This window comes from Aythya fuligula, chromosome 16, assembly GCF_009819795.1.
Source record: "Aythya fuligula isolate bAytFul2 chromosome 16, bAytFul2.pri, whole genome shotgun sequence".
Classification (NCBI taxonomy): Eukaryota; Metazoa; Chordata; class Aves; order Anseriformes; family Anatidae; genus Aythya; species Aythya fuligula.
In genome coordinates, this window is record NC_045574.1 from 10,450,602 (window position 1) to 10,521,494 (window position 70,893).

At 51.4% G+C, this 70,893-nt stretch overlaps 1 protein-coding gene across 2 annotated transcripts; it reads right to left on the minus strand.

The window, feature by feature from the left end:
• Nucleotides 1–12,336: 12,336 nt before the first annotated feature.
• PMEPA1 (prostate transmembrane protein, androgen induced 1) lies at nt 12,337–49,762 on the minus strand. 2 transcript variants are annotated; one of them, XM_032198620.1, is made up of 4 exons: nt 49,644–49,762; nt 17,348–17,502; nt 13,002–13,055; nt 12,337–12,893 (listed from the first exon to the last, which is right to left on the minus strand). In XM_032198620.1, exons 1-4 carry the CDS (start codon nt 49,744–49,746, stop codon nt 12,348–12,350), a joined length of 858 nt encoding a protein of 285 aa, XP_032054511.1. In that variant the 5' UTR covers nt 49,747–49,762; the 3' UTR covers nt 12,337–12,347. The 2 variants fall into 2 exon arrangements, with proteins under 2 accessions (XP_032054511.1, XP_032054510.1); XM_032198619.1 differs by having other exon boundaries at nt 12,337–12,896.
• Nucleotides 49,763–70,893: the final 21,131 nt, after the last annotated feature.

Here is a 70,893-nt window from a genome sequence, read left to right on the forward strand (position 1 = left end):
CTGCTGCCTGGAAGCCCCAGCCTCCAAAGGAGCCCCAAACATTGCTCATGCAGTCACTCCTGGTGCAAAACAAATCCTATAACCTCATATCACATACAAATCTTACATGGGTACCCAAAGGTGGAATTTGGTCCTCAAGCAGCCACTGAACAAAACCATATCATCCATTCTTCCTAAGCAGGCTTTTAGCTTCCCTGCCTTCCCCTCAGCATCCACCACCTGCAGAACACAATAGGTCTGTTTCAGTTTTACAGCTCAGACAAGGTTCTAAGTTTTGATTCCAGGGTGTCAAGACGGTTGGCTTGGCACTGCAGAGAAAGGGACTTTGGAAACGAGCTCAGCTGCTGCGGGAGGAGCCAGTGATGGGCTGCTAAAGGCCTTTGGATGTTGCTCAAAACTGTTTTACATACTGGGACAAGTGGTGGCATCGCTGATCTCAGGTGTGAAAACACAAATACACCTTTCCAACCAAAGCAGGAAGCCATCAACTACATTTCCCCTGTGGGTACACTTATTTGGGACTCTAAACAAACTTAAGAAGTCTTCCATGTATATATTGATTTTTGTCACAAAATTCAGCTCAACAAACAAACATTAGGAAAAGTTAACCCTCCTCCACAGACAGCTATGCAAGTCCTAGGTGATAACTGCCAGAGGACGAGCAAATGCATCAGTTGAGTGATGATGTGGATACCTGCTGAAAGAGGGGGAATTTTCAATTATGCTTGGATGATTTTTTACAAGTACATTTCCTGCTATATAGGGAAAATCAATTAGCAAGAGTCATTTGTTTCTGAATGCAGTGGCTGGAGAGAAACATTAGTTCAGAAACATTAATTTCTGGACAAATGTTTACAATTAAAATGCAATTTTGATTCCACTCAAGTCCTATGCTGCCACCCTGCATCTCTGCCAAGTCTGGAGAATAAAGGAGCGCCTCCAGGATGCACAGACTGGGGTCGCGGCAATGGGGAGTGCTGCAGTCAGTTTGCCACTAGGGCACTGAGCCGCAAAGGACAGAGATGGGGAACTGGGATGTTCCTGCAGCCAAACCTTGATCCTTGAGAGACAAGAAATAATGGGGAAGCTCACACAGCTCTGAAGTACCCAGCCTGGGAGGAGAAAGAAGTGGCAACCCTCATCACAAATGTGCAGGAACACATTTGCAACCTTAGCTCCCTGCACATCACAGCCACTTGCCAGCTCACATGGATCTAATGTTCAAGAGAGAAATTGGAAGAAGAGAACATTTTTGTTGTGTCCGATTCAAAAAGTAACAGAGTTTAAGCTATTCCTCCACATTTGCCAGGATCAGCCATGGTCAGGGTGAGGCCCCAGGACAAGCTCACTCACACATCCCCTCTGCATGCCCTGAGTTAGGGAGAACACAAAGTCAAAGGACAGCACACACAGATGGCTCATGGTGATGGAAGACAATGTGATGCAGTACCCCAGGGATTTTTTTTTTCCCCCTATGTAGGAATAAAAAAATAACAGAGTGATATAGACTTGCTTTAAAAGCAATTTGTACCTATGCCAGATGGCATTTGTGCCATGTGCTGAAGTCCTATAACTGATCCAGGAGTTGAAGACCAGAGAAAGCCTCATGGACGGTCAGCGCTCACGGCTTTGCTTTTTCCAGTGCAGGCAGCACTGGAAGCCAGAACAGGAAAGTGAAACCAGTTCATTTTCCCATAAACCAAGACTTTAAAAGAAAAGACAAAGTCAATTTTCCAAACTCACATTTGATTACAGCAGTTGCTCATGACTGGTCACATTTGATCGTGACACTAAGACTTCATTTCTGGGCAGAAGACTTCCTAAAGAGTCAGGTATCTGAGAAATCAGGAGAGCTGAGCAACCTTGAACAGACCGAAGGAGTCAGTCCACTTCCTTAAAGCCTCACTTCACGTCGTGCCTTTTCTACAGCACAACGAGCATCGCTTACGTTCCTGACACAGCACCTCTGTTCTCTGGTGCACCTACTCAACCACGCTCCCTGCGATGGCAGGGCTTCCTTTGAAGCACTGCCAGGCTGTAAGCAATGGGGATCACATCCCTGTAGGTACATGCAGACCAAATGTACTGGACACTCCTCGCTTTCCTCGAGATGTGGTGCACAGAAAGCACCTGTCTGCATTGCCTTCAGTGGGTTTTTCCGCAATACGGGTTGTTTCCCCGTTGTAGGAAACAACCCGTTGTTACTCAACGGGTGTAAGTTCTCAGCAGCAAGGTGCGAGTACATCCAGGCACTGCGTAAATTTGCAGGAATTGTTTATACAAATAGTTTATTTGAACATTTACAGTAAAATCTATCCTGGAAAAAGGTAAATAGAGGTGCAGTTTCATGCCGCTCTTCCAACGTTACTGTAAATATAGACATATTTAGTAAGTTTTTCTTCCAGTGTGGGGACTACACTCCCAGCTGACCTGCAGTGGCACAGGAGGAAGAGGAAGCTTTCCAGACCTCCTGTTTGCAGAGCAATGAAACATAACAGGGCTCAGAGATCAGAAGGAAAACAAACAGAGCTCTCGCTCCTACCCCACACCCCTGTTTTCCCTCCCCAGGTTATATTTAGCTCCCACCCCACCCACGGGAGAGCTGCCCGAGCACTGCAGGGAACATCAAACCTTCCTCCTCCTCAGCTGGGAAAAACCAACAGAGCCACACAGCTGGGCAGAGGGAAAGAGCAGGTCTCCAGAAGCAGAAATAGGAGTGAGGAAGAAAGCAGTGGGGCCAATCATGGTCATACATGGTTTGGTTTTTAGCCTGATTCTCCTCATCTGAATATTGCAGAGCTTTGTTCTGGAATTCAAGAAGTAATCTGTGTGCTCTGTGATGGACAAGTGCACGAACAAGCTCTCTGGTGTGAACATGTGCTTAGGGCTTGTCATCCCCTGTGAGGATGCCACCGGTGTGTGCTCACCCTGAGGCACAACCCACCCCAGCTCTCCTCACATCCACACTAGCCCTGCTGCCTACCCCAAACCCCACAGTCTTTCCCCAAAAGAACACAAAGCACCCTGAAGGTGACCTTACATGACTACTCCAGAGCTCCTAAAGGGCATGGATACCTAATCCTTACCCATCTTAAGGGGACCACATATAAAAATGCTGTCATTACTGTGCGGAGATCTTTAACTCAACACTTCGAGTATCAGAGAAGGATCTGTGGCCACAGCCCACCTTCCTCGGGGGCACATTGTGACAGAGGGAGCTTACCCACCTGTGACAGCACAGTGACCCCCCCCCCCCGGGGTTGTGCAGGTCCCCAGGGTGGCACCCTGACCCTGGGTCATGTATGGTCACCTTGCAATGCTCCTGATGTGCCCTAAGCTCAGGGTGTACACCTAGAAGGTAAAAACTCTCCCATTTACACCTTGACAGCAGTGAGGCCACAGCAGGGAGGGGAAGGCAAGGCCTGGTGGCTTGGTGAGGAGCATGGGGGGGCTGCCTCATCCCCCAGGCTCCTCATTAGCAGTGTGCCCAACACCATGGCAGTGGCTGCCTACTTCAGTCATTCCCGTAACCAAACACAGCTCTCCAGAGCCACACTGAGTTAACTGCTCACTGCCCAGGCTCCCCAGCGCAGGGGACAAACACCCTGAGGAGCTGCTTTCTGACTGGCACCTAGAACTCACCGCAAACCACTGCAATCATGATTTATGGCTGCTGCCAGCCATCAGTCTCAAGGCAGCTGCTTGTGTTTGAGCTGGGAGCCAGGACAGCACGAGGAGAGGGCCGAGCACCCACCGGGAGCTGACAAGCAATGAATCCCAACCAGCAACAGAGGCTCTCCCTCATCTCTTCATCTCAAAGCCTACTCCAAGCACACTGCATCACCTTTCTGTCTTCCTAAGCCTCTGTGCCTTATATCACAGCTCCTCTGCCTGGTCCAGAGCCATCAGCTCAGCCAGAGCTCCAAATTTCACGTGGGCACTTTTAACCTTTCCTGAGCAGGGGCTCTCCACATGCTGAAGCAGGGGGAATGCTGCAGAGCAGAGCAGCCACCACCCAGCCCCAGGAACCAGCAGCACCACAGGCTGTCAGTGCACTCAGAGCCACCTGTGATGCTCCTGCAGGGTGCCCTAAAAAATGCCATAAATCCCAAGCATACCTCAGAAGAACAAGCACAGAGAAGACTGCTGCTTGTTGGATCAGTGGATCAGAGGATCCAACAAGCCTTCTTATCACTGGGGCAGCTTAAATTGGCTTCCAGGGCAGGGTGGGATTGTGCTCACCTTTGCAGGACCAGCCCCACACATCCTGTGCTGTAGGATCGAGCTGCTGCAGGGCTCCCAAGCGGGGGCAGAGGGCGGGTGATGCCAGTTTGCCCCAGCAACCTGCAAACAAAATGGATTCAGGCAGAGGTTTTCCAGCCTGATCATGTCTAGCAGCACAAGCACTGCCAGGGCATTGTGCCCCAGTGCCAAGGCTGGATGGGGAAACGTCCCCTGTGCCCAGCACAGAGCTACCACTGGGCACAGCCGCCCCAAGGAAAGGCTGGCATGGGTGGGTGAGCACAGCATCTCCAGGAAGGCATCGCCAAGGTTTGGGTTAGGACAGGCGGATAAAATACAGAGACAAAAAAGGGGGAAAAAAAAATAAAGCTGCTGTGAAGTTTGGATGCTTTGAAGTTAGAATTTGCACCTTCCAGTGAGCAGAGCCAGAAACGCTGCAAAAAGGGCCTCAGTGCTGGAAGCGCAGGGTGAAGCTGAATCTCCTTGCTGAAGTTCTATTAAATTTGCAGCACAGAAATCTGTTTAAAATCAAAGCCTTTGCCACTTGTGGTTTCCAAAAGTCACAAAACTGTTTCTTCCGCTGAGCTACAAAAAAAAAAAAAAAAAAAGTTAAAAATAATCTTTTGCCAATCAGCCATGCTGCAGTGTCCCCAGATCACCTTATTAGCTGCAGAAAGGTAGCCTAGTAACAATATTTTTCTGCCCATTCCCACGCACTGTGTTGGTTGGATTTGGTTTTTGTAGCCTTTTTTTTTTTTTTCATTAAAAAAAAATCCCCTTTGGAAAATGTGGTTTCATCTCAGTTCTCATTTTCCGTGGGAAGACGTCGGTTTCAGCTGTGAATCCAAAAATGAAAAAGCTGTCATTCCAAAACAGAGACTGAAAACAAAACCCTGCCCTTCCCCACAGCCCGTGGGCCTGGGGAAAGGTGGCTGCTGCTACCTCGGTACGTGTGAGCCTGGCTTTGGGGAGGGGGCACTGCCCCTCTCACATAAGTTGGGCATTTTGGGGTGAACTAAGAGGACGGCAAGTGGTTGGGATGCTCAGGAACTGCTCCAGCACATCGCTGCCCTGCTGCCTGCAAGGACTGCACACAGCAAGCCCACAGCACCCCGTTCGTTGCCCCCAGCGCTGGGATGTTCAAGCACATGGGCTCTTCCTCACCATCTCCTGGCCTTGCTGTTTGCTCCCTCAGGGCTCACATCCATGGTGTTACGCTCTGAGCAAGGAGAAATTTTATTTTTCATTTTTTATTATATATACATATATATATATTCATTATTTATATATATATTCTATTTTATTATTATTTTATTCACAGTACATGAAATGAGACATCTGTGGGGGTTTATGGTAGGGGCTGATCTTCCATGAGCACTTTACAGCCCCATGGAGATCCCACTGTATTTAGAGCGGTTGGTGGCAGTGCTTGCAAGCAGGCTGTATGTAGGAGTGGAGGTGATGACGATTGTGATGAAGATAAAATCACAGCCTGACTACCTGCTTGACCCCATGCATGATTTGTGCATTTTGGACCATGCACACACATACATTGAAATGCACGTTTTGCTTCCTAAAGGTTATCTGCTAGCACAGAGCCACCAGTATCTGGTCCTGCCACTGGGCTGCTGGCAGGGCAGGTTTCCGCAGCTAGGACAGCCTTCCCAGAGGGAAAAGGGAACCCAACCCTCGAGAGCTCTGTATCCCAGCTCTGGGATAAAGCACCATCTTGAGAGCGAACATGTTAGCTTCAATCACTCATCTAAGTTGCTCAGTTGGTAAAATAGAGCGAGCTGGTTTCTGCTCATTTCAAAGAGGACTTAGAGAAAAAAAAGGCTTCCTGATTAACAGCTGCTGTTTTGTAAATGGACTGGAAGGCACCAAACGGTGACAGATCCGGCATTACAGCATCTTCAGAAGTACTCTGTACTTCCCACCAGGGCATGGGAACGTGCCAGGCTGGAAGCTGCATCACCTGTGGGGTCCCAACAGCAGGTGGGGGCCGTCCCCCAACCCAACTACCCCACAGCTACTGTACAGCTGCTTCTGACACCCAGGGATTTTGAGTGATTTTGGTCCAAACCATACCCATTTGGGTATTCAGCCCAGCAGAGTCTAGGGCGAATCTCTGAGCCCTGCCAATGCAGCCAGGCACCAGCATGGCTTTAAACAAAAGCCAATTTCTTCTTTAATTTAAAAAATTAAAGCATTCCAACCTAATCCTGCTCTTTCCAGCCTTGTGCCCCCCCCCCCCCCCCCCCCCCCAGTGCTGGCTTTCCAGCAGCAAGGACAGCAGGAGGTTCACAAAACATACCGTGACTGGGAGGTAAGTGGCACAGCCCAGGGCCAGAGGGTAGGATTTGGGGTTCTTGCTCCTGACCTGCAATCACGCTGCTTGCAGCCATCCCCACAGACATTTGGCGAAGTGGCCCTCAGCTGGGCTCTGTGCTGCCACCAGCTCCTCCTGCTGCCAGCTCCCCACACCAAGGCCAACTCTCCTCCACGTGGCCACCCAAAGCAGCTGGAGGAGCCTCCTGTCGAACCACAGGGATCCCTACAGGCCTCTCATTCTCAGGAGGGAACCCGAGGTCTGCCAAGGGCAGGTGAATCTCCAGGAAATCCTTCCATAACACAAAAAGAAAACCCCCTGCAAAGAGTTGAATTTTCAATCATTTTAATGTGATCACCACATTTGACCACAGTCTCAGAAAGAAAAAAAAGTCACACAAATTTTCTGTGCTTAGGATTTGAGTCAATCTACACAGTTCTTGTTGATTGACGATTATTCAAGTTAAGACCTTCTGACCATCAGTGGTGTTCTTGTCTGAAAGGCAGGATCGCAAGTGTTGCAAATATTGGTGCAAAACAGGAATGCTTCTTCTGGAATTAAAGCTGCGACACCTGATCTACTCAAAAGAAAACAGAATTGTACACGCACGCACACACACACGGATCTAGCATGCAAATACACCAGGAACCAGCTACAGCTTCACGGGAAAAAAAAAGGAAAAAAAAAAAGAAAAAACACGTTGTGTCAATACATACGTTGGCCTGTAATTCAGAAGGCTACTTAACAAGGAAGGGGGCAAAATACACAAATATCAAAACCCGAGAATATTCATTTTCCAATATTTGAGAAGAAAAGAGGAAGAGCTTTTTAAATTACATCACGTTGGCAAACTCTGATCTGTAGGTAACAAAGCAAAAGGTGAAGGCAAATTTTCCAAAGTATTGTAAAATTTATTGTATAAGTATTGCAGCTTTTAGAATGACATATAATTGCCACTATTGGTTACTGTTACACAATAAGCGTTTACAACAGATTTTTGTAAATTGGCATCAGAGTACATATTCATACTAAAACAGCAAAATATAGATAAGTACTGCATTGCATGTGCTGTCAATAGTTTACATAAGTTTAAACTTGAACAGAACTCAGGATACAGGACTGCCTATAACAAACTCCAAAGCCAAAGCAATGCAACTGGAAGTTTAAGAAAATATTAATACAATGAAATGTGTCTATAAGGCAGGCAAATTAGGACTCGTAATGTTGTCCTTCATGAGCTTCTATAGTACAGCAAAAATTTGAAGCGCAGTTTCTGGAAAACTTTTTATTTTTATTTTTTTTTGTAGCTTTGTGTTGTACATAGAAAATCTCTGAGCTATACAGAGACAGAAGAGATTAAAAATTCATTCTGTTCTTGCCTAGCACTGCTAATGCTACACATCTGGATTCAGTCCTTTTTCAATCCTTAGTAAAAATTTTGGGCTTTTATTTATTTACTTTTAATATAGCAGTTAGTGCAATTTTGTAGTTTTATACACATAAAAAGGGTGAATTCTCCAGAAAGCAATTGGATTTCCTTATACCCCCACTTAAGATAGAATGAATTTTGTGACACGTATGGAAACAATGCACTAGATTAGTAAAGCTGATCTCCAAACCACTGAACTCAAGGGTTGTGAAAGGGGACTGAATTTTTACCAGTGTCAGAACCAAACGAAACCCATTCTTCCTTGCCATCCTTACTGAAAAAGCCATGTTCACATTCCAGGTCATTAAGTTTCGGTGGCACGTTCAGGGTGTTGTTTGCCATACTGTATGCTAAGAACATCTGCAAGATTAACAACCCCTTTTAAAGCTAACATGACTCTCAAAACTTCCAGCAAAAAGGCAGGCTAGGACAAGAGGTTGCTAAGCGTTAGCAATGTCTTGTTTCTTCTGCTTTTGTCTAAAGTCAGTCATTCTTAAAGGCTCTGAACCTCTCTCTGCTGACGGCTGCGGATGCGGGAGACCCCTCAGAGCGGGCAGGAGCCAAGCTCCTGGCACGGGTCTCTCTGCATCTGCACCAAGGCTGAAAGGGACCAAGGAGAGACATCAGCAACGGCGTGCACGGCCGATTCCCTGCCTTGGTGGTGGTACGGGACAGGGGTATTGGGAAGAAATGGACCCCGAGGCAAAAAGTAACATTAAATAGTAATAATAATAATAATAATAATAACAACAACAATAATAATAACAATAATAATAATAAAAAAGGCTAGACCATTATTTCTAAACACCCATTCAGAACTTGGAGTTGATCTGGGCCCCAGATCTGTTTTCTGCAATGGAAACACAGAGTTTTCGGGGTGGCAAAGCAGCAGGATGCAAAAAAAAAAAAAAAAAAAAAAAAAAAAATAACCCAGGCAAATGGCAAAAATGCAGCTGCACGTCCCAAGTCCCACCGAGGGTCTGGGGCTCCCCTCCCACCGCTGCCCGCAGCTCTTGGGAGCCCCCAGCCCTGGTGGCAGCTCGGTTTTTGTGCAGGACATGGGCTGGAAGGCAGCGTTCGCAGTGGGAGTTTGGTGCTGATGAGCCATCCCATTTAACGCTCGTTAAATTCCACATACAAGGGGAAGAGCAAATGAAACTGGACCCAGCAACTCAACAAAGGGATTGAGGAACTGCAATACTTGGGGTGAGGTTTGTGAAATGAGACTTGACACTGGGAGGTGATGGGGGGTGGGGTGGGGTGGAAAGAGAGAGAACCAGTTGAAATTTCAAGGACTTCAAAGCACCGGAGCTGCACTGCACGCCTAGCCCCTCTCGCACACCCCTGGGTGTCTCCACGAGCTCCAGCCCCTCGCTGCCTCCTCTGGGGGCTCCGTGCCCAGAGCACTGCCATGCCACAAGACAACTCAGCTACTTAACAACCTCCGGTCCCGATGACGCCTCCTTCCTCACTACTCAGTTTCAGATGTGTGATGCATATTCCACCCAAAACCTGCTGAGGTAACCATTATTTATTTTTTTTTTGTAGCAAACAAACTAGTTTAGGTCACAGAGCAACCCCCCCCACCCCCCCCAACAAAACCCAACAACACTATTCACGCGTTTTGGCTCAAGAGGGCAGTAGATATTATATTTCAGTTTGTCTTTTGGTTGGTATCTCATTTACAATATCCACCACAGTTTCCTACCCGGGCAGGTAGGCGATGTGCATAAATGTATTCAAGTTACCTTACAAAGAGTCCAAGAACCCAAGTGGCAGAGGGAGCACCGCGCGCGGCTCGGCACATGGAGCTGGCTCAGCCGGGAGGGGAGCGGTGCCGGCAGCAGCAGTCCCCGCTGCAACGAGGAATTGGAAAAGTGAACGCAAGGTCCGAAGGAGCAAGAGACCAGACGCTGGTTACTTGTGACGCTAATGATGATTTTTGTTTTTCCCCTCTTGAAAAAAGGGAGGGTTACTGTTTCGTTAATAAGGCACTAAATAGACATGTTACATAAAGGAAAGATACGTCTTTAAAAACTCGTATAAATTCATCAGTTTTGTACCTTTCATGACAAACTAGTTATTCTCCTTTGCAGCCCTTTTTTTTTTTTTGTGGCTTTTTTTTTTTTTTTTTTTTTTTAGGTTTTTAAGGTCATTAAAATTTAGGTTGCACGACTGTAAAGCTATGAAGATTTTGAGAGCTGTGAAAAAGTGGTTTGAAGTATTGAGAAGGTACATGACTATTTCTAGGCAAAAAATAAAAAAAAAAGCAAAAAACAATGATCAAACTTCAAGTTCAGCTATTCTTCGTCTTCTTTAAAATATATATAAATATTGTTCAAATGGTCAGAACTTCAAAACTGTTCTCATGCTTATTTTTTTTTTTTTTTGTTCAAGTAATAGAAAAGTTGCTTAAAAACAATAGTTATTGCCTTTATATCTTTCATTTATGTCACTCTACTAGATAGCATCCTGCAGAAAACGAGATCGCACCTCCTCGCCAAACCTTGGCTCCCCGCACTTGCCCTGCCCGCCCTTCCCGGTGCCGGCCGCGGCTTCTCCCTTCGGGTTCCTCACTCGCTCGCTCTGTCACGTACAAATTCACCATGAGGGCAAAAACACCTACCCGACATCTACGCGGTACAAAAAAAAAATATGTAAACAATAGCATAGTTAAGACAAAACGCTTCTGAAACGGAGATAAATTAAAAGACGCACGACATCCGGAGGGGAGGACGCTGGCGGGCGAGGGACGGTGCCGTTTTGAATGAAGAAATCTTCAGAAGAGGTAAAGGGTTTTTGCTTCTAAAGCATTAAGCGTTTTTTTTAGCCTTTAGTTAATACATCACAGGAGCAGATTCGTTTCCATCTACCGTACTTTACGCCTCTTTAGCTAGGATAATAAAGCAAAAAACAGCAATGACCAGAGGCAGCCCAGGGAGCTGCAGGTTTGAGGCCCGACTGCGCACTTCCATTCCACATACGGGTTTGGGATTTTCACATAAATCGAAAACGACTTCCCCGAACAACACAGTTTTCAGCTCGGCCTTTCAGTGAGATATCGAAACCCCCTCCGAAAGGTGGCCGGTGGGCACGGTACCATTTACTCCCATCGACTTCCACATGACTTATCTCCAAGCAGGGCCCTTCAGGTTAACATCGAAAGAAATAAACCAAAAAACGCTTTGTTCCTTCAGACACAGAAGTTTATTCTCATCCCCACCACCCCCCTCCAAAAAGTTAGAGGTTGTCCAAAAAAAAAAAAAAAAAAAAAAAAAATCAAGTAATTTTTGTCTGCTTCTGCCATTACTGGCTCTCAGAAGCAGGGATTTTTATTTTATTTTTTTACCTTTGCACTCCCCAAACCCTCTTGGCTGACATGCGGACGCGCACCGACTCCTCCTGCTTTGTAGGAACGTAGGGAACTTTGTAGGGAACGCAGGGAACTTTGTAGGGAACGCCGGCCCCCCGTGGGGCCGCTGGAAATGAAGGCGTTGTGTGTGATGCAGTCTGGCTCGCTGCGCTCCTCGCGGGGCTGCCGTTTCCTCCTTAGCGTTTTTTCCACCCCCTTCCAGCTACTTTGTTCTTCACTTTGACAAATATCCCTTAACGGTTGCATGGTAGACATGATAGAGGCTTTGACCAACACAAGCACTGACATATTTATATTAAAAAATAGTGCAAAATTTCAACATTTATATAAATAACTCTAAACCCCTGCTTTTGATTTTTTTTTTTTGTTTTTTTGTTTTTTTTTTTGTCCTTTTTTTTTACAACGGAATACACGCTTTTTGAGTTGGCACTCAAAAAATTGCCATTTTTCTTCTAGTTCAGAAAACAACTTTTTTTTTTGAATAGGCCTCTTCTAATACAAAAATACTCCTGCTCCTTACACATACACTTTCTCTTATTTTTAATATATATTTATATATTTATATTGCAGATCTTTAAACAAAATGTTTTTTGTGCAAATATTTTGTCTTTAAAGTTAAGTGAAATAATCAAACAAAAAAAAAAAGCATTCACACACAGCTCAACTAGAAACAAAAAAAAGGACTACAGTTGATTTTTTTTTCCTTTTTAAACGTCTAGACACAGCTCAATAAAGAAATGTTTTTGCAAGCTTTGTAGGCTTGTGCATTCAGACCAGACATAACAAGTAAATATTTATACATGGAGAGATGGGGAAGGGCTTTTTTTTTCTTTGCTCATCTTCCTCAACTCTCAATCTCTCTCCTTTTTCTTTTAATGAGAAGTGCAGAGTGTTTCATTTAACTTTCTTTTTTTTTCCTTTTTGCCTTTTTCTTTTTTTTCATTTCCTTTTTTTTTCTTTTTTAATTTTTTTTTTTAAAAGGGGTGCCCTTTTTGTTTCTCTTTCTCTTTGTTCCATGCGGTTGTGCTCTCAAGGCCATTGATTTGTGAATGATGGAGTCTGCTGCCCTCCAAGAGCGAGGGCATCCCGCTGTTGTTCTGCTGGTGCTGGTAAAACGTCGACCCGGGGTAGTGCCCGATCACCTCGCTGTAGGTCGGCGGCGGTCCCTCCATCCTGCCATTGCTCCCATAGCAGGTCGCGCTGATGCCAGAGTTACTGCTGGGGGGGCACGGCCCCCCGTACACGGAGTTATCTATCAAGTCACTGTCGAAGATGGTTCTGTTGGGGGGCGCGCGCACCGACTCCCTGTTGAGCTCCATTTGCTGCTCGGGGTCGCGCAGCTGCAGCGTGCAGGGTCCCTGGTACGGGGGGGGCTCCTCGCCGTCCGACAGCGAGATGGTGGGGGGCAGGTCGATCTCGTGCTGCAGGTAGGGGTAGGTGGGCTGGAACCTGTTGAAGCGGTCCCTCTGCAGGAACGACGGCACCGCCAGACGGTCGCTGGGCCTCGGGGTGTAGATTTGCTGCTGGAGGGGAGAGAGAGAGAGAAAGGGCGGCAGGACCGTGAGGCTCGGCCCCGCGGCACGGGGACAGGCGGCGTTGGTGGCATGTGGCACCCACAGGGCCCTCACCTCTGCTATCCCGTTCCCCGACACCGTGCTTTCCGACGGCCACAGGCTGCCCTCCTGCATGGGAAAGGAGAAGAGAGGCGAGGGTCAGGCTCAGCAACACGCAGCCCCGACCTGCTCCAAAGCGTTCAACCCGCTCCGGTACGAGTGGAAATACCACTGGAAATACCCCTTGTGGTCAGGATTCCCCTCCGTTTTCAGCCCCATTTGTGTTTAGTCAAGCACTCGCAGAATGAATGATGGGAATGGCAGCAGCACCCCCCGCTTCCCCGGCTGGAGGCTTCCCCCTCCCACCCGCGCCCACCCACCAGGTTCCTCTCCCCGCTTCCAACACGCCGCAGCGGCGTTTCGCAGTGCGGGATCCGGGAGCCAGGGGTGGTGATTCACAGCGTACCCGAGAACGCTCCATGAACTAATGGCAAGATTTAAAAAAAACACACAACAAAACTCACACCCACATTCGGATGCAAGCAATCAAGGAAGTCGTGGGAAAATAAAGAGAATAAGTGAATACTCAAATGTTAAGCTCAATTTTGATTTGGCTACAAAAAAAAACAATACATCTACAGCAACAGGATGCTTCTACGGTGTTTTTTCCCCCAAAGGATTCCAGGTTCTTGCTTAAAAAGACCGAGGAGCTGCGGTCTAGAGGCTTCCCTACACTGCAGGCATCAACCCTGATTCTGCAATCTGAACCCTGGCGCCAACAACCCGAGGCATGAAAATCCCACAAGCCAATTTCCCCCAAACCATGGGACTGGTTTACAATTCGTAATCAAAACAAACAAACAAACAAGCCTCCTTCCATTGGCTGCTGATACTGCGAACACACAGTTCACCTTCTACGCTTTTGCCGTAAGACCTAAAATATTTAAATATTGCTAATATTCATATACAGCAACATCGCTCCGGGAGACAAAGCTGCAGGAAAACAAGCCAGGAGGCTCCTAATTACAACCCGCAGTCGCTGGCACTTCCCATCCCTTGCAGGTGAATCTCCAGTTCTGGCACCGGCAGACACGTTCACCACCAGGGGAAAGAAAACGCCAGGCACCTTTTCTTTTCCCTTTTTTCCTTTAAGGATAAAGCATCCCTTCCAAAGGCCACTCTTGGACCCAGCCTGTGCAGCAGGGCTGCCAACCACAGACTCTCCATCTACAAAAATACCTTTCTTACCAGGGCACAGGGGGGCTCCCCCCAAACCAAGCAGCTTCAGGCTGCCCAGCCACGAACCCCCGGCCTCCAGCACTGCTATGGAGCCCCTCTGAGTAAAGGCTCGTGTCTCATTTTATGAAATCAACATCAGGATTAGAACTGCCAGAAAGCAGTAGCTAGGGGTGGGCAAATCTCACAGGCAGCAAACAGGAATATTTTCATCCTTCCTGTTCTGGCCATGTCCCCAGCTTCACAGCTCTCCTCGCATACCTTCTGCTTCCAGAATATTTAGGACATGAGTTCATCAGCAATGGCCCTGTCCAGAAAGCTGTGATTTCACAAAATGGAAGTTAGGTCTTGATGAGCAATATGGCTTTAAAAGCCTCTGCCAGTATTCCAGGACTCGCTTCAGAATCTAAAATTACTTTTTAATTTCTTTTTAGAGATCAATCTCCGACTTTTATAGAACCACTTGTTTGAGTAATGTCAGAGAATTCCCATCACAAAGCTGAGTGGTGCAGATTAAGTTTCCGAGCCTTCAGGAGGACGTATTTTCCATTTTTTCTTAGGGAGGGTCTCATTACTCCGAGGGTGCAGGGTCAGAACCATTCTTATTGGGGGGAGAAAAAAGAAAAAAGTATTTTTGCATTCCTTGAAGATTCTCAGTTCTTGAAAAATAGAGGTGCCCGTTACAAGGAGACGGTTTCGGTACAACTGATAGAGCTGTGACTGAGAAGCAGGTGCAGCAATGCAAAAATTCCACGCTACCAGGAACCACATTAAAGAAAAAAAACCCCACACCTTTGGGGAAATGAATTTCTCCTTCAGTTGTAATTTTTGAGCTAGGAGAAGAAAGGACAACGAGTGCAGCTCTGGCAGCACTCTGACCATGGGATGAACTACTTTAATATTTTAGAAGATGAAAAGCGTGTTTGGAGCTCCAGTGCCTGTCTGGTCACGACAGCCAAATGAAGTTTGGGATTTAGAAAGCCCAACACCAGTTCAGTGCAAGTTTAATGGATTGCACAAACGGGTATCTCACTCGGTGCAGACGCTGCCTGCCGTCCTCGAAGGCTCATTTAGGCTGGAGTGGTTTTCTACAAGAAGACACGCTGTGCTGAATCCCAAACGAGCCACCTTGAAGATCTTTACTGCAGCTGATCCCACTGCAAGGAGCTCCCTGCTTCATGCCCAGGGGCTTCTCTGTCCCTCCTGGAGGGCTCTGGGGCCACGAGGGAAGCTCGGCTGCCACTTCATGACGCTGGCAAAGATGGGCAGGAGAAGAGGGAGAGTTATAAAGGGTGCAAACCCCAAAGCCAGTATGTTCCGTGTTCCTCTCCTTAGCTCTGAGAAAGGTTTAGAAGACACTGCGTCCTCATAGAGGTCTGGCAGCTGTGCAGAGGTAAATCTCTGCAGAAAAGCCATTTAATTGCTCACGCATGTGAAGGCTGAATAAATAACGGAGCTGTTTCGGTGCAGGGATTGGGCCAAAAAACGCCAGGATGTTTTGGCCTAGTGGGAGGAAAAAAAGGAGGATTTTTTTCCTGAACAGTCAAGACATTTTGTTTCAACCTGGAATTTTTGTTCCATTTCCACACAACTTTCTCTTCTTTCCACTTTAGCCTTCTTCTTTTTCTTCATTTTCAAGAAAATAAAAACAGGCAACTTGAAAAAGCCTTGTCCTGGAATTTATTTGAAAATTGTAAATGAAGCATTTTGGTATTTTTCAAGTAAAACTTTCTGGAAGCAATAAAGGAATAATAATAATAATAATAATAAAGTGTAAATGGGAAAACAGTCTGCTACTCTTGAGAACTCCTGTGCCCACACTGTGCTGCTCCAGGCAGGGGGTTTGTGCTGCAGGGCTTCAGGAGGCAGCATGAGGCACTCGCTGCCTTTGGACACACGCTCTGCAGCTGACAAAATGAAGGGTGGTTTGATTGAGCTCAGGGTCTTCACAGCTCTCCATCAGACTGGGCGTTCTCCTCGCTTTGGCACAGAGCACCCGGTGAGGGTCCTCCGTGCCCTGTGGGACAAAATGAGAGCACCCGTGGAGCAGGGGCAGCCGGCACCTGCTGGCTGGGCAGCCCTCAGTGGTGCACATATTAAAGCTGATGTTAGATCTCTCTGCTTTATAAAAGGGAATCAAAGGAAGCTCAGAGCATTTGATCATTCTCCCGGATCCGATACAAGGGAGCGCAGCTCCGCAGAGGCCAGCACAAGGCAGCAGCGCCCGCCCTGCGAGGCTGGAAACGAGAGCACGAAGCAGTGACCTTGAGGCAGCCCTACCGTTTAAAGAGCTCTAAGATCCTTCAGGGTGAACGATAAAGAAACACATCAGTACAAGATATCCCTGCACGGGAAGACAGAGCCATGCAGGCAGCAGTGAATTGTACATGCTCACCCTCCAAGAAAATTTTCTGTCTTTTCCCTGTAGGTTCTTGTCGCTGAGCTGCTGCATCCGATGAAACCTCCAGCTCTGCGTAAGCCAGCAGCTGCCGCGAGGCTGGAGGGGCTCCCCCTTGAATGCACGTTGGAGGTGCAATTAACACATTTCTCCTCAGGCTTCTGTGAACCACAGAGCCCAAGTTAAGCGGGGAATCTCCCGAGCATCCCCTTGGAGAGGTTTTCTCCTCGCGTGGCTGACGGGCGTTTTCTGACACCTCCATTGCAGCAGTGACAGCACGACTTCACTTGTGACGAAAACTGGAGAAGGTCTTTCAGGATTCCCCATCCTCTTGGAGGCAGGAAGAGATTAATTCGCTCGTTTAGGACTCTCCAATCGGAGCTGCCAGCAGACTCAATACTTTGGGGTTGTAAATGTCAAGGCACATGCACCCAACAGCTGATGGTAAGTGGTGGTTTCAGGAACAGGATACACCAAGAACAGCCTCACGTGGTTACTTTGCTAATGGAGAGTCCACATTGCAAAGCTCAGGACAAAAGTGGAGGCTACAGCTGACTGTATATCACAAAAAGCACCCCAAAAAGCCAAAGGCATCCCTACACGGGCCCCACATAACCGGGAAGACGATGCCAGGACCCAACCTGGAGGGCGTCTTCACACAGTGCTGAGTGGCACATGGGCAAACGCAACTGAGATGAATGCCTTTGGCTCTCACATTTCCCCAGTTTCACATCACTTGGCAAACAAGACAGTAAGACATGGATGAGAAGAGCAGTGTGTGACTTACTGATGACAGATTCTCATCTCTCCGCCTCCCTTGGCTGTGCCGACTGATGAAGGATCGCGCAGAGAGTTTGTAGTGGTTCAGCAGACAGGTTATCACAACCACCATCACCATCATCACCACCACGATTATGATTATCTGTACAAACTCCAACTCCGCTGCAAGAGAGAGAGACATATTGTGAGCCACCTGAAAAAGCAGCACTTAATTGAGTGCAAGAAGCAGGAATTTGGCCAAGCAGTCGGTGACACAGTGCAGCTGCATCCTTCCCCCACAGCACTCCCAGACACACATACGTGGGCTCTGCATGCTTCGAGCCCAGCTACTTCATAAAAAAACACACGTTAATTCATGTCTTTGGTGCCACACAACGGTCTCTAGGAGGGATCTTTAGATGTGCCCCACAAGGCATGGTTTTTCCAAACTGCAATCCAGACAAGACTTCCCAAACCCCTCGCTGCTGCTCCTCTGTCTGCAGTTTGCTAGGTGCAAGTGGCAGAGGTTTGGTGCCGAACCTGGTGGACCACAAGCCACGTGTAATCGGTCATAACGAACTAATTCAGCAGAAACTCAGCTGAAGTCTCGCTGTTCTCCTCCCATCACCACCACTCCTCCCTCCAGGACGCACAGGACTCAAGTCCTCCTTGGCACACACGGGCATCAGGCACATATCCCCACCACCCTGGGGGCCTGCAGGTGCCAGCAGCCCCCTCCCCAGCACCAATCCATCACCAGCAGACCTCGTGGTTTTCCAAAAGAACCCAACAGGACCGCCGGGTGCTGACTGTGCTCCCATTCCCCCTCGTTCTGCAGCCAGCGCATACAAGAGCTGCGGCATCGTGAGCGGCATGAACTGGCACACAGGAGAACTGCCAAAAATCCTTCCAACAAACAAGAACGCACAAACAAACTGGCCGGTTAACTTCAGCGTAAAGGAAAAATAATAATAATAATAAAAAAAAAAAGAGGCAAAAGCAAATAAACACTCCTAAAATTTAAGAAAATAATTCCTCACACCTCACTGAGGCTGAATAAAACCGAGCGCCCCAGACTGACACAGCACTAGGGTCATTATTTCTATGCACCCAGAGAGCAGCTGCTGCCCCCCCGAGTCCCCTCGCGCCTGCAGAGCCCAGCGCTCCCTGCGCCCTCTGCAAAGGAAGGGCCAGGCCAGGGAAAACCAAATTCAACTGCTCTGGGCATTCAAAGTCTGTTTCTCGGTAGGAACAGCTACAAAACCCACTTTTGGGAACTGTGCCTTAAGCTGTCAGGGATGCTGCCCCCTGGGTTTTATTTATAAATACATTCGCAGGAAGACTGGCGGTGCCCCCAAGGGCAGCACTGCACTGCTCCCACTGCCAGGGGTGGCTTCTGCTGAGTCAGGCAGATTTTTTTCTGTTTAATGGAAAGTTTTCTCCTGGCAGGTGGCATTTAAGTGCCAGTAAAAGCAAATAAATGTCAAGAAAACAGCCCAGGTGGTAAGTGCTGCCAGTTACCTTGGAGTCCATCCTGCTACACAGCAGCTATTTCTGCTGCCGGGCAGGCGCACTTCCCACCATCCCAAAAGGTCCCCGAATGTTTAACCCGCTCCAGCCACCACCTTCCCAAAGCAGAGTGGTGCCCTGAAAGCAAGAACCGCATCTGGCACCTGCAGCTCAGGACCCCTGAGAGCCCAAAAAGGGATGGGACCGAGGCTGGGGCTGCGCATGCGGCTGCCCAGGTGCTCCTGGAGCAGGGGGCAGTGCCACCACGTGTCCCCAGCCCGGGGATGGTGACAAGGCTCATGAAAGGAGGGAGGGAGGGCTTGTCCTGTTCCACAGTCACATTTATGGCCATCCACTGACAGAAGGAACAGGCCTCTGGAGCATCTGCAGAGCATCTCTGCAAGCTGAAGCCCCAGGTCCAGCCCCTTGATTCCAATTTTTTTGTTGTTGCTGATTTGTTTGTGCAAGGCAGGTTTCTGCACTTGCACTGCCTCCCTGGGTAACGGCCTCAGGCTGTGTGCAAAAGACCATTAAAGAAAAAAAAAAAAAAAAAAAGACATAAAACAACAACCAAAGAATTTCAGAGGATGAGTCAATTTAGCCTTAACTGCAACATGTGCTTTGGCCACAGCAAGAAGGTGCAAGGAAAAATAAACGAGGCCAGTGATGGAAAGCTTCCTTTCTTTTTAAAAAAAAAAAAAAAAAAAAAAAAAAAAGTTCTGAACATTTCTGAAGAAAAACAAGAGGATGGCAGTTATAAATTAAAGTGACTTTCCTAGAATGAGAGGCACATTCAGTGAACCAAATCCTGCCATTCAGTCAGGGCAGTTCGGTGACACAGGTGAAGTTTCGGCCCTCAGGAAGAGCCAGGGGTCGCAGTGGCAGGGACTTAGAGGTGGTGGGGAGAAGGAAAATGTATGGAATAAATACATTATTGACAAGAGACCTAAGCCAAGTCTCCGGCACACATGCAGACATGGGATGAGCAGAGAATGAAGCACGGGGTGGGATGGAGGCACCCCCATTAACTGGGGCACTGCACGACAGCTGCTGGGAGCAGTGGGCACTGGAGCCATGGGAAGGTTCCTGGTGGGCAGGGGTTCTCCCCCTGCCCATCCGCTCCTGTAATCCCTTCGAGGTGCCCATCTGGAGAGGTCGGGACCCCAAGATCCCAGAGCCAGCACTGCGGGGCCAGGCTGGGTGATGCACCACGTGCCGAGCTCTGAATCAGGGCATTTCAGCGCGAATCCAGTCTGTTACTGCGGCCATGCTGGCTTTATAAATAGACGGCTGATTTTAATATCTTGCTTTGTGGGAGAGGGGAGGACAATTAAGCTGCAAATTAACATTCTGTAAACGGGTTTGGCAAAGCACTTCGGAACGGCAAACCCTACCAGCCCCCATCTTCTGGCCCTGGCCCTGTCACAACGGCCACGTTCGTCTCCCTTTTCCTTCCTTAGCACAGGGAAGCAAACACCTCAACCTCTGTGCAGAGCACACCTGGGCTCGTCCAGCACCACAGGCCAGGATCTGAGCGTTTTGGTGCCAAACACCCAGCCAGCACCACGAGAAGCACATCTGCCCTGACATCATTATTGCTGTCACTGAAATGGAGATTTCCTCTCCTTGCTGTATTTGGAGTACACCAGGCAGCCAACCCCACCAGGAGCCTCTAATCCCCGCACCAGGAGGTGCTCAGGGAAGAGTTTGGGGCACCCTCTGCCCCCAAACCCAGCCCCACATGAACAGCACAGCATGCGAGCCTATGAATAAACACATCAGGTATGCTGAGAAGAGCTTTAATCGCCCCGGCAAGAACACTCATGTTGCCCAACGTGGCCTTTCAAAAAAAAAACACAAAGGAAAATAAAGAAAAGAAATCAAACGCAACCAAAAAAGCTCCACGCACAATTGGGGCTTTTCAAGTTTCAAGAGACTCATACCCACTTGAGGCATCAAAGTTTCTGCCAGCTCTCCCTCTGTTTTAACTTGTCTGCATGGGCTTCATTTTCAGAGGGGAACAAAATAAAACACACCACACTGGAAAGCTGGATATGCTCGGTAAGATTTTATCCAAGCAGCTCAGTCAAACTAATGAAGAAAGATCATTAAAAAAAAAAAACAACACACAAACTTTGAGTTAATATGTTATTATACAAGTGCAATTCAGCTGCTATGCTAATAAAAAGCCTTTGGGGAATGAAAAACAAGCCAAACTGCAAAGCACATAATTTATAATTCTACTGGTATTCTTAAAACACACACACACAACAAAACAAGAAAAAAAATACTCAACACATTTTGTATTTGGCTTCCTAATCATTGTCACTTTTCAATTAGAAAAGACCTCATTCCATTTCTCTCTGTAATTTTCCCCAAGGGAAGTGTTATAAATGCACTAGGCTTTACAAGATGGGCAAATTCAGCCTCCGAATGCAAAGTAAGGTCACACTAATTTAATTTTGCATAATTTTTACTCCCGAATAGGTTTCAAACTAACAGGTTCAGACATCCCATTTAAGTGACACAACCTGCTTTTCCGTAGTTCCCGTCTAGACGCTGCAGCTCCTGCAGTCGGTGAGCACGCACGCACCCCTTCTCAGCCAAGCCTTCTCCCCCCAGACTATCGAGGTCCCGAGGCTGGGTGTTTGTGATCGAGCCCATTCCAGCTTGGGTACTCACACACCGCTTCGAGGCACGCGTGGCTGCAGATGAGGGTTTCCCAGCAGCCTGCAGCAAGGCTGAGAGCAAACCCTAAAACCCCGGGGGCTGCGGGTGCCGATGCGCGGAGGCATCCTTTGGGCATGCCGGAGGCAGCCCCCCCAGACCACACTTAGGGCTGGGCAGAAGCAGGGCCAGAAAAGCACACCCGAGCTTCAAGAGCCTCGAGTGCAATGAACAAAATGCCAACACTGGCTGGTTTAATGATGCTAAACGTCAGCGGTCACGCTGTGAGCGCCGAGGTGCCACCCTCTGCACGCACACGGGTGCGCAGTGGCCGGGGGCAGCTGAGGCTGTGGGGTACTTTAACCACGCTTCCTTACCTTTTATGACTTACTGAAGGTGATAAAATGCTTACTATAAACTTTACGAACGCTCTTCCCTCCTCGTAGGGTATCACTGCTGCAGATGAACGCTCCGCAGCACCGCTGGCTGTGCAGAGAGGAAAAAAGGACACCTGCACTGCGCTGGGGTAATGAGGGATGCTCCAGCTACTGCTTACATGGGGACAGCACCACTTTCAGGCAGGGTCTGAGCCAAGAAGACCTCTGCCTTCAGCGAGGTATAATACACACCCCCAGGTCAAAGCAATTGTCCGTAAGCTTAAGTTATGATTTCTGTGTATATTGGTATCACGTGAGAGGGGATGAGAAATGAAATTGCTCAGGACATAACGGCTGAGCTGAACAAATGGAGCTGCATTAGCCACCATTCCTAAGCTTAAAAAAAAATTAATCATAAATGCTGGGGTGAACCGTGCTAAAACTGCAGCTGTTTTCAGAGACAAAATTAAACAAAGCAGAGAATCCCCTGCAGAACACTTTGCTTCTCCCATGTTCACTTTCGCTTCCTCTGGGTATTTTTATCTCTCAAAACCCCTTACTTGTGACTTGAAGCACATTGCTGGGGCACTTTGGGCAGGATGAGCCTGATCACAAGCTCGAGCAGACTAGCAGAAACATCCTCCTAAGGGTGTGCAGGAAAAATTGCTGCTGCTGCTGTTGTCCTCTGGCAGTCACCTGCCCAGAGTGAGGCCACACAAGCTGGACACAGCGAGGTACCTCGCTAACAAGCCTGGCTGCTGATGGTTAATTAACCATCAGGGAATAATTACCTGGGAAGGATGGGATGTGCACCTAAGCTTCTGGATGCTCCCGTGACTGTCCCTCCTACCAGAGTCCCAGTATCACTCATTCCACCTGTGTTCTTCAGGAAAAGACATCTGAACCTGCCTGGAGGTTGCTCTGTGTGTCGGGCACGGAGGGGCTGGGGCACCCCAAGGTGCCGGACTGTCCCCTGCCACTGGAGGGGGGTGGCAGCCCCGCCGAGCTGGGTCTGGGGCAGGGGGAATGGCCCCAGAACTGGAAAAGGGCTCTGGTGAGCACAATCCTGCTGCTATGGGGGAAATTTCCAAGTTGCCTAAACAGCATCACAGATCACAGAAAAGGCAAAAAAAAAAATGAAGTTTGGCTGCTGCTGTAACTCCAGCAGCTTCCCTTGATCTAGAAACAGGTGCTAAGAAAATCCAAAAGGAAGTGAGTAAAGAGGGCACAACTTCTGCACCGAGGCTGGACAGGACGGTTTTGTGCAGATTCCTCCCGCTGCCCAGCAAGCCTCAACAAAACGGGCAGGGAGAGTAAGGCTTTCATGCCTTGCCTGCTGAAATACCAGGAGGTGTAGGTTGGTGGGCACGCCGCAGCATCCCTTCTCCCTCCCTGCTCTAGCAGCAGAGCCACTGCCTCAGAATGATGGACGTTCAGGTTCTGTGCGGCTGGCTGTGGGAAACGATGGGACTGAGGTCCTCCTGGGACAGTACGAGGTGCCTGACCTCAGCACGGAGCAGGGAGCCCAACGGGGCAGGGTGCAATTATGGGGCAGGAGTGGGGAAGCCCTGGGGCACGCAGGAGGCTCCCGCGGGGCGGCACGGGGATAGCCGGGGGCACGGTGCCACGGGCACGGCGCCGAGCGGTGGTGGGACTCCCCCTGCGCCTCGGGCAGTGGCGGCGCTGAGATGCTTTCTGCTGCCGGAGCCCTTGGCGGCTCCTCCTGCTCCTCGCCGTGCGGGGCGCGGAGCTCAGCGCCTGGGGTTATTTATGGAGCCTGGTGCAGGCGGTGACTCAGCGCCGTGATTCAACAGATCCTGGCCCAGCGCCCGCGGTGCCGTGGAGCGGGGCACGGCGGCGGGACCCCCCCCCCGTGGCTGCACCAGGTTGAACCGCACCAGATCCCAGCACAAGCCCTGCAGCAGGGGATGGTAAGACCATGGTCAGTCCTGAAAGGTCATAGAAGCCATAAATGAAGTGCTGCCTGCTGCCAGCTGCACGTGGAGGCACCCCAGGGTCACCCCGCATGTCCTGGCTCCTTCCCTAATCCCTGGGAATCCAGCTGAGCCCAGCACTGCCCCCTCCCCAGCACGGCCCCACGCGCACCCCGGGAAGGAAGGGCTCCACACACACGCCAGATGTGGTGAAATCAACGGGAGGAATTAATAAATAGTGCTCGTGGATCTGCTGCGAGCCCCCATCACGCACTGCTGCTCTGCTTTTCCATTAACATCTCGGACACACGGAGCTGCCCTGGCACAGAGAGACGTGCCCAGCCCTGGCTCCTTCTTCACCTTGTAGCCTTCTCCAGCCCCACCTTCGGGCACCTTTTCCTTGAACAGGTTCCTTGCAGCCACTGATGCCAGCGCTGTTGTTATGTAAAAAAATGTATTGAAAATAAATAACGGTACAGACACGTTTTGGCAGGGTGTGCAGATAAGGCTACTGCAGAGGAAAGCGGTGGGGAGAAATGAAGCCCACATCATCGTGGTGCTGCCAACAGTGCGAAGCCTGGGGCTGAGGAGTGTCCACACATCCTTCCCCCTGCCTGTGATCCCCCAAATCCTGCACCTGCAAGCTTTGTGGGGTGCCGAGCAGGGACACACAAGGACTTCAGCCAAGAGCACTATGGGGCCGGTAACCTCAAGGCTTCCCAACAAGCCTGTGCAGCCCCACAAAGCACAGATGGAACAGGGGCAGACTGAGGTCCCCCTCTCCCAGCTTCAGTGAGTGTCTGTCAGCACCCAAAATCTGGGCTGCTCCCCCAGTACCCTACAGCAAACACCTTCAGCTGCTGGTCCGGTCATCCCTGCTCCCCTACCTACAGCACGTTTGGGAGGCACAACGAGGACACGACCCAGCACCTTCCCCAACAGCCCCCTGCTGCCTTGGCACCGAGCTTGTTGCCAGCGGGGAGGCAGAGATAAAAGTGGATGCAACGGGTCTGCCTTCCAGCTGCCCTCAGCACCCACACCGCTGGCCGAAGGTAGCGGCAGTGGGGGAAGTGGGATGGGGTACGGGAGTGAGACAGACACCCAGATCCATCCCGGCAGCTCCTGGACAGCCCAACTCGCTCCCCTCCTGTCCCTGTACCCGTTTCAGAGCCCCACAGCTGCTGCTGTGCCCCCAGGCACCGGCAAAAGCAATGAGAGGCACACGGGCTGTCCTTCCACCAGCAGCTGCGAGCCACCCGCTACCTTGTGTGCCCCAATAATCAGGGCACGGAACGAGTCCCGGCCACTTTCAGAGGACGGCAGCTGAGGACACGCTGAGCCACCTTGCCTCGTACACCCCAACACAGCCTTTTGTGAGCAGAGAGCCAGGAAGGCCGGGAGCTGGCATCGCTGAGCTGCCTTGCTGCAGGCCTGGACCAAAGGGGGCACCCCCAGAGCTCTCCTGCAGCCCCCCCAGGTCCCCGTGCACATGTAGCGGGGCTTCTGTCAGAGCCCTACAGCCCAGGGGCTTGCATCGTGCCTGCCACGCTTCTGGAGAGCCAGGGACAGATGTCACAGTGTGGTCTGGGCGTACTTCAGACCAACCTGAAGGACCCGGGGTTACCCTCAGCAAACTGAGCCCAGCTGAAGCGCGATGGCTTAGCCAGACACTCACCAAAGCCTCTGCACAAGGATGTGGGTTAAGTGACGCAGCCAAACCGTGGACCTCCTTTTTCTACTCAAAGCTAAAGAATGTGAATTCGAGAAGGGCCGTCTGAGTGCCGGCACCCCTCAGAGCTCTGCTTTTACCAGGGAAACACCTCCCAACCCTCCCGCAGGGGGCTCGGGCCCTGCTGCAGCCCACGGCCCCGCAGCAGCACCCTGTGTATACACACACCGTGGAGCAAAGCACCCCGGCACAGCAGCAACCCAGCCTGCTGCAGCAGCTCAGCACCATCCTATCCGTAGGGGGACATGCCCCTTGTGCTAAGCAACTGCTCTAATTTAAGCAAGAACCAAAAAAAAGCTCCAGGCAACAGCTGGAATCTGCGGGCTGCCAACGCGGGCGCAGCACCGAGCGCTGCTCCTGTCTTACGGAGAGGTTTCACCCAGCAGCTGCCGAGCTCCACTTGCTGGGGACCAATGCTCTGGCTCCCTGAGCCTGTGCCCGGGGAAGACGAGACGAAAGAACAAAGAACTTCAGACGGTGGATTACGCAGCCCCTGCCATTTGTCTGCGAGGTCATCTTCGAAACAATCAGGCCAGGCAAAGTCACGGCTGCAATATTTGTGTGTCAGCATTTATCTGCTACATTTATCTCCGAAATAATGCCTCCATAAAACCGCATACAAAGGGCCCATCAGATTGTCAACAATTGTGTTTGTTTACGAGGCAGCACGGGAAGTACCGAGGGTAGATACAGAGCACGATACTGCTGTCGCTGGCACAGACCAGCAGTGTCCTGAAGCTGCAGCAGCAGCTCCGAGGCACAAAAGAGCAGGATCAGGCCCATGGCAGCAAGCGGGACGGCCGGAGAGAGCCCGCTGGATTCAGCCTTGCCAAATGCACCAGGATGATGCTGGCACCAGGACCTGCAGAAGGGGCTGGCTTGAGAGAAGTCCTTGCAGGAGGATGGGCAACGGCGGCCCAAGAAGTCACGTTGGACTCTGTCCACGCTTGGACCCTAGCTGTGCGTTTAATCTAGTTGGTTTTCTTCGTTTGTCACCCTGGGTAATCACGCATCACATCCTCTGAGTCACTGGCGATGGCCTCATCCTGCACCCCCACTCCTTTTTCTGTTTGTTTTAAAGGAAATGGCCCCATTTCGTGCTTACAGCTGTGGAAGCATCGGGGGGATTGGGCCTCAGAAAATGTCTTAGTCCCTAAAACCCGGTGATAGCCCCGGTCACATCTCGCTGCTGCTGTTCCTACAGGTGAGCCTCCCAGGCTGGCGGGGCTACTAGAGGGACCCAAAGGAGCAGGGGCTGCGTTCAGAGGCCAAAAGGGAACGATGGACATGGCAGCTCTCTGCTTTTACACAGGGATCGCAATCATTCGAGCTGGGGTCAGCAGCTCTCACAGCTGGGACACCTTTTGGCTCCCAACAAAGACCTGTCAGCTGGCAACGTGTTTAGAGAAAGTCTGAGAGACATTAACCAGCCCCACCAGAGCAACGGGAACTAAGGAGGTTTTCCAGGACACTTGGACTCTAAAAAATTGTGTATTCCCACCATTTTCCTCCCTTTTTGTGTGCTCCCTCCCCTTTCGCTATTTTCAGATGACATATTGCAAGCGCACTGAGCTCGATCCAAGCCTACTGCAATTCCTGCAAGGAGGACGCCGCTTTTGAAGTTTCTCCCAAGGGGAAGGCCAGTTCAAGGGAGTTAAAAGAATAAAGTCGTTTTGATTTTGCACTTGAAAGATAAGCAAATTTGCTTGCTCACTAGGAAATTCTGAGCAGCTCTCATGGCCCCTCCAAGCTGGGGCGAATCTCCCCTGTCTGCTGAGGCTCCACACAGCACCAGACCCCGAGAGCCCTCATCACCCTTCCATCACACCCTAACACCCCACATCCACCCCAGCAGGGGGCACGGCCCCAAAAAACCTCCTCAGCACCACAAGCATCCAAGGTGGGAGACGGGGCCAAGAGCTGCAGGCCTCGCACACCCCCAGACAGCACGGCTCAGATCGACTCTGCCGAAAATCACTGCCAAGACCCAGCGCACAACATCCGGATGAAACCCTGCCAAGTGACCCGGGAAGACCAAAGAGGTCCTGTCGGGGTTGCTGCTGCAGATAGTAAAAATAAACGCATTAATAAATAAGCATTTTCGCGGACCCTGGAAACGCTCCTGATCAATATGCGGCTTGCTGCCGGAGGTTTTTTCCTTCCAAGCAGCAGAATCTCATGACAAAGGAAAGCACGTCTCATTTATGAACTTAGCTATAAATACTTTTGCTAACTGCCATTTAGGAATTTCATTTCCTGCTTGAGCAAGTCCTGTTGAAAGAGGCAATTACCAAATTTGTTTCTAGTTATAGAAATAGATGTTTGTTGCTGCCCACATCTGTTTCGACAGACAAATTGCCAGTCACGGACGCTCGGAGGAGAGCAAACACTGCATCCAGGGAGGGCTTCGCCACCTCTCCGGAAGGCTCACAGCAATTAGAGGGTTGGGTCCTGCCTTTCGGAGCCCTGTCGCTGGATGTCCCCTGGGCAGGGACCACAGCCTCGCACCACTGGGTGCTGCTGGTGATGGGGCCTTTCCTCCCTGCACCCCACCGGCCACCCTCTGGGCCATTTCCCTTCCCACTCGTACTCCCAGTACAGCCACCCCTGAGCCCAGTGCATCCCATGGCCCTGTGGCAACCAGCACCAGGGCACCTGCAGCAGACACAGGTCAGGCAGCAGCACCAGGCAGTGTGCTAACGTGTTGGCTGATCCTGGCCTCCAGGCAGAGGAGGCAAAGCCCCTTCCAGCCCCTCAAACCGTTCCTCACCCTCCTCTCCGGGGCACCCAGCCCATGGCCCGGCCCGGGAGCAGACGGGTGTTGAAATGCGGCCGGGACGAGCTGGCCAGAGCCACGCTGGGCTGTAATCGAAACCGGATTTCCTCAGCTCTGCCCAGGGCCTTATCAGCAGGACACCTCTCCTTTCTGTACCTCTTTTTAAGTGCCGTTATCTTCTACGTAGCTCTGCAGCTTTCGCTTGCAAAAGAAGTGACATTTCACCAGGCCGGTTATTTCCAAGAAACAAATGCAATCTGAAGTCATAGACAGTCGGGCACTGCAGATAAAAATGCAAATTGCACCCAAGTGCCCACACACACACACTGCGTTTGGTCACTGCAGTGTTCAAGTTCAGGTCTTGAACTGGTCTGAGCGCCGCCAGATGGGAGGGAATATGTGCATGTACTCTCGTGCAGGTATGTGGAAAAAATAAATCTATTTATGTACATAAACACGTGTGCCAGGGCAAATGGAGGAGGTGAGAAAAACCACCCCAAGTCTGATTAAATTAAAAGGTAATGAACTTCCACCCTGATTGCAGCAACAGCCTAGAAAGCTTTTAAATAACTTCAGCAGCAGCAAAGCTGAAGGTCCACATTTTGGGGTGGTGGATTGCATTCATGAGTCTTGAAGCAGACAAAAAAAAGGCAGCTTTTCTCCCAGGTAAACCCCAACAGTGCTGAACGGGGCCAGTTTCTAGGGCCAAGACCTGGGCTGGTGCTCCTCTTACTGGCTGGGCAGGACGAGGTGCCCCATCTCCATCCTTGTCCCCATCCTTGTCCCTGTCCCCGTCCCCATCCCCGTCCCATCTGCGCCCCTCCATTGTCCCCCACCCCCGTGCCGGGACCTTTCCCATGCGGCGCAGCCACCAGAAGGCAGATTGATGACATGGGGCCACGGCGGAAAATTTACGGCCGCCCAGCGAGGTCAGCGCCAACAAAAGGGTTTTCGGGGAGGCCGGTGGGACGAGGCCACGGGGGCGAGGAGCCCCTTGGCTCGCCCGTCCCCCTGCGCCCCTCGCTCTGTGCCGAGGGGACGTCTCGTTTGGCTTTTCAGCAGCCACCGCGGGCGACCGCCACCTGCCCACGGGGACAGGGATGGGGACAGGGACGGCGGCGCAGCAGCTGCCCTCGCGCCGGGGCGGAGGAAGACTTTGGGAGGCCGGGGGAAGAAGAGCACAGAGGGGAGGATTATCCAGCAACACAGCTTGTCCCCTTTTCACCGCGTTTAACAATAAAGCAGTAGCTATAGCAACGGGGTTAATTAATGCACCCGATTTGCATAACTAAAACTCGGAACCCATTCAAACCTTGCTGATATTTTCATTCTTAAACCTGGCCGGGCTCTCATGGCACAGGGAACACAAACAAACAGGCGGCCCCATGTGCTCGGGTACCCGCACAGACCCACGCAGGGACACCCGGGGATCCACACCGCAAGATCCGGCACGCAGCCCCACTGCCACACCACCGGGACTGGTGCAAGGGGTCTGCTCCGTGTACCTTTATGGCCCCCGAAAGCATTAGCATCCACAAATAAACACCCTGAAAAGCACGGAAAAAGGGGGGAAGCGTCCTTCAAAAAATTAACCAGAGAAGAAGTGATTTTTTCAGAGATGGAGGGAGTAAAACGCATTCCAGGACAGAGGGGGTAAGGAGATAGGCAATGTAAAGGGTTCAGATTATCGTATAACCAGAGGGGGAAATGTCTTCTCACCACAAACATGCATCTGCATGATGTCTAGACAGTCATAAAAAGGGCAATTAAAGTACTGCAGGCTGCAGTAAGCTAATGTCTCCTCTCCCAGTCTAAACAGTTGAAACATACGGCACTAACTTTGAAAAAAATATATATAGGCAGAGAGAGAAAGACAAGTTTGTAAAGAAAAATGTTTTGAAATACCGTTTTAAATAAGCCGGTAAATTAATTCAACCTTGTCAAATCTTTGCCTTATAACATATCAAATATTCCGCCTGCGTCCTGTCTAGACTGCGATAACAAAGGGCATTTAAAGCCCTGCAAGATGCGCTGACAGAGTAGCCATTTAAAGATGCAGTATTGCTTTCTCCATCTAAAACGATTTGTCAGATGGAGTTAAAACCAAAATGATAAGTAATCACTTCAGTTCGCAACTATTTAAAAAGAAAGAAAGAAAGAAAGAAAAAAAAAAAAACACAACAAAAAACCTCCATAGCTTGTAGATCTAAATCCCACGAAAATCATCCCGATGTATCATTCCAGCAGCATTTGCTTATTTTTTTATTGTCACTCCGAGACATCGCTATCTCTGTGGCCACATGCATTTCCACAGAGGAGTGGTTAAGTTTTAAAAAGCCAGCTTCGAGCGTTAATTGCTACAAAACCAGGATTTGTGGAGAGCTGCTATTCAAACTCAAAGGGTTAACACTGAAAAGGACTTTTTTTTTATTATTTACTTGAAAGCAGAAGGGCGAAACTGTCTCGCACAGCGAACTGCCCAGCCTCCATCACTGCCAGTTCAGCCTGGGCAGGCTCTGTCCTCAGGACAGTGACCCAGCGAGAAAAGTCGATGCAAACTATGGGGGTGCACACAGGGTTCCCACTCTTTCCTGACAAAGGACAGCTTTCTGTAAAAAAACAAAAGCAGATACAACCCTGTCTAACCCACAAAACTCTCCTCCCTTCCTGAGCTGTATCAGCTGTCGGGGATCTCAGAGGATATATGCAAAATGCGGCTCAACAGCCCCAACCCGGGCTGCCCACAGTGGATCAGCGAGCAGCAAGCGTGCCTGTAGGGCTGCAGCCGGGTCACCTCTGCTATGGGGGTTGGTGATCCACGGCCCTACTTGGCTGTGCCACAGACTGAGACAAACCTATGGACAGGATAAAGGGTCTGGGGGGCACGGCCAGCCCCCGCTGCACCCACACCCCATGGGTGCTCCCCCAGGACAGGGGCGGCAGCACCACAAGGTCAGGTTCATTGCAGCGTCCCTCAGCTCCTCACCCTACTGCATCCCACCGCCACCTCGCTGCGTCTCCCTCTGCCTCCCCACCCTTGTTTCTTAATTATTATTTTAATAAGACTGTTTCCAACTTCACTTGCTCATTCCGCAATAGCCCAAGGGCTACAACTGTTCATTAGGCAGCATTTCTCTTTTAATTGCACTGACACAGATGTGTAGGTTATCTGGAAGAAATTACTAAAATGAGCAGTAAAGAACGGGGCTGGATGCTTTCCTCCCCTTACGGAGAGTTTAATTTAGCACCGTTTCACCCCACACAGACAGCATCCTTCATCCCATCGCAGGTGCCACGGACACCTTCCTGGGGCACGTGCCATCCAGCACCCCGCACGCCTTGCAGCCAACAGACCTGACTTCAGGAAGCCTTTTTAAAGGTTTTTAGCAGAGGCCAAGTCCTATCGGAGTCACCCAGCTGTGCCCGTGCCGTGTATTCCCCAGCAGGGTGAAGCCTGAGGCCATGGAGACACCTTGCTCTGCGCCCTACTGCGGGATTTCTGCCAGGGCTGCCTCCAGGCACTGCAGACGTGGTGCAGGATCCCCATGGGTCTCTCCAACGGGTCACTCTCCAGTGAGCGCCTCCAACTTCATTTTTTTGTTTACTGTAATTGCTTTTGACTCCTCAGCAGGATATGGGAACACCAAGCCCAGCAGGGATGGGACAATGCCACCGGTTCTGAGCCACGCTCTGTGAGCCCCATGCCACCAGCTTCATCCCCTCCATGCTCAGGGCACCGGGATCAGGTGGGAGCCAGCCAGGCTCACCAGGATCCCACGGGCCCTCTGCACAGCAGCACATCCCCAGGCACGGACCCATAAACCCCATTGCTTCTGCTTAGCAGCACTCAGGCTGTGAACCGGCCCCAGCGCTGCAGCTGTCAGAGCAGCCACGGGGCGTGCAAGAGCTGCCTCTGCAATTCCCGCTGGCAAGAGCCAGACACATCGCAGCCTTGGATTCACTGAGAAATAGCTGCCGGTGTTATTCCTATTTAAAACCTCGATCTGAGTTTCATACGCTCGCTCTTCACACAATGCACACGCACATAAACACGGGGTGCAGGGAGCGCCAGATCCAGAAGCATTCACTTCACCGACAGCGCTGCCTAATAAGGATTTCAGGTTTTGGCTCTCGGTTAGTATTTAATAGATTTTAATTCAATAATAAAAAGTATGAGCCTGCCAATTTTTTTGTCATGTCTTCCTGCCAGGAAAAAAAAAAGAGAAACTGCAAGAACCTCACTACCAACTTGGGCACGTAGCGGGTCCCTCTTTCCCCTTTCCTTCACTGCAGCACCAGGAGCATGCAGCCAGCACAGGGGGACATAGACACACGGCAAGGGCTCAGGTCCCATCTCTGAATATAGCTAAAAGTTACACAAAGAACGTTCTCCTTCAGCAAACCTCATCTTGGATTTAAAGCTGGGGAGTGCAGTGATGGGGGGAATCACAATTGCTTCATGTCAAGCCTGCATTAAGGAAAAAAAAATCTTCCCTTGGTTGTGAGGGGACTTATTTACTTTGTGTCTACTGAAAACCTTTAAAATTGCACTATTCTATTTCAATAAAACCCCGAGACTGAAGCGTCTCATGTGCTAAAATCCAAGAGACAGAAGCCCATCAGTTCCACCCGTTATTTCTAAGTGCTCTGCTCAGGCCCGACTTGGTTTTGTGTCTTGGTCCTCGATGCTTTTTGGCAGTTTGCTCTAGACTTCCTGGCATGGGCTAAAAGGTTTTTATTTAGCTGGTGTCAGCTGAGCATCTGTGCCTGCAAGAGCTGGAGTGGGGGTGATCCCGACTGCATTTCAAAAGCACATTTCTTTCCGGGCGCTGCCTGGGTGACTTTAAACCCGTGCACGTTGGGGTCGCGGGCTGAGTCCCCACAGGGCGTCCCCACCCCAGCTGAGCATCCCTGCCCTGCAGCGGGGTGCACCCCGACCCGTGCCCCTTCCCAACACACGGCTGGGGAAGCGTCCTGAGCCCATCCTGCACAGCAGCAGTGCAGGATGGAGGAAGGAGGCCCGAGCTGCCAGCCCAAACCCCTGCCCATGGCTCGGCAGTGACTCTGGGACAGAGCCCAGGAGGAATGGGCAGCCCGTGGGATTTCACAGTGCGAACCCCAATGGGATGCCCTCTGCCTCTGGGCATCGCCTCGCCTAAAGGCAATGACCCCGCTCCTCGGTCCAGCACACACTGCTGATGGGGAGGGCAAGCAGCGCAGTGTCTTCAGGAAGCCTCCACATTCTGCTTTCCCCTTTCATTGCCGTGAAAGGGGCTGAGCCAAAACGCTCCCTATCCACCAAACTGAGGGAGCAGTCAGCATTCAGGAAGGCTGAACCCCAGACCCAGCTGTGAGACATCCTTTGTGCCACCCCGGGCAGCCCCTTGGCTTCTCCACATCGGAGGTCCCCCCGTGTAAAAATACTCAGCGAGATGTGGTGCCACACAAACACCCCAAATAAATGCTAGAGCTAATGGCAAGTTCCTGCCAGAGAACTGCACGAAGGGAAAACAAAAGACCTATTAAAAGCCCTCCCTCGTCTCTGCCAGAAAGAAAACACTATTACCGAGTGCTCAGAGCCGTGCAGTAGAAGAGACCAGACGGAGGCTCAGACGTGCCCGGAGCACAGCACGGAGGGGAACCCAACCACACGGCCTCCCCGGGGAGGCCCCGGTGCCACGGGCACCCAGAGCCCAGCGCCCACCAGGCAGCGGGGGCTGATCCTGCACAGAAAGTGCTGCAAGATGTGCCACAGCACCCTGGGCACCGCAGCACCTCCTGGCTCAGGATGCTCAGCACGGGACTGGCGAACACCAGGGACAAGTGGTAGCCACATCACCTGGTCACAGGGCACGCAGCTCCCACGCTGGGCCTCCAGGGGAGACCAGCAGCGCAGGGACCAGCCAAGCAAACCTCCCCCAGCAGCTCAGACAGGTCGTGGAGCTGTTACAAGCCCACCTGCCCCTGATGTGAGGTGAAAGAGCTGGAGCTGAACCTGCTGAATTTGGAGCGAGGGGGGAGTTTGGTTGTTCCTGCAGCCAGCTGACACCAATCCTGCACCCAACGCACCCTAATGACAGCCTGACCTTCTCCCTCTTCTCCCCACCACATCTCCAAAACTCCATCCCTCTGGCAGCAACAGAACTGGGATGCCCTGGGACACCCCAAGCCACCCCAAAGAGGCCGCCACGTCCAGTGCCCAGCGCGCTCTCAGGGCCCGGCACCCACCAGCCGGCCGCCTGCCTTCTGATGCTGTGTGTGAAGTATTTTTGGTACAGGAAGACTGACAGGTCCCACAATGAGGCTTTATCAGCGGCACGCAGCTATGGAAACAAACCAATTTAGACTAATATAACAATATAACGTAACATAACGAAGTACCCAAACTGGCAACAGTGCCACAAAGGACGGTGCATCTGGGCATTGCAGCAGGGAGCGCTGCCGGGAGCACCACTCAGCCTTTGGGATCAGGTGGGGTCTGAGTGTCAGATGGGTTTCAGACCATTAAGAAGTCAACAGGGAAGGCATTTTCACGAGTTACACTTTTTATGGAAACCCTCCACCTCACCCTCTTACTCTGAAGTGCATCTAGATCAGGTGAGCAGCTCTTCAGCGAGGGCATCTCCTCCTTTCCCTCTGCACTCCTGCCCCGAGGCCAGCACCCAGGCGGAGCAGGAGGGCAGGCACCGAGGCCCCACAGGGTTCACTGCGCCCTCCCGGCTCTCCTGGCTGTCCCTCGCAGAGGCTGAGGCTCTGCAGAATCACTGAATCCCTGAGGTCGGAAAAGCCCTCCAAGATCATCTGCTCCAACCATCCCCCTACCACCAGTATCAGCACTGAACCATGTCCCCAAGCACCACAAACCAGTCCCCTCCTGGTGGTAGGGTTTCACGTCTGATTTACAGAACTTAGAGCCTGACATCCATGCTGGAGACATCCAGCAGTCACCAGAAAGAAGGGGGAAAGCAGAACAGTTTATAAAACAGAGGAAAAAAAAAAAAAAAAAGGCCCAATGAAAGCTCATCCCCCTCGGGTCGGTCTGGGGAGCAGCGGTGCTCAGGATCTGCTTGGATCAGGTGTAAGAGGGGCTTAGCCCTGCATCCGCAGAGGCTCAGGCAGGGGTTCCCCATGGTGCCAGATTTGTCTGATGCTGCCAGCACCCAGCCCATGCCAGGCTGTGCTCCAGGTCCTGCGCCCCATCCCACCTCTCCGCTGGCTCTCCCTGCGGGGACACCCCCAGATCCCCCTGAGCTGCGGCTCCTGGCCCCAGCCGGGCACGCTGCAGCTGCAGACAAGGACCCAGACAACAAAGGCGAGGCAGAAAGCCATCTGATAGCGGGAGCCGAGCCGTGCAGACGGCAGCGTTTCAAAGCCCACGGAGGTTTCCCCCCGCCTCTGCGCAGGCACTGAGGTCTGGAAACGCAGCTCCTCGCTGGGCCGCACAATGGGGCTGGCAGCAAGGTTACTGAAATGTCCCGCACCCCACTGCAGATAACATCCATCTGGTAGGAATAAAAACCCCCGAAGTGTGTGACAAAAGAGACTGGAGACTGTAGGGAATGACTTGACCCAAAAAGAAAAAAAATATAATATTTTTGCTATTTATATTCTAAGAAAATCGCACGCTTGCATTTGCATCTTTGCCTCCCTCCCCAGGGCACAAACGCGCACACACCGTGGGACAGGGAAGGCCGCGTGAAGGGGGAAGAGCAGTAGGGCCAGAACAGCTCCCTGCTCACACACCTTCCCAAATCACAGGGCCAGGCAACGGGTGCAAGTTGTACGGCCACCACGCAACTGCAACCACCTAGGCTCTAAGAACTGCAACCAAAATAATAATTCTTTTTTGTCTCATTTTAGATTATGACTTCTGCTGATAAATGCTTGGTGAAAGCCTAGTGAATGCTCTGTAGGTATTACGAGCACATTAAAGATCTAAGTGTGGTTATAAGCCAAGGTCATAAGCTCTATTGACTTCCTGGGCTCTATAACAATTGATTAGCTGTTTTTAAAATCATTTATTCATCACTTGTTAACACTTTATTTAGTCGTTTCTTCTCTAGCAGGCTAGGGATACCACATCTGGGCAGTGACGCCTTACTTCTGAGGTACTCTCAAAACTCAAATATAAATTGAGAGAGATATAAATGCATTGATGATGTCTTGTAATACAGCACAGGCTCTTCTGCAAACTAATTCAGCTGAAACCCCAGGCTGCTTCAGCCGGCCTCCTGAGGACTCGATTTGTCCATCCTGAACGTGGGCAGCCCCTTCCACGCCCAACGGGAGTCTTGAAAAAAGTCAGGTTCTCGATCCAATTTCACAGATACGCAGAAGTTTTTTTCCTCACTGTAAAGCTGGTCACTAATGAACCTGAATAATGACAAACGGAACAATACTCATGCTTCAAAAGGCACCCAGCCCTCGGAGATGTCTCTAAATTGAGCAGCAGCCTGGGGACATTTGGAAGCAAGCAGAAAGTGCCTGTCCCTGCAGGAGCCACCACGCCAGGGGCTGGCTCGTGTAAGGTCCCTCTGCAGCCAACTGTGGTGGTTACTCTCAGTAACCACCCCACACTCTTTTTCCACAGCAAAAAGTCAGGAAGAAAAGCCAATCCCTTACTTCCCTCCGGGCTGTCAGTTAGCAGCGCCTCAGCGTTCACAGACGTGCTGTGACCACGGGCACAAGTCCCCGCGGACACCCAGCAAAAGCCGAAGGCTGGGGAGCGCCCACGGGACGCCGGCCGCCACCCCACCCCACAGGGGATTTCTGCAGGGAGCACCTGCACACACAGCCTGTTTATGAAGCCTGTAAGGACTGTCTGTCGCTGATAATGGCACTAATTAGTACCTGCCACGGTCTGATTCTGAAGTCCTACCGGCCTATCAAAGCGGCCTTTAACCCAGGAGCACGTTGGCAGTGCCGCAGTGTGGGCCTGGAGGGGTTGAGGAGGTGGCAGAAATCCGTCGGTCCTCCCCGTGAGGCCTGAAGACGGCATCTTCCACGCACCCACCCATCTTCCACCGCAAGCACAAGCTGGAGCCGAGGCGATGCTGGAGCCCAGCACACAGTGTTATTGCCCGGGGCGTTTTGGCAATGTGGGAGCAGCGAGCCTGGACTCTCCGAAGTCAGGCGGGATTTTAGGAAGCTGCTCCTTGCCTCCCTCTGGACTTGCCTGGCTCTTGTGTGCTCGCAGCTGGCTGTTCGTTTCCCCCATGCGTTTTGCCAACTTTTTAAACGCGAATCAACCTCTGAAGGTGCAAGGTTTAAAGTCGGTGCTTTGACCCTGACCCAAGTCAGCGCCGGCTCCCCTCCCTTCCTTTCCTTTCCTCCACTCACACATAACCTTCCTTTTCCTTTGCAGACACAGTCAGCAGCCGAGGAGCAGGGCAGAGCCGCAGGCAGTGCCCGCAGCCCTTGGGCTGGCTGGAGCAGCAGCTGCTGGCGGCTCTGTCTGACCCCGATTGTGCAACCCACCTGGCTGCCAGCACTGCAAAGTGTGCTTGGTCAAACAGGAGACGACAAAAAGCAGGGAACGGAGCAAGCCACGTTTGTCCCGTTACACCTCTGTGCAACATATGCCGGAAAACGATTTTTGGTTGCGTTTGCAAAAAGATTCCCAAAAGCGGGTAAAAGCACTGCGGGCAGTGACATGGCAAGGCTTGGCTGCAGGAGCCAGCCCTGTGCCAGCAGTGGGGCCATCGGGGTGCCACCAACGTGGGTGTCACCGAGCTGGCTGAAAGCAGAAGTGGCCGTGGTGCTCGGCAGTGAGGTCTGTATGGGATTGGGGACACAGCGTTCCCTGCAGAGCACAGCAGCCAGGCGGTAAGGGGACGGCAAAGCCCTGAAGCAGCGAGGGCAAAGACCCCAGAGGAGCACTCGGGCCACCCTCAGGCTTTGCTTCTCATCGTCACTCACAACTTCAATGCACCAACCGTGCGAGGCTTTGCTGGCCACCGCCTCGGCAACACCGGACAGGCAGCAGCAGCTCGTAACCGCAGCAGTGCCCAGCCAAGATGCGCTCCCCCGTCGGCAGATGGGATTTATTGTGGATGATTCGGCCTGGAATAAAAACATCAGCCCCACCTCTCGCAGCATATTTACTGAAAGCCACTAAATGTTAAACAGAGGCAAAAAGTGTAGACCAGCAACATCTGGAATGTATCCCTTCCTGCCTCTGCAAAAAAAATAAATAAATCATGCCCTATTCTTTTTGAGAAAGAAAAGTGATTATATAGAATTACAATGCTGGAAGGAGATAGAGAAGAGCAGAGATTTTCTTTGAAATGCTGTTTGGGCAGTTAAAAAGGGATAGTTCCAAAGAAGAAACAAATCACATCTCAGCTTCTTCCACCCTGTCTCAGCGCCAGGCTTTCCTCCCATGTGCTGGCTAAGACGCTCTCAGGAAAGCAAATGAGTTTTCCTCCTTGCAAGACCTTTAGGAAGCTCAAAAGAAAACCAACTCTAAGTCCTAACCGGCTGAAGATACCTCCAAGAAATGATCATTCCTCCAATTCCTGCCAGAAAGATTTGGAGGAGCGTTGCTGCCTCTGGAGAGAAGGTACCTGGGGACCAGCTGGCCAGGAGAGGAAGGGCCAGTTGTTACCCGAGAGAGCTATGCTCTGTATCTCCCAGCAGAAGAATGAAAAGGCTTCAAATATAGAAAGAGGAAAGGCTATCTGGAGTACTGTGAGGATGCAGGGTCAAAACACGATACCACTTCCTCAGGCTCCCAGTCCCAGCACGGCCGGGTGACAGCTCTGGGGCAAACAAAGCCACCGCTCTCCTCTAAGCCCACAGAAGTGCCTACAGCCACGAAATTATCCAGCTTTAACTAACTGCATTGATTGGGCTGGAAAACAACACTGCGGTTCTTGGCATGCTCGCTGTCAGGAGGGTACAGCTGCAGAACAACCCGTTTCTCACCTGTCTGCCCTTACTGCCCCAAAAATGACACCCCGTGTCCCTGCCAGCCCTGATACTGCGGGACGAGCCCGAGGGGCAAACACGGGCAAGGAGGAACCAATGCTCCAGCCACCTCTCAAACCAAGCAGCGCCTCAGCAAATGACAGATAAATCTGATTTTGCAAACCACGGCAAGGCTGTTCCTAGAGCCAGTCCCATGGCGTGGCTCCTCAGCCCCCTGTGGCCCCGTCCCCTCATCAGGCTGGATGCAGGATTTCACGGGGACGTTGAAGTCAGACGCCGTAAAATCACTGTGCAGAAAAACAATGACACCTATTTTTGTACCAGCCAATTTAAGCTTGCATTTAGGTCCCCTCGCATACCCCTGCATTACATAAAGCGTTCCTTCCACTTGAAACGTGGATTTTTTAAAGGTCGCTTTGCTTAATTTAATAGAGCCTTAACGTGGGTCTGCGAATCCCGGGAAGCGTAACCAAGGCAGACACATGGCTGCGAGATGCAGCGTGATCCCGCCGAGAGCAGGCAGCAGAACAGGAGGGGATGAAAAGCACCTCCCGAGCCACCAACCTGCTGAGCCTGGAGTGTACTCATGGGCTGAAGAGCAGCGAATCCCTGCGGCCAAGTCAAAAGGGAAATTCCTGATCACCCGCACGGGGCTGGGAGTGCGGTGTGAGCCTTGCCCCGCTGCCCAGCCACACAACCTGGGCTGAGCCCTTTCAGAACTAAAAAAAAACCACTGCACTAATATAAAGCACGGAGCAAAATTTTTAAATGGAGGCTGTCACTACGTTTATCATTCCTCACCGTTCAGGCCTGGATGGCAGTCAATGGACACCGGGAAGTATTTTCCAAGAAAACCCATGAGGATGCTGAGGATTAAAAGCCACCAGCAGACCCAGGAGCTGCAGAACCCGGGGCTGCACCCAGCGCACAGCCCTGTGCCAGATCCGGCCTCGCGCCTCTGGGATGCCTGAGCTGCAGGAGGTGAAGAAGGAGCGATTGATGGACGTTGCCACGAGTAAGCCATGCTAGAGAAACACAAAACGCTCGTGGCATCACAAGCCAACGACTGGTATCATTAAGGTGTTACATGTGTGTGTGCGAGCATGTTGGAGTGGAAGACGCTCAATGGAAAATGCATCTGCAAATGGAAAATGCATCTGCAAATTCAAGCAAATTCCTGCTACAGTAATATAGCCGTAACAACAGAAGTGAGATTCCTGTTTATTATAGGGAAAATTATCACAATTTAATATCATTTTACTCCACATTGTGTGAAGCAAGTGTCCATAAATCACGTTGCCCCTTAAGGGTCCTAACGGTGGCACCTAACCCCAAAGCACCTTCAGAGCTCAGTACCAACGAGCCTGGACTGCACACATGTGACCAATGATTGAAGCGAGCAGAGCACAATACCAGCAGTGGTGGAAAGGGCAGAAAATCAAGGGCAGAGCCGGAGCTGCTCCTCTAGGAAAGCAGTGAGACATCCCTCAGCAGGGACACTGGGCTCCAATGGCCTGGGCTAGCTGGGGACACTGACGGCACCAAGAACAAGACCAACCCCAGGCCACTGAGGTCTGATTCCCCCCCAGAGCCCTAGCAGTGAGCTGGTGTCCTTGAGATGGCAGCTCCACAACCAGCAGCACCGCAGGCAGGGCAGCACGGGTGAGGTGTGCGAGGCTGGGGCACAGCGTCACTTCTGGGGCATTTGGTGTTGTTACTAGCAATCAGAGTGTGAAACGGGAACACTACGGGGGAAATCTCCCACCCTCCCTGCACACAGCCCCACGGGCACACCAATTTCCCAGGAATCATCCAGGGCAGTGCTGCAGGTGGATGGACGGCAGTGGTGAGCGGCTTCAGAGGGACACGGCGGGGAGCAGGGCTTGGGAACGCTGTCTCGGTGCTCAGCCCTTAGATGTCTTCAGGAGCTCATCCAAATGGCACAGCTCCCTTCCCACTTGCCCTGCAGGTAAAGCTAGCATGCGGCTTGCACAATCTGTTGACTTTAAAGCAAGGGCAGAAGAAAGGGGTTCAGCCATCACAAGAGGCACATCAGTACTGTGGGCAGCAGTTGGGGTCACTTCCCTCTACGAAGCACACCATGCACATCCGTGTCCTGGTCCCCTCCATGAGCACATGCTGTGAGTGCAGCAGGATGGTCAAAGCCTTCCTGGCTTCAGCCAAAGGACAACAAAGTCACGTTGCCAAATTCTTCCACCTTTTTGGCCAGCACCAATGCTTAAATTCAGTGTACAGAAACCTAAGTCCAGGAGCTCTGTGCTTGGAGTCCTCCAGACACCAGCAGCACCTGAGCGGTGCCTGCACAAGCATGGCAGGGCCTGGGGGCTCGGGGGAACATCCACGGCCAGATCTCGCAGTGCTCACTGCAATCTACTCGCCTCCGCAGCCACGAGAGGTTTCTGAAGCACCACGGGCTCTGCAAGCACAGGGTCTGGTTGGGTACGCTCATCTCAGGTGCAAAGCCCCCACGTGCCGTGCAGGTCTCAGCCAACTCAGGCACCCAAGTGCACAGCACAAGCAAACGCTGCCTAACCCAAACCGAAACACCGAAACCTGAACAAAGCAATTCTGAAGCGGATGCAGCCAGAACTGCTTTTGTTATCAGTCACAGAGGGGAAAATTCATTCTCACAATGAGTAAAATGGCACGGAGGTAGAAGAAAGCCACCTCATAAGATGCAGGTCTCCTTCCCTCTGAGATTCAGAAGCACTGAGGATGCATTTGGGAGGAGAGACAGCCCAGCTGGCCACCACCATCCCTACCGAGACATCGTGCAGCCATTCTGCATGATGTGCAAATGAGAAATGTTATCAATCATCATGAGCCACATGTTAATTATGGATTAAGCCAAATTCTGCATGTAAAGGATATAATGGCTGAGGTCTGCAACAGCAAAGGCCAGGACTTTGCTACTACAAACACCACAGTGCACGTTATCGTCTGCATCTCAAGGAAGGCAGAGGAGACTACCAAAGCCGTTCAGATGGTGAGTTCCTTAGGAAACATGCTAGACACTCAATCCCTTTCTTGTACCAGACCTACGCTAGCATTTAAACAGAACCTCCTGTAGTGATCTTTAGCAAGGAACAGATGTGTTTTTTGAGTAATGGTTAGTGTTACTTAACTGGTTATATTCACTAATGTAATTGACACCTATTCCATCATCCTTAATACACCCACTTCTTTCTCCGATACCATAAATAGATTAGAAAAGTTTCTGCAGATGGCCATGACCCCATTTGTTTGTGCACTTAGCCATGTATGAATCACTCTTGGCTTGTAGCAGCACTCTGGAATTACTGAAAGATAACTAGTCGGCACAGACACCAATAAATGAATCATGCTTTCCACAAGACCAAACCTTTGGGCTTTTACAGACTCCAATTACAAAGTAAGAAGAAAAGAACAAAGAAATTACTCAGTCTATTTGCACAAAGTCATGCAGAGTTGATTCATAGTTTTACAGAATTATTACTGACAATCATTTGTAGGGGGTTAGAGTAACAAACCAGCTACTTAACATATTGGGCAGGATGAAGAGAGCAGAAAAAAAATCCCCAAACCACGTCCTGCATGTGATTCTTTAAAAGTTGCATCGATTTCTCTGCAAGCGCCTCTTTTCACTGTCAGTATGTTCCAGGCCAGGGGGTTAACCGGCTCTCCTTCTCCAAGGCTGAATTGTGCTTTGCTGGGCTGCCTGGGCCAGGCTCACAGACGTGGGAAATGGGCAATGCTGCTGCACCTGCTGCAGCGCGTGCCTCGTGCCAGCAAAACGCCGCGCGCATGGCTCCTCGTCACAGCCTGCAAGAGCAGGGCCTGGTGAACGGATCTCAGAACTGACACGTGCAAAAGCACTCGCATTTCTGGGTGTACGATCCCGAATATACGCTGCAAGGGAAAGATCAGGCAGTCAGAGGCGTTTTATTAAGGATATGTGCGAGACTGAATGCGCTGAGCACGAATGTGTGAGCCACTTGAAAGGGCCGTGGACATCCACCAACACTGACAACTTGTGAGGCAAGTTTCAGGAGATGTGCAAGATATCTTTATGTAATGCCACAGCCGCTGACAACATTGCCACATACCACAAATAGACTAACCATGCCCTGCTCTGCACGGAGCGTAAACCTAGTCTTGCATCAGCTGGGAATCAGAAGTCTGATTACTTGGGAAAATTGGGGGTCCTGTATCAGCTATAACCTGAGCAATGTTATCTTCCTTTACACGCTCAAAAGGAAGTGTTAAGGTAAAAAATGGAAAGGTGATGGGAGACTCGGTGCCGTCCTGACCCCCACAACATGCACCAGTGCATCTGTGCTACAGCTGCATCGGCAAGGCCCACGGCCACACCGCCTGGCAGCCGCCTCACCAGCACCACGCAGCAGCGAGGGATGCAGTAACAGGGATGGCACCCAACAGAACAAAGTCACCGCATTTTGGAAAAGGACGCAAGCTAAACACGATGCTGTTTGGTAAGACCTTGCAGTGCTGCTACCCTTTGCACTTACCTAAGACCCAACTTCACAGGCTCATTGAGCTTGCAGATGAAGCAGGCAGCCTTCCTACACACCGGCTGAGCTTGGTGCAGGGCAGAGCTCCCAGCCACGTACACCTTGGAGTCAGTGCTCAGGACAGGCCAAAAGCAGGACAAAAAGAGCGACTACACAGCTCTGCATCAATTTGGGAAAACTTGCCTGCTTGTCCTTCGTCCTTAAGGCCGCTCACTGCCCAAGAGAGGTAAACCCAACCCAAACTGGTTACAAGAAGGAAAGATGCTACGTGAGATTTAAACACAAACCTTAATAAACGTTCTCAATTCTTACCCCTCTCCTACTCCATCCCTACTACATAAAGTAAGGCAACGAGCTCTCTTGTATAAGAATATGTAGGCGATGACAACCTCCTCCCTCCACACAGAGTTTATCTGAGGATGTGCAGCAGATAGAAGGGGAAGAAAAAGGTTCCCACCAGCACCACTATGGCAGCAGCAGGCTCTCTTCAGAAGGCTTCTGATTCAGGGTCTTCGGGTGCAACAGCAGACCGAAAGGATGCATGTGCTGAACGGGAACCTCTCCTTCCAGGTGGAAAAAAAAGCTAAGTCAGGAACCTGCAACGTTAGGTGGGAGCTCAGCTAAATGCTGTACAACGTGCTGCAGCAGAAATGCTAATGCAAGCTTAGGTTTCACACTGGAGATATTTCAAAAGATTTGCAAAGCTTTGATAATATTTAACATCTCTGCTAATTTCTTTTTTTGGTGTAATCATAAATTTACCATAGTAGCCAAAAGATCTGGGATGAACTACAAGTTCCAGCTGGCTGCAAAGCAGACAGGAATAATGTGCGCTGTTACTATTTTCTCTCACAACATACCTCTGCAGAACTGACTTAAAATGAGAAAAGAAATTGTGAAACTGTCATTACAAAGAAGCATTTAAAATGCAGATCAAAGTGCTGCCTTGGAAGCTGTATTCCTTGCCAAAGCATCAAAGCTCTCCTTACTCTCAATAGCTCCCCAAATCCTCTGATTTGGACGATAAACTTCTACAACTGAAATCCATCTGCTTCAAAAAAATAAAAAACAAAACCCAAAAACTCCGTTCTCTGGTTACCAATGACTTCTTTAACGAGTTCTTTTTAAGCTATTTCCTTGTAGTGCTAAATCACTTAACTTCACAAGGGGTGTGTGCCTGCGTACACACACAGACCCTGCCCCAACACTTCTCCAGGTACTGACAACTCAGCGCTCAGAGGCACGCAGCTCTCGTGCACAATGCCCATGCTGTGGACCTGCACCCCGAGGAGTGCCAAGCCCGCAGCGATGCAGCAGGGATGCAGCAGCCCATGGGACTGGCTCCAAAGGGCAGAGAGGCAGGATAGGATCACATCCCGGTCCCATGGAGGCAAATCCTGCCCCCAAATCCTGGTGCAGAGCAAGCAGTGCCTCCGCAGGGCCGATCCCCGCCGTGTCTCCTCACCTAGGACCCGCCGAGCCACCTGCCTTCCGCCACCCGAAAGAATTATAAAATAATCAGGCGGCAATTTCGCCCCGCAGACGGGATGAGCACTGCGAAAAACATCCCCAGCACCACTAATGAGTCCTTTGCTTTATGGACGTCTGGGAGTGTGCTCACGGTGTGAACAAAGTTTCTAGCTAATTGCGGCAAAGTGGCCCTTGCACGGCTCTCCCCGCGAGCTGCCCAGCCAGGTTTTATTACCTCGCATGTAATCAGCCACCAGGAGATGCACGCTATCAGGGAACCCAAAGGATCTGATTAGATAAACTGCACACCACGCACGGATCTCCCTGCAGGAAGCAAGGCGGCAGTCGGGTTTGAAAATGAAAAGCCATTGCAAATAAATGACCTTTCTTGGCTAATTAGAGTTACCAAATTCTGACGGTTGCTGTTACCTGAAACAAGACCAACAGACATGACTGCACGGCGAGTTACTCAGGAAAGGAGCTGGACTCTAATTACCGCCTATTAGTGACACCGTGTATTTTGGTACTTCCCCTGGAAAGGTCTCCTCACGTCTATCCATTTATAATTTAGGTTTACAAATTCATTCTAAAGCTGGATTTATCTAACCGCCAACTCTCAGCCCCGGAAAGCTAAAAATATTAGCACATTTGGTGAGGAACAGCGAACAGAAATAAATAAGCAGAGGGAAGGTGTGCTTGTAGGTATTCCTCTCTCCATCTGCAAAGCAAGCAGCACTCGTGAGGCTCATTCAGCACCCTGAAAATTTCTTTGGGGGGGTCAGACCCCACCTTGGGAGCTCTAGGCTTGAAGGAAAGCAGGAGGGGTGCAGCATGCCACACACTCCTCAATGCCAGAGCTCTCACAGGCAGGATCTGAAAGCACAACACTGGGTGAAAGGAAGGCAAGCCAGGGGCTCGTTCAGGGGGCGGAGGAGATGCACCTCCTTCAGACACAGCCTAACAGGACTTACTGTGTCAGACACCCTCCCGAATACACCCTGATGCCGAGGGAAGAGGAGGCATTAGCCAGCTCGTGTTTCCGTGCTGCATTATGCATGATTCCAGGCGCCTCTGAGCGCGGGTGTCGCGGGGCTGCGACCCGCCTCGCCGGTGCTGCGCCGTGCAACGCGATCCAGGTGTTCACCCAGGGGAGAAGAAAAAAAAAAAAAAAAAGGGAAAAAAAAAAAAAAGCAGACTATTTTTCCTCCCATTTCCTCCTCTGCGTCTTTTAATTCTGCCATTCAACCCTGGTTATAAAACGCTCCGATTACATCGCTGCTCGAGGGCACAAAACCAACCCTGCCTTTACGACCCCGGCGCTGCCCTGGCTGGGGGTGACGGTGGGAGCGCGCCCCGGGCATGGTGCTGCTGCTGGGGTGCACACAGTGATGCTGCCCTGGGCGAGAGGCAGTGCTCGGCGTGGATGGGGAGGCAGCCAGGGACACACGGGATTCTCCTGGGTTTGGCTGAAGTCAAACCAAGAGCCACAACCCGAGCACGCTTTGTGAAAATGCTCTGCAGCTGGCTAAGGGGCCGGTGGCAGCCCTGGCTTCCCTGCGGGTGCTCCTCCTGGGGGAAAGCTCGAAGGGGGGAGGAAAAAAGAAGTGAATGTGTATTATGCAGTCCTGAAAGAGCCTGGAACTGCCACTGATGCGGTGTCAGGGGAGAAAAGATCTGCCAAAAAAGCAGCCCGAAGTGGAAAGGAGCACGATCCCTGCTCGAGCCGCCAGCAAATTTGGTTTGTTATTAAACCGAAGAATGTGAAAACCTCAAAGCCTCGGACAGAAACCTCCCTGCTGGCTCGCTCGGCCCCCCAACACCTCGCTCCCCCCCAGCTCCTTGACTAGGGCCAGCACAGAAGCCAGACCTCTGCAGGACCTCTGAGGAACCTCTCAGCTCCCCGCACCGTCCCAGCCCTGCCCGGGCACCTCAGCCCCTCTGAAACCCCCCTGGGGCACGAAGCAGCCCTGGCACGGGTCAGGTCCCTGCTGCTGGGGCTGGATGGAGAGGGACAGCAGCCGCGGGATGCTGGAAAACCCAGCCGGCTGTGCTGCCTGCTGCGGGTGAGCAGGGAGCTGGCGGGGAGGCAGGCACGCCGACGCGCCAAATAATTAGTTATTTACGGACTCTTCCGACGCGCAGCTCACCCCTGACCTCCGTCACCCCGCCGAGGCGATTAGCGACCACTGCCGCAGACGTCTGGCTGCCCAGCACCGTCGGCACCACGGCGCGGCCAGGGCAGGCCCCGGCCCCCTTCCCAAACACCCCCCCCCCGGCTTAATCCTAATCCTAATCCGGGAGCCGCGCAGGGTCCAGCTGCTGCCGCCGCACCGCAGCCCGCCGCGCGGAGCAAAGCCTGCGAAGAAATAGTTTTGGGGATCAGTTGCACGGTTAACCTAATTAGAGGGTTAAATTAGGAGAGTTTACAGCTCCGCCACTTTCCCGAAACGTGCCGGCGTGGTAACTTTGGGCTGGGAAATGAGAGAGCATCTGGTGGTAGCTGCCCAGAGGTTCCCTCAAAGTCCTATTGAAAAGGTAAATACAAATCAAGCTGTCTGAAGGGAGCAACGCTGTAAAATGAGTTTATCTCAGGGAGGTTCAGCTCTGCCCTCCCCACCGAAGCCAGACGGAGGGGGCGATGGGGTCACGGCCCCCACAACGCCCCCACAGCCCCATCAAGGCACCGGCAGTGACAAAACCTATCTGAAATGAAGGGAGAAAGAGCAGCGGCGATGGAGCTGGGTGCCGGGCTCCGGGAGGTGACAGGGACAGGCCGGCTGACAGCAGCCTGCTCCAGGGGCTTGGGGCCCGTCCGGCTCCAAAAAGAGGCACCCTGTGGGGTCCTGGGGTGCCCTCCCACATCCCCGGGGTGGCACACACACAGCGCCCAGCCCGGGCACCAGCCTCCCACCAGGCCGGTCCCACGCTGAGAAAAAGAAGACCAACACCAAAATGCTCTCGCCGCAAGGTCCGAGCACAAAATGGAAAAGCCGGAGAACTTCCAACAAACCCTCACGCCAGTGGGCTGGGAGCGAAGGTTTTCCTCCAAAAGGCGCTGCCCGTTCCAATCCCCAACTTTCACCGTACCCACGAGCCTCGCTCAGACCCGGGGCCAAGGCTGTGCTCCTGTAACTGCGTGGGACACAGCTCGTGCTGGCTGAGGCTGACAGAGGCAAGAACTGTATCTGACAGAGAAAAGCACTGTATCTTCATTATTTACACGCTGCCATTGGTATGCACGCCTAGCCCGGCCTGCTCGAGTCAGGGAAGAATAATGGTCTATTCAGTCCCGGCAGTGTTAATAAAATCAGGCAAATCCAGCTTAGTTTTGTCTGAACACGAATGAGATTAAATCAAGATTAAATGTGCAGCCGGTACAAAGGGGATGGTTGGGTGCGAGGATTGGGCAGGAACACGTTTCCGTAGCGGTGTGCGAGCGCCCGCGGAGCTTCCCCGGGCCGCGGCCACCTGAAGGGAGCAGGGCTGCAAGGGGACGAGGTGCGGGCAGGCAGCACCGGCCGAAAGGCACCCCAAATAGCCAGGGACGGATGCCGGCCCTAACACGGCGCTCCGCAACCCCGCCGGAGGTAACGGGGCAAAGTCTGTGCTGCCAGGGGCTGGCATGGCTCGGCTCAGCCGACTTTCCCCTATACCCACCGGGAGCCAGCCTGCCCCAGCCCCACGCTGGGGGTGTAGGAAGCGAGCCCCTACCCCGGGCTCTCGTTTGGGGTCAGTTTGCATCGGGTTTAGGGCCCTGGGCACGCAGCAAGGTGCTTGGAGGGGTACAGCCTGATGTCCCACACCCAGCCCGGGACACCCCCAAAGCCTTCCCCTGCTGGAGGCAGCCCAGAAGGCGGCTGAGCCCCGCTGCCCAGCCCCGCACGGCTCCCCCCCGGCTCCGGCTCCTTCCTGGCCACTGGGGCGAGGGCGAGCGGCAGCCGGGCGGCGGTGGCCACGGAGGGCAGGCGCTGTCCTCGCTGCTCCCCGGAGCTCCCACAGCCCGGCTGGCCGAGGGGGGGGACAACCGGGCAGGGCTCCCCGGGAGGGTGCTCGGGGCCCCCCGGCACAGACGGGAGCGGCTCGGGGGGCGGCCAGGAGGGAAGCCGAGGGGTGGGAAACGGCGGGGCCAGGGTGGCCCCGGGGCCACGCGTGTCGCCTCCCCCGGTCACCTCCCACGAGTGTCCCCCCCCCCACGAGCGGCACCAGCCCCGCGTGGCACCCCCCCTACGCGTGCACCCACAGCCCTGCACCCCCCATGCGCGAACACCCCACGCGTGCAGCCCCCCCCCCCACGCGTGCACACTCAATGCACGCTGCCCCCCTCGCACCCTCACCCCTCGCACACTCGCCCCTTGCACCCTCGCCCCCCCTGCAGCCCCCCCCGGCCGGCCGGGCACTTACTGATCTCCATGCTCTGGAACAAAGACCTTTTGCAGTTGCATGTGCAGGACACATTGGGCTGAAGAGCTACGGCCGTGCTGTTCAGACCCATTAAGTTATACATTTAAAAAAAAAAGAAAAACAAAAAAAAAAATATAGAGAGAGAGAGAGAGAGAAGAGAGAAGGAAAAAGGGGGGGGGGGAGAAATAAAAAATTAAAAAAAAAAAAAAAAAAAAAAAGAAGGCGACGGCGACACAAAGAACTTCCCGGCCGCCGAGCGCTCTCCGGGCAGCACCACATAAAGCCGGGGCTCCTCCTCGGCGCGGGGGGGGGGGTGTGTGGGGGGGAGCCGGGGGGAGGGCAATGCAGCTGCGAGCAAAAATTGGAAATAAAAAACCCGGCGCGGCGCAGCGCCCCCCCCCCCCGCAGCGGCACGGCCCGGCACGGCACGGCCCCGCCGAGCCCCCTCCGCTCGGCTGCCGCTGGGCCGCTGGGGGCGGCTGCCCGGCGAGCGCTCGTTTTCCTTCTGCGCTTAATTAATTATTTTTTTTTTTTAATTTTTTTTTTTTTTTCTCCCCGGGGGGGGGGGTGCGATGCGATCGCTGCCCGCCCCTCTCCTCCCTCCCTCCCTCCCTCCCTCCCTCTTCCCCCCCCCCCCCTCGCGGCTCATTCACGGCCCCGCGGCCGCCGCCAGCCGCGGGCGGGCCCCGTGACGTCAGCGCCAGACGGGGGCTGCCCCTCGCGCCGCCCCCCCCCTCCCCGCCCCCCCCTCTCCCCGTAACCCCCCCTCCCCAGGGCCCCGCTCGCCCCGAGCCCCCCCCCCCCGAGCCGCAGCCCCCCCGGGGGACCCCCCCTGGGAGGGTCCCGACGAGGCGACCGGGGGATTTGGGGGAAAAAATGCGGGTTTTAGGGGCGGGGGGGGGGCTCGCCGCGATGTTTGCTCCCGCGGACCCCAAAACGCGCGGATTTTGGGTGGTTTTCGGTCAGCCCGGGAATGGAGCCCGGCTGCTTCCAGCGAGGTAAAAGGGAAAAACTTCATCCCTCCCCCGAGGGCTCGGTGTGCCGAGGTGTAGTCAAACCTTCTTTTTTTATTTTTTTTTCCTTTTTTTTTTTTTTTTTTTAGGGGAAATGAACCTGAGGAAACGGGGGGGTTATAACGCAAACGCTGGAAGCAGCCTCGCAGCGCTGGGGCGAAGGAGCTGCTGCTGGGCGAACACAGCTCCCGGGAGGTGCAGACAGCCCCAGCACCTTCCTGGGCTGCCCTCTCCCCGTGAGCCCCCCCAGCCGGGATTTAGGGTCGGGGACGGAGCCCCCAGGACTGCACTGAGGGGGCCGAGTGCGCCCCATGGAAACCCCGACCCCTGTGCAAAGCCGGAGGTGGACGGATGGTGCCAGGTCTGGCACTGCTTTGCTCACGGGGAAGCTTCGATTTTGCTTCCCCTCCCCAAAAATCGCCTTTCTTTCTCCACGATTATTTACAAACCAACGCTAAGCAAGCGCCTGCGCTTCACAAAGCCTCCGGAGGCCCCGTCTGGTCCTGAGAAAACGCCCAGAGAGGAGGAACGAGGAATTGCCAGGTTGTTTAATCTTTTACTCCTTGCCACCCGCCAGATGGTAACTCCCAGCGCTTACTAATCCGCAGGAGCCACGGCGGAGGATCGCGCCTCTTGGGTGGAAGCGAGCTTCGAGGTTTGGCTCCCCGGCGCTGCTCGGAGGCGCTGCTGAAGCCCAGGAGCCCGGGGAGTGATGTGGAAGCCCCCCTGGAAGCCCCTCCTGGAGCTCACTCTGCAGGCGGCAGCCTCAGCCCGTGGGGAGCACGGGTGGGTGTTAGGGGGCTCGGGGCCCGCTCGGCCCCTCCCCAGGCTGTGGCGAGGTGCTGGGAAAGAAATCATGGCCGTGACTGCCATCAGTCGTGGCAGGCACAGGGAGCGTCCAGGAGAAGCAGCTTGCCAAAAATTACCTGGAAAAAAAACTACGCGAGGAGCGGGAACGAAGCACTTCCAACCCTATTTTTATATCCCGCTCCCAGCTTCGCTTTCCTTATCCGTGGCGTGGGAGGAGTGACGCTCACCTGCCTTTGGGCTTCGTCCCTTCCACTTGGTACTGAAATTGCAGTTTCTCTCGTGCCAGGCAAATTTCTAGAAATGCTGTGTGAGGAGGCGAGGAGCGGGCCGAGGGCCTGGTCACCTCGGGAGGGCCAGCCAGGGCAGAGAGAGGCGCATGCAGCCACCTGGGCCGTGCACCCACCTCAGACAGCGCCATGTGCTGCCCCACGCTGTTATTATTCAGCTGGAGTCACGGTGGTGTCGTTGTAAAGCAAATGGCGACTGAGTATCAGAGACCCAACCCCAACATTTCAGATATTTTCTGACATTTTAAGACACAGACGCGGCCCGTCCTAAAATGATCATAAGGACGCGAATGCAACTATAAGTAATACATTCTTCGTTAGTGTCATGTCCAAGGCCTGACTACAGGATTTTGTGTCCTCTCTCCATCCCGGGTGCCTTCTGCATCCCCCAGGGCTTCACCCAGCCACCCAGGCACAAGCAGAGGGGTCAGGGCAGGCGGGCAGGAGAAGCCCTGGGCCGAGTGCCCGCTGCAAGGTGTCCGCCCTCGCCGTGAATCAGCCTGCTGGTTCGGGGGCAGTTTTTACAAGTTTGCCGAGCTTTGGTGGAGGGAGGCTCCAGTTTCAGATGCAGGCCGATGCAAGTCCACACATCGTCCTAGCCCTCCTGAAAAAAAAAAAAAAATAAAGAGAAAAGAAAAATAACTGTTTGCAAGTTGATGCTGGTTTAAAAATGCGCTGTTTACCACTAACCCATTTCATCTGAACGACTCACGTGGCTGTAAGAACAATCAGCATTTTTCCACCATGATTTAAGAACAAATAATTAAAGTCATCCCAGATGGGCTTGTAAAAATTAGAGTACATCAGCTCACTTTAACTGACTTATCCTGTTCCTGGACCGACGCTACCCACCCTCCAACCTGCTGCAATTTTTCCAAGCTTCTTCTGTACCAAGCACCGAGCGCTACCTGGCTGGTGCGACACTTCTGGACACCAACTTTTGTCGGTTTTGGCACCTGCGTCCTGTCACCGCTGAGCTTTTCTCAGTTTCTTTTTATGTTCTCCCTAGAGGCGCCGCTGCTGGCTCCAGGAAGCGCGTGGGCACCGCGAGAGCGGCGCTTCCTGCTTCTCCAGCTCCCAGGGTGAGCCGGGGCAGCTCTCTGCACCTCACCTCCTTCTGCGGGGTGGAAAGGGAGGGACCCAGGGGAGCTTTCACAAGATTTGAGGTCCTCGGACCAAGACACTTCGCTCTGCTCTGGGTACTCAGGGCTGTAACATCATCTCGCCGCTTGCCACACCAGCAGCCGCTCGTTTGCCTGTGCAGTCACGTTGGTGTCTGTGCTTTTATTCCTCACGGCAGCACTTGAGCGTTAGTTAAAGATTTGAATGACCCTGCATAATCGCTGTAGTGCAATGCTAAGGATAAATTCATAAACGTAATTGGGAAGAGAGATCCATATTAGAAATAAGTAACCCTAAGAGTCAAATCATCTCCTACCCAAAGTGGTTGGGGAGATCTAAAGAAAAACAAAACAAAAAATTCAACAACTCCCCAAAGATTTGTTAACTAAACAGTTGTCCATTAAGGAGCCCAAATATTTCACAGCATTAGTCTTTGGATTAATGTTAAATCGATACGCGCTAACGCAATAGGGCAATAGTTACCATGGTGAATAATTCTATATTTATTTTCAAGCAAGCCTTATTTCGAACAATTCCAGACACGGTTTCTACTTTCTGGTTACTAAAGTCTTTATTTATTTATTTTTTAACTCTTTGGTACCAGGAACTGGGATTTTCTCCCTGACAATTGTAACGAGATCTCTGCGGTGATAGAGAACAATGCTGGGCAGGGACACAGATGCTTGCCAGTTTCTTGTTTCCCTTTGAAAGTCAGCACAGATTAATCTCAGGTATGATTTAAAGCGCAGCAGCTATTCTGAATTAATTCCTCAGTAGACGAGCCCTCATTGTTGTCTGGAACATCAGACGCGTTTCCTTCTGAGACTTCATCCCATGCGATACGTGTTAATAACCTACTGCAAACATGAATCCACCTGAACTGATCCCAAATGCCCACCTGCGTCTTCCCTGCCACTCTGCCCACTGGCCGTGCCCCGTAGCACTTTCTCTCTCCAACCCCTTTCCCTCATGTCCCCCCTTTGAGCCCAGGCCCCTTTTCTCTCCCCAGGGCTGGGGCAGGATGGTGGCACTGGGACAGGAGCCCAGTGGCCCTCAGCAGCCCCCCGGTGCTCTCTCCCTCCCTGCACAGCCCCACACTGGGCTGGGGCCCATGTGGCTGGTGGTGTGCCCAGTCAGGGGCACGAAACCTCAATGGGCGTTGGTTTGCAATGCACGTGCTTGTGAAAGCCACCAGTGGAAGCCACCAGCACATTCCTCCTTCTGCCTCAGCAGGGACCAGACGTGAGGCTTCAGGGCTCGGGGAGACCTGGCCCACGTTCACCCCGCAGGAAGCAGGAGGCCCTGAGCACCATCCCCCTGCGCCTTCACAGCCCCAGTGGCCACAGCTCATCCCCTCGACCCCAAAACCAAGAGGAGCAAAAGCTGGTGGCGGGTGTAAAATCAGACAGCACTGGAGGAGAGCATCAAAACACCCCGAGATCAGCCAAGGCGTGCGGTGCCAGCACACCGGGCAGCCAGACACACAGACAGACAGACACACAGACCCTCCGGCCCTGCCCGGGCACCTGGGGGGCTCCGAGCAGCTCAGAGAGCAAGGGGTGGGCACCCCCAGCCCGGCCATGCGGGGACACGGAGCGGCCCCCCAGGACCCCCCTGAGTCCCCCGCCCCTGCCCCGGCTGCCCCGAGCTGCGCTGGGCGCCCCCCGCCCCGCGGGCGCTGCCCCTTTAAATCCCCCAGACGCCGCGGGGGCGGCCCCAGACGGCGCGCGGTGTCACGGGCGGGCCTGGCCCCGCCCCCTCCGCATGCGACAGCTCAGCCAATGACAAGCGAGGCGGCCGGGCCGCCGGGCTCCGAGCAGCCAATCAGCGCAGGGAGGCGGGGCCGCCGCCCCCCCGCCGTCGCGCGGGCTGGCTGTCCACGTGGGGCGGGGCCGTGACCGCGCGGTGACCCGGGGCCGTGACAAAGGCTCCGCTCGCGCCTTCCCGCGCCGCCGCCTTAAAGGGGCCGCGCCCGCGGGGGCGCGCGGGGCAGCGGCGGGGGCGCGCACCGGGGTTTCGCGGCGGGGGCGGAGGCGAGGTGCTGGGGTCGGGGCTGGCAGCGTTTGGGGTCATAAGGCCGTGCACACACACGCGTGTGAGGTGCTGCAGGGCACGACCTCAACACCTCCCGTGCCCCCAGCACCCAGGGGTGGGGGCGCTGGGGCTGGGCCACTGCTGGGCTCGGCCCCTAGCCCTGGCTGAGCCACACGGAGCCACCCAGGGCCCTCGCTCACGGGTGGGCACAGAACTCGGCCTCTGTGTGCCAGCCACGCAGGCGGCCTAGCCCCACGCTCGGCGTCGTCTCCTGCCAAAGCCAACTTGGGAGCTGCGGCACCAGAGGGACAGTGACACAAACAAGCGGCAACACTGGGGGACAGGGAGGGTCCTGAACCAGCAGCGCTCCCCAAAAGGCCTTTTCCGTAACTATTTACTCAGCTGCTGAAATGTTTTCAGCCGAGCGATCCGTCTGACACGCTAAAACCGAGCCGCCCGTCCTCTGAGAGTCCAAAACGCTCCATCCGGGCCCATAGCTGCATGCCTCTCCCCTCCCTTTTGTTTAAATGCGCTCCTGCAGCGTTTTTGTCCCAGCCACACCACCTCCGCACAGCCTGGGCTCAGATGTGAGCCGCCCGTACCCACAGCGGTTGTTCCCATCCCACCTGGGTGCTCCCACCCAAGCCGTTATTTCCCACCACAAAACTGCGAGCTTGAGTTTTAAAGAGAACAAAAATGAAATGGCGAAGTCGGGGGGAGGACAATGCTGAAGCATGGCCATGTGCCTCCAGGTGCCTTGGGGCCGTGATAGCCCCAGTCCTCAGGTGCTGCATCCTTCCTGGCGGCACCACATTTCCTGGGAGCTGCACCAGGAAAACGAGAGGCACTGAACACATGGCACAAGGCCAGGCCGGCTACTTAAATTGAAGCTGGCCACAGCTTGTCACATACTACTGGGAAAATGTTGCATACAATAAAAACAACACAGGGTGTGCATGCAGCATTATGTACTGCTATGTTGCTAATAATCTTTATTTTTACTGGAATATTTAAAAAGCCAAATTGTTATACTTCGTCCTCAAATCACGTGGTCTCGCCTGAGCCTCGTACTGCTCTCCACAAAGAGAACTTTGGGGCACACCTAATTAAAGCGTATGAATCAAGGATATCGACTTGTTGAAGGCTTTTTGTTGTTATTGCCATTTTAGACCTCTAATGGGGACCTGTGAAATGGTGAATCCTGAGGCTCCAGAGAAGACCCCTTTTGGGGACTCCAAGGGCCACATGTGAAGCCAATTTTCCAAATGAAACTAGTTATATCAGTTAAAACCTAAAGGCTTCACTTTCGCAAATCTTTTATGCTCGGTTTTATACAGCTAATACATTGCCAATGTTTCCAAGGAAACCAATATGCCCTGTTCTCCCTGAACCAACTCTCACTATTAAAACAATTAAAAACTTAATCTGGGTTCCCTCCCTTCCTCCCCCTCTCTCCTTTTGGTATTACCGTACGCGTTTTAATTAAAAACACGATGGCGATACGTTTCTTACACATATGTAGGCTACGCTGCAAATTACCTAAAGGAAGCTTGACTCCAGAGCACGATAACTGGGAATCAACTGCGTTTCCACAATTGAGTAAAAACAAATTAACGGGAGCCTTGATGAATCAATTACAGCCACTGCTCATCTCTGAAGGCTATCGGCCAGCTGATGGAGAAGCTTAAAACTCTGTGGGGTTGTGAAAGGCACAGGAGTGTGGGTTGGATGTGCTTGGGCTCCAAGCAGCAGTAGTGGGGTCATCTTGAGCTGCCCAGCTCCTGCATGGCCGGGCATGGCACACGGGAGGAATTTCCCCCATTTGTGCCTCCATCTGGCTGAGCAGCGGGATTTCAGGTCGTGCTGGCTGCAGAAAGCAGGCCCGGAGGTTCCCTGCCTCATGCCCTTCGGGGTGCTGTTTCTGAAGCCTGCCCTCGAGCTACTGCTTCACACCTCTGTGCCCCGAGGCCCAGCTGAGGAGATGAATGCAGAGCGAGGCCCCACGCTCACTGTAACACAGGCTGGGCCTGGAGAAAGGGGGGGCTTGAAAATCAACTACAACCGGCATGCTATAAAACCCTTTGGGGTTTCCCAGTCACAGCACCTCTCTCCAAAGCCATTGTTGTGGGACCGGGTGTCTCAGCCAGGGCCAACAATGCTGCCCTTCTTCCATCAGGCTCATGCTCTTCTTCTGGCAGGCTCCTGCACGAGTTCCTCATTTTGCCAGGCTTGTGTGTGGGGTTTTGGGGCTGCTGACCTTCCCTGACAGGGCCAAGGGCACTTCCCATAGGATGGGGCAGGCCTGGGGCCCGCAGCCTTCAGGCGCTCTGTTTGTGTGGACTTCCAGAGCACGCCTGTTGTCCTCAGGGCTTGGAAAACAAACACGAGCCCCAGGGGCCAGCACAAGGAGCTTAAAGCCTCGAGGTGAACACACAGCCCAGGCTCTTTGTGTCCGATGTGTGTTGCTGGCTTGATCTGAAGAGGCAGTCGGATCCAGGCGTGGGGCTCTGGGGCTGCTGAGGAGAGGGATCTGCAGGTCAAGAGGCTCATGAAAAGAGGAAACCAGCTCCTAGCAGACGTGAATGGCACCAGGGAGGCAGTAAACACAGCCCCGCTCTTTGTTTCGCCCGCATTGTGTTTGCGGCTCTGCCTGCTGCATGCTGCCTCTGCTCCCCTGATCCCCTCGTGCGCACCGCTTCCACTCCCATGCCAAGAGGCCGAGCACGAAGGAAGGGAGCAGGCAGCACGGGGACGTTTCATGTGGATCCAAGAGCTAAATCCGGCCCTCATTTGTGCATTCCCCCCATTCTCCAAGGAGCAGAAGGGAAACGCAGCCAGAGCCGCTTCCTCCACCATTGTCTGAGCGCTCCGACATCCTCCTGCCGGCACTGTGAGGGCAGGGGGACAGGGACGGGGTGTCTGGGGCACTTCCAGCTCACCCCACACCTCCGGCGGGGCCGGCCCAGCCAACCTCCCTCTGGGGGTTCCTGCAGGCGTTGGGCTGCCCGGAAGCTTTAGGGAAATGAGTTTTGCTCGCTCCTCCGTGCACATCCTTCAGGGCAGCGTGCTGCTGGGTGCTCCTCGCAGACGTGGCTTCCTGTGAAAGAAATCCCAGCCATGTGAGCCTCCCCCACGCAGTGTGATCCAGCCCCATTCATACACACTTCCCACCACGCTGACACGCAGCATTGTGCAACCAAGGAGAGTGCACGGCAGGTCCGCGCTCAGAAATACCTCAGCCTGCCAGTGCACAGGGGTGACTTGGGGTTACTGGGGAGGGTTTTCCCCCCTCCCTCTCTTTTAGAGGGGTTTGGAAAATTGCTTTCCACCATCTGCCCTCCCAGAGCTAGGAAATATTTGGAATACATTCCATTCTCCTAATGAACATGCAGCAGCAGGGGTGCAGCAAATAAGAGAGAGAAAATCTTTCTAATGAACAACAAATGAACTAGAAATCAGATCTACATAGCTTCAGCTTTTGTTGCCTATAGCTGTAGGGTGATTCATGGAGACAAAAATCAATGAACGTGCTGCAGACCCAGGCCTAGCACGGCGGGCAGAAGTCTTGCCGTGACCCAAGCCATATTTGTTTTGGGTACAAATACAGACTTGCTAGCTTCCTTTTCTTTTAATTGGGGGAAAAAAAGAAAAAAAATCTTAAGTACGGTTCCTATAACTCTTATTAACGCTCTTCAAAACACGTTGAATTTATAGGATACTGTCAAACACATATTAGTATTCATGACAAATCATGTTTTTTCCAACTGGTATGTAGAGCTCTATCATGCTCTTTTGTTTTTAAAAAAATAAAATAATGTGCCCAAACTGAAGAAACTAGTTGGTCTTTCTCAGAGGAAGAAGGGCCAAAAAGCTCCTCTTGATCCATGCTGAGCATGGCCAGAGGTGAATTTCCAGATCTACCAGAGCAGAAATAAAGGGCTGCTCTCAAGTGCCGTGTGCCCCACCATGAATATGCAATGAGCTGTTCTTCTAAGAGCATCGCCTGCTGCAAACCATCTAGACATGAGCAAGTTTCCACCCAAGTCTTTGGGTGTCAGAAGCTCGGGCACACTGAGGGGAAACCTCAGTCCCAGGCTCTGCTGCTGCATGAAGCATGGGGCGGCCCATCACAGCCAGCCTTAGTGCAAAGTGGGAGGAATAAAGTGCTCTTGGAGCCATCCTTATTAGCAAAACCTCCGATTAGACACTGGGACTTTTCCTCATACCTCCTTATTGGTGTATTTATTTTACCTGTCCACAAGCTCCATCCCCAAATACTTAATAAGGGGCAATGAAGAGCTCAAATCATCCCCTCAGAAGCAAAGGTATCCCTCAGCTTGTCCCCTGGAGCACAGGAAATTTCCTGCCTACACCGCATGGCAGGACACTGGCCACAGCAGGCCAGAAGCAGCATTGCCAAACCAGGCAGATTTAGGTGCTGGAACAGGGAAGGATTTAGTGCAACAGGTATTGACCTAGACGATACAACTGGCACTTTCTACGCTATCCTGAAATCCTACATTGCCCCTGCATATTCCTACAGGCTTTGCTGTACAGGTACACCCCACCTGCTCTTCTCCAAGCACCACTTTTTGATGCAGGAGTATTGGGACAGAAGGTGTTGTGCTGGCTTTCCTCTCTGCACCTGGTGGCTTCACCTGGCCGCATGCTGAGCTGCTGAGTTTTTGATGTACGCATTGATTGCCTTGGAGCCTGACTCTGCATTTCCTTCGAATATTTAACCTGCAAGAAAGTCAGAGCTTTCCCACGGAGATCCTACATGGCCAGGCCTCTTCATTTAATACCATTTTCTGCATGCGTTCACCTCCCTCGCCTTTATTACTTGTACTTTCACCCAGCAGAAAGAGGAGCTGCATTCAGCATCACAAACTCATTAAGTAGCTCCTTGGTGCCCCCTTGTTCTGGGTCTCTCGCACTGGAGCATGCATTAAAGTAAAAAAAAAAAAAAAAAAAAAAAAAGACAGAACGTTCCTACAAAAAGCAATTTCTTGGCTGGCCATTTTTTTTATTCCCATCAATATGGCAGGAGATATTTATGTCTGAACAAATCCTTCTCCCTCCCAATCACCCCAGTTTCTCCTGAATCTGCACCGCAGTCACACAGTTTGTATCGCTGCTGCTGCGAAAATTACCGTGACGACACAAAACGCAACATCATGACTAAAGGTGTGTGGAACAGTCCCGGAGAAATGAGAAGTGACTTCAAATGCAAGGTATTTCCTCCTTCCCCTTTCTCCCATCCTACAATCTGCTACAGTGCTGAAAATGGGACAGTTTTCAAATAGGCTATATTTGCAGAGCAAAGATGGATGCTATTTTTATTGCAAATTAGCAGATTTTTTAGCAGATCCAACCTCATTTGCAAGTGAAAGTGACTCTACTTACCATGCAGATATAGGTCTTATGTTGGAAGCTCATGGAAATTCATGTTTTGAACATACTTACAGAAGAAAAAAATAGACCCTGCCTTTATTTCTGGCTGAGACTAGCTCCACTGAAGACAGACCAGTGGGGCAGCACATCTCTGCTGAACCACTGCATTATGCGAGCAAGTGTGAGTGATCCTGAAGCGGGTCTGAGGCTATGCCCTGAAATGTGGGGGGCTGGTGGACTTTAAGGAGTCCACAGAGATATTAAAAAGAGACATTGTGTTCACAGCCAGAAATTTGCTATCCAGGGATCCACATTCCCCATGGAAATATTTGAGAGGTCTGCACCCTGAAGACTGAAAATTCCCTATGCCAAGAGGCAGAGCTAGCTAGGGACAGTCATAGGCTGCCCTAATGTGAAAAATTTCATGTATTAATAGTGCGAGGGTAAAGCATTTTCAGTCAACACTTGTCCTGCAAAAAGATGCCATTTCAGAATGCCAAAACTTTTCATTACATTGGAAAAAAATCTGGTGAGTGGTTTAAGCCAAGAAAAACAATTAAAAAAAAGAGAAATCCAAACACTGCATTTAAGTGCTACTGAATCAAAAGCTTTTCAGGTTTTTGTCTTGAGAGGAGATTTTTCAATTAAAAGTCAATGTATAACTTGGGAAGGGTGAGCAAATGGTTAAACACCTCCCCAAATAAAACAGAAGAATAAGTCATTGCATCCCAAACTGTGCCATTTGCGTCAAGCCCAAACCCATGCCACAAAAATTACAGAGAAAGTAAAATTTGGGGGAGAGAGAGAAAAACTGTGCACACCTTTAAGACGCTCATACAACATTGGTGCTGGATTCCCAGAAGTATGATTTTAGATTCAGTTACAGCTTCATGAAAATGAACTAAGATTAAAAAAAAATCTTCATTTTAATATGGGCATTGCAAGGAGAAAGTGAAAAATGAACAGCAGGAGGGGAAAGCAGGGAGATCCGATTTCAAGAAGGGGAATTTAATTTTAAGAGTGCAATTTCTACCTGCCAAATTTGCACATGCATTCCTCGAACCTGAAGCCATCCAGCAGGTGTGAACCTGTTTGTACTTCTCCTGACAGGAGCACAACAGAGGGAAACCAGCGGTGCGAGTACTGAGGTATGCTAACAAATTCTTTTGGCAGATGCCAGTTTTGCAGTTAGCTGCTACAGATGAAAAAGCAGAAGCTGAGCCTCAGCCCTGCTGTTACGCTGACGTGGGATGGGCTCAGCTCTTTCTTCCCGTCCCATCCCTGTGTATTCGGGGTGTGTAGGTCCCATTTTCATGATGCCCACGACAAGGGCAGATCACATTCCTGAACACCCTGTTGCCGTGGCCTTCAATGAGACTGTTCATCAGCAAGTTCAAAATCAGAGATGACATTTTACAAACACCTAAAATTCATCTAACCAAATCACTAATATTCAAGCCTAAATCAGTAGGGTTTGTTTGTTTTTTAAAAAAAGTCCCAGACAACATCCCAAACCTCTGCTGTTCTGGCAGCTCAGGGCCCCTGCTCGTAACACACACAGGGCAGAGTAGTTAACGCCCATGTACCTGGCCCAGACACCAGTGTCCTCCCAACCAAGCGGTGACACCACTTGCACGGTTTGCACGGTGCTGGCACTACTTTGTCACTACAACAGAGGTCACATCTTGGAAAACAAAAGGACACTTCCCAACTCACAATTTTTACCATTCTTATTTTCTTTAAGATAGGTACAGAGTGTGATTTCTTATTACTGACAAAAAGATTGGGGTATTCTTTTGTGAGCACGAGGCATCATATAATTTGTAGCAGTCATGAATTATTGCAGTGTCTCCATCCAAACAAGCGAACATCTGTATCCCATTTTCATTGGCACCACAAGATACCTGGCGCGGCCCCAAAACAGAGTGTTTAGCTACAAGGGTTTAAAATATGCAGTAATTTGCTGTTGTGTTATCTTCTGGTATTCTCTGCTTTGGGGAAAAAAAAAAAAAAAAAAACACAACTTTATCAGAGAAGTCCTCCCACTGTCTCTTTGCCTTGCTCTAGTCCAGAATGAAATGAATCAAGTAAAACAACTTGGAAAGCCTCATTTATTTCCCTCCTGAAGAGTGGTGGTTATGGAAGCCAGTTGGGGCAGCACCCTGCAGAGCATGGGACACCGCATGTCCCTCCAGCCAGGTCTGGTGGCCAGGGGCTTTGTACAGGCACAGGAGGCTGTCATATTCAGCCCTCCCTAGGCCAGCTGGATGGGGAGAGTGGTGTTAGGAGAACTGGGAGATTCACAGGAGGCTGGGGGCTCTCAATCTGGGATTGCTTCCTTTACTTTTGAAAATATGTTTAAGGCCTTGGCTTTGCTGAAAGCCAGGTGAGTTCTTACAGCAGACTGCTACCTCAGTTAGCCACCTCACGGAAAACTTTAACACCAAAAAGCTCTGTTACACCCTTACATTCAGATTGTTGAGCTATAAAAGTAAAGACACAGATGTAAATAAGGCCATGTCTCCACAGAGAAATACTGTTACATCAGTACGGCTAAAAATGTCCTGGAAACCCTCTTATATCAGGGCAAGAGGGGCTTTGGGACATTCCTTCAAAAAAAAAAGTCTCTTTTCAACGTCTCACTAAAGAAGATATCCCCCAAATATCTGCATCAGTTCCAGTTCATCCCTTACGTAATACCAAGATGAAGCCTCATTAGAGCCCTGTGCCAACAAACCCATCCCATCTCCAGCGGGTTCCCCCAGCACCATGAGCACAGGACCAGCCTCTGCTGACGCTGCCTAACGCTGCTAACCCTGCTCCTGCCTCCTATCTGCCCGAGCATCAAAGGGGAAGGAATGCCGAAACGTGATAGACTATCGCTGCAGGCAGGAGTAACTTGTGCTGTCAGTGTTCAATTAGCACCGAGTTAAACTAAATGTCTTGTGAATATTTCATAACGATCTGCCAGCATCATAGCTGAACTCTCTGGCTTTTACCAAGCCATTTCCCTTCCAAAGTGACACGATGCAGAATTAAAGAGGGATGATGAGCCAGCCTTGCTTGTTTGAGTACCTATTCAAGAATCACGCAATATAACAAAAACATAGTAATAATTAAAAAAAAAGGCACAAAACAGACTAACAACAGCAGCCACCTAAACTCATCCTCTGAAAATAAACTCTCACTTTGTTTAAAAGCAGTTTATGCAGAGAACAGCTCTTTTTCAGACTGTAAATTTATTGTAGCTATCCCCATTTACTTTGAGAGTTACAGGAGCTGAGCTCCTGTGAACTTCTGAGCTTTTTGCGAAAAATAAGATGGGAAATGTAGAAGTTAAATGAATTAGAATAGACCTTTACTGGCTTTAACTTGAAATGCAGAACCCGCAGCAGGCACCAGCTGAGCTGCACAAGCCATCTCCCCTCACTTCTCTGCGTGCAGGATGCTGTGGTTTTGACCCAAGCTCTCTGGGATCTGGGGCAGAAAAATCCACTGAAATCAAATCCCTCGGTGCTGCAAAGCAGCCACTACAGACATGCAAACCTCTGGCTGGAAAGCAGCTGCAGGACCCGTGTCATCTGCCTGGGGTCCTGGGCACGGAGTCACTGGGGACACAGCTGGGTCTTGGAGCGGGCACGCAGCCCTGGCAGAGCAGGAGGAGCTCCAGAAGGCAGAAGCAGCAAAACACCAAGGGTCACAGTGCTGACTGCTCGCAGTCCCTGCTGGGGGACAGGGGCTGCCTCCAAGGATGGAAAGGTGCCACAGGGCACGAAGAGCCTTTCCCAGATTTTCTGCTGAGGCTGCCAGTAAGGAGATTGGTCGGTTCCAACAGTAATGGACCAAAGCCACCAATTCACATCACCTCATCCATCATACACCCAGATGATAAATGATGCTGGGTTTGCACCAGCCTGGGCTGACACTCCGCAAAACACAGCCAAATTGCCTCGCTCGGCTTGCTGAGGAGACAGCCCCACAGCTGATGAAGGGCAGGCTAAGCTAGAAACTTCTCAGGGTGTATCTGCACCAGCAGAACAAGCACTGAGACTGCTGAAAGTAAACCCTGAAGGGAAAGACCAACAGGCTGAAGTGACCACAGGGACTAAGCCATTTCACTTGCTTGATGCTAAATGGCCCATGGGTAGTTTCACCTAACAACACTGCACTTTCACCTTGAGTCTCAACTCCACTAGATTTTACAGCAAAATAGCTAGTATGTGGTAGTTACCTGCCCATGAGGAACAAATAGAGTCACACCTCTTTGGCAGCAAAGACTTAACAGGAAAGTCCACATGAGAGCTTGTCTATAGCACCACTGCTGTAACTGCAACGATAAAGCGAGGAAAACTGCAGTCCAAGCCCACCAATGCTGCTGGCCCCATGGGGGACGTTCCCCTCCCTGCTGAATGAATTGGGAGCTCAAACCCCAGTAGGAGTTACACTTACTGCTGAGTTATTCTGAAAAATAAAGTTCTTTAAGCTCTCCTGTTACCTCAGCCTCTTTGCTGCCTGACCTTTTTTAAGCCTTTTGAAGGTGGGGGAGAGGTGGGCAGGAGGGGCAGAAAAACGCAGAGGGATTGGAGGCACCTGGGGAGATGGGGACTAGAGCCAAAGGAGAAAACAAGACACAGCCCCATGCCCTCACCTCCTCAGGGCTAGGGCACTGCTGTTAAATGCTCCACTGATACCTGCTAATTAACTCCCTGCCTTTGCAGATAACGAGGAGGTGGCTGTGCTGGGGAGGGGGCTGGCAGGAAGGCACACAGGGTGAGCTGGGTGGCTTGAGGGGACAGAGCCCAGCATGCGGTGTCTGAAGGCTCCTGTAAATCATTTAACAGAGCTGAAGGCCTACCAGCATTGAGCTGTGCAGATATAGATGCAATACAAACAGCAAAACAAACCCAGGTGTGGCTGGGCTCGAATATTAATATCTCCCTCCAAGGGCAATGGAAATAGGGCAGAGCCTGTGGTTCGCAGGCATGGGGGGGATTTTGGTGTGGACAGGCAGCCCCATTAGCAGCAAGTGCCCCGACCCTGCTCCGCACAAACGCCGACATTTACTCTCCCCAAATGGCTGAGCTAATGTACTGATAGCAGCGGTGGCATCCCTCCAGCAGATGGGACTGATCTGTTTTGTACATGGACCTGTTGGGGTTTTTGACACAGCCGCTTGTCTGAGTGCCAGCATCTGAAATACAACTCAGGAGGCCCTTTATGGCTCCAAACTGGAGGCATTTGGGACCTTTTCCATTTTCTGTTAGACAGTCACAAAGAAAGGGAATGCTACTGAAGTCTGGGCAGATTAGTCATGGAGTAGATTTGCCCGATGCCGTGTTCAGCTCTATAATAGTTGCCAGAGTAAATTCAAGGATGTGCTTTAAAATGCCAAAATATATTAGTAATGCTCATCTATGAAAATAATGATTATGGCAAAGGATTTGTTTGTAAGCCTTATAGAGAAAACACAAATCATCCGATATTTTGATGAAAAAAAAATAAAAAGGAAAAAAGTCCCATATAAATAGATCTCACTCCTGGAGTTTCAGAGCTGAAAAGAAGGGGCTGGAACGCTCCCAACGTCCTCAGAGCCTTTCTGACCCACCCAGTCCCCCTGGCTTTAGCAGGTTGTTAGAAATAATCAGGCGGCTGTAAAAATAATATTTCTAACTTGATTAACATGATGTTCCACTCAGCAACTCCACTGCTGTTGTTTTTTTGTCCTTGATAATCAACGGGTAGAGGCTGATGCTGCGTAATTGCTAACCAGCAGCCTGCGTTTCTGCTGCAGCCCTCCCCAGCGAGGGAGTGAAAAAGAAACAGGAGGTACAGGACCCAAGGGGAGGGGGACACAATAAATAATTTCACAACTCTACAAGAGGGAGTAGCACGCATAGAACAGCTCCCATAAACATGGGGATGCCGTAGGATGGGGAATTAAGGTTGTTTCTGCTCTTCCCTTGCTTAGTTGGCCAAGTGGCTTGCCCACCGCTAGGCATGGGAAGGGACCCAGCAGACACCGAGCCAGGGCCCCCAAGGATGTGAGCCCCTGGTGTGGCATGGGCACCAGGAGAGAGCAGCCCCCACATCCTGCATGTTTGACCCTCTTTGGGGTCGAAAGCCCTGGAAAATGCCCCATTTGCATGAAGCATTGTGGCTCACCTGGTGCCTCCAGGTTTCTGCGAGATGCGTTCTTGCATTAGTGTTGTCAAACGGTGACATTTCTGAGCGTAAGTCATGGGGTTGTTGTTAATGCCAATTTAATGGTGCTAAAATGATTAAATATGGCAGGCTTTTAAATAATGAGGTACATAAAAGGTGTTAATAACCTCTTAAGTGCTTTAATAATATTCTGTGCTATCATAAAATGTTAGTAATTGGACCTCTTAACTTTCATCTGCCATAAAGTAATGAAAGAAAAAATCTCAACAGAGGCGCTGAATGGCTGAAAAATTTGCTTAAATAAAAGAAAAAAAAATTGAACAATGGTAAAACTGAGCCCTATTTGTTGAAAAAAAAAAAAAAAGAGGAAAAAAAAAAAAAGAAGAAGGAGAAAGAATTAACTGGAAAGCCCAACGGAACATGCATTTTAATATCATGCAAATTTTTAGCATTTCCAAAAATTGTCTTTGGTAGAAGGTGCTGCAAGAACAAAGGACCCAGAGAGAGGCACGATGGCTCGCTGCGAAACCCAGCAGCAGGTGGGCTGCATGGTCTGGTGTGAGACAAACACATACGTTCCCTGTGTGAGTTAGAAACGGCCTCGTTCTAGTGCACCACAAACCCAAGCCAAGCCCAGGTCACTCTTTCAGACTGTGCAGAGCTCCTTAGGCTGGTTTAACACCCATGGGACTGATCCTGCAGTGGGAGCATTGCCTGTCAACGGGCTTCTGGCTTCTGGGCCGGGCAGTGCTGGAAGCCCCCAGCATGCCAGGGCAACTGGAAGTGATAAAGGATCCTTCAGAGCCTCTGTAGGTAACTGTGTGTGTCTAAGAGCACACAGCGAAGCACAGAACTGGGTTGGATGGGGCAGCAGAATAGCCAAATGTAAATAAAATGGCAAATGGGGAGCACAGATAGGAATAGCTACATGAGATCTGGCCAGGATTCTGGGTAAGCAGCAGCTTGGGTGGGAAAGGGCTGAGGTCTTTAAAATCCCCTTCAGGGCACTGCTGAATCCCATCCAGACCCCATAAAACATCCCGACATGGGGTTGCCATTGCCTTAAGACTGAGCAGGCTCCTCATCATCATTTCCAGTAACGTTTGTTGGATCTCTTCTCCCTAAACACCAAACAACCCAACCAAATTATAGTGAAAACCCTGTATCAGCAAAATCAGTTTAATTAACGGAGATTTGCAAGTTCTTGATTCAATGGCTTTCCCAGGGAAATCCTCGTAAGATCTCCCTGGCTTCCCTCCTTACGTGCTGCTCTTTACCAGCTGTTAACAGGTCCGCCCGGTTCATTTTAAAACTGGGTGCTTTGAAATGTCTGCAAATGTGAGCCTCTGAACCTGGGGGCTGGCCGTGTGTCAGAGGAGGGCTGTGCAGCTCCTTCCGAGCCTCGCCAGCCTGGCTCTGCGGGGCGAGGGCAGCGGGGCACCCACCAGCCCTCTGCTCGCACCTCGTGTCACGCAGGCGGGGAGCGGGAGCAGCCCCACGTGAGCCAGGCACCCGCCTGCTCAGCAGGAGTAACAATGGGAAACGGCAGAAGCCAAGAGTTTGCCCATAGGCATTGAAAAAATTATAATGAGCAAATCGATTTTGAGTAGTCTAAATTTGCTTGGAGATAAATCAGGAACAGAACAAATGCTCTATCTAACAGAGAAATGATTCACCAAGTACAGTGTTCCTAGAGCCATGCAGAAGGCTCTTGGCTGCTGTGAATGCCGGCTCCTTTTTTTCTTTTTTTTTTTTTTTGGCTTTATATTGCAGACAAGACCATTATTATTTTCTCGTTAAGGGTCTAGTGCCGATCCCGTTGAAGTCAATGACAAATTTTCCATTAGCTTCAATGAAGGACTTGGCCTCATAAAAGCAATTATTCATCCATACATAAAGTACTTCCTTGACTCTTGTATTTGAGAGCGAGAGCCTGCTACCCACTCGTCGGCATCTCTCTCCAGCACAGCTACAATTTGCACAGGCCCCCTATGCCCCACTGCAGGCCCCAGCATCCCAGAATAGGATCGTATTTCTTCTCGTGTAGATGCTCTTTGGTTCATTTGATGTGCCCATTATTTGAGAACCGTCTCTCCTTTTGTCCATTAGGTAAATTCTGGATGAGATTATTATTCTGGTTCGGTTTGTAACAATCCCTCTGGATCCATCTTTATGCTTATTAGGATTTTAGAAATGCAATCTAATTTGTGCTAAAGCATACAGATTCAGCTCCCCTATGATCTGTGCTGTTCACATGTCATTGCTATGTCTGCAATGCTGCTTATACCCATAGGTGGGAGCAGCCGTGGGGGGAGAGCCCGAGCAGGAAACCCCACCGAGACAAATACCTGAGCTCCGGAGAGCCTTGGGACCGTAAGTGACACCAACTGGTTCAGAGACGGTTCTTTTTAATTCCTTGTTGACTCTCCATGAAATACTAGTTTTTTTTTAAGCTTGACTGGAAATCATCAAACTCCTTTGGTGGCCATGAGCGGACTTTGAACCATGTTCCTGGAATGTCAAGAGATGTGCAGAGCCAAACAGAGATGCTCGTGTGCTTATTAAAACCCACTCTGAACATTTTTATTTTTTTATTTTTTTATTTTTTTATTTTTTTATTTTTTTTTAGTCTGCATGCTAGTTCAGACTGTAGTCACTGCAAGCTTCTGCCTTGTTCTTGCTTGCAAAGCTCTGCGCACACCCTTAGCACCATGGAGAAATGCAGCCAAACCTGGCGTGCCAATAGCTAGCAATGACCGGTTTCTGGTGTTGATTGGGCAAGTTAATTAGAAAAGAAGTTATTTTGCTAGGATAGGTTAAAAAAAAAAAAAAAAAAAAAAAAAAAAGTTTCATTTTGTGATTAGCTTAGGTTTCTGGAGAAACATAGTGCAGTGCTCCTGTGTGACTGCTGTGCTGCAGCACTGCCCAGGAGCCTCCTGGAGGCACAGGTGCTTCCAGTTTCAAGTTTTTTTTGAACTGTTGAACATGAGAAGTCACCCACATGATACGTGAAAACAATCACCTCCTCTGGTACCTGAGCTTTGTCACCCACATTTTGCCAGGTAGCACTTTTGCCCCATTGGAGAAGAGGCAAGCCCACCAAGCAGGGCGACACGACCACAAAAGGTGCTTTTCACCCTTTGTTGGGTGGGAGCTGGGTCGGGACCCTGAAGCAGGCTTCCTGCTGGCCTGCCCCCATGTGGGGACAGCAAGAACAAAGGGAGGGCCACAGCCTGGGCCACCAGTGGCCACTGGGCTGCTCCTTCGGGCCAGGAAACACACAGGAGGCACCCAGGAGCTCCTCCAGCCCGCGTGGCCGCCACCTTGAGGAGCCCGGGCTCGCTCTTGTCAAGGCAGCCACAAGTGTTTGGGTCCTCTAAACTCCCCACTAACTTCTGCAAAGCCTCGTCTTCCGAAAGGCTCTTCAGTGCCACTTCATGTTTAATGTCTGTGCTCTACCCCGTGTAAAGGAAGTGGATAAAAATCAATAAAGCGCTCGCAAAGTTGCTCTGTGCCGAGTTTCACATTCACGTTTTGAAAGCCTCTCTTCCCTGCCACTCACCTCATGAGTCTATTCTTGGAGAATAGAAACTGGGATCTACTTTGCAGCCAAAAGTAAAGTCATAAAGAAGTTTGCTCACGTTCCTCGACACATGAGATACAGAGTTAATTAAGAATTGTTCTCTGTACAACAGGTTTGTTTCACTGGAAAATGTCACTGATGTAAGGCTGTTCTGCTCGTGTTGCCAACTACATTGAATTGACTCCATTATAAGCTTACTCCTCCCCCTTCCCATTACTTTTCTTCCAATAATAAACTAGAGAGATCCCACATTTTATTGGAAAAGATGCGCTAGGATTAGCTGAGCTGGAGCAGCCACGTTGTGCCCCTCCAGTCCCTGTTTATCTGTGGTCCTACAGAAGAAGCAAACACTTGCCCCAGCCCAATATAAATGAGATATTTGATCCTACAGGCATGGTGCTGTTAAAAGATTTTTAATTAGATAAATACATTTTATAAAAAGATTTTGCAGAATAGTTGCCTCTAGCAACTGTAACAATCTTGAAGCTTCATCTCCTAAAAGAAAAGAAAACTCTTGCAGGAGACTAATGTGTTACATAAAAATGAAAGATGGTGTTAGAGAGTGAATAGGAAAGGGCTCCTGCTCCAGTGGAAATGCAGCCCAACTCCTGGAAAGGGGAGTTCACTTCATCACTGCCTCCACACAGCACATGGATTTGTGCTCTAATTTTCCCAGCCAGGTTGCCAAGTTGCTGGACGGGGCTGGAGGGAGGTCCTGTGAGCGCTCTCTTTCCATAGCTGACGTGCTGCAGAAGGCATCACGCACACGTCAGCCCTGCAGGACGCGCTTGGCTCTCCCCACACCACCGCCCTGCTGCTTCGTGAATGAGCAGGGGCATCCTCAC

What these genes read in the sequence shown, in the direction of transcription:
- PMEPA1 (XM_032198619.1), bottom strand. Translation starts at nt 49,746, where the DNA reads ATGTATAACTTAATGGGTCTGAACAGCACGGCCGTAGCTCTTCAGCCC. An exon ending in GAGATGAGAATCTGTCATCA is followed by an intron (nt 13,056 to 17,347) that starts GTAAGTCACACA and finishes TTTCCCATGCAG; the next exon opens with GAGGGCAGCCTGTGGCCGTC. An exon ending in CGGGGAACGGGATAGCAGAG is followed by an intron (nt 12,897 to 13,001) that starts GTGAGGGCCCTG and finishes TCTCCCCTCCAG; the next exon opens with CAGCAAATCTACACCCCGAG.